We start from the raw sequence: 72,089 nt of genomic DNA on the forward strand, positions 1-72,089 counted from the left end.
TTGGTTCTGTCTAGTACTCAGGTATATTTGAGTGGTTAGTTTTTCCATAGGTTTGGGTCCGAGGACCATGCAAGACCTTGGTTCTAACTAACACTTCTGTTCTTTTGTAAGTAGCTAGTTTCTCCATAGGTTTGAGTCCGAGGACCATGCAAGACCTTGGTTCTGTCTAGTACTCAGGTATATTTGAGTGGTTAGTTTTCCCATAGGTTTGGGTCCGAGGACCATGCAAGACCTTGGTTCTGTCTAACACTTTTGTTCTTCTGTAAGTAGCTAGTTTTCCCATAAGTTTGAGTCCGAGGACCATGCAAGACCTTGGGTCTATCTAGTACTCAGGTATATTTGAGTGGTTAGTTTTCCCACAAGTTTGGGTTTGAGGACCATGCAAGACCTTGGTTCTGTCTAACACTTCTCTTCTTTTGTAAGTAGCTAGTTTTCCCATAAGTTTAAGTCCGAGGACCATACAAGACCTTGGTTCTGTCTAGTACTCAGGTATATGCCCTGCTTCATCGGAAGTGGGCCACCCTGTGGACTTGACCCTTGACCTCTCAATGCCCTGGGCAAGGGTGGTTTGGAATTCTAACCTTACGCGTGGCAGTAATCCCGCCCTCAATTCAAGTTTCTGCCATCTTCAGTTACAAGGCATCTCCTGACTATTCGCGTTCCCCGCTCGACATTTCGATGCACGAAGCGTGCTCTCATTAATATTTTCATAGATTAATGCAGATCCAATGGTCAATAGCCGCCTTGGAATTTGGTCACGATTAATGTCGCCGATAATTCTTCTCTCGAGTTCCGCATAGATCAATTCTCACCAACTTCCACTCTCTATATAAGGCTATTAGGAGGGAAACGTCCTTCTGTACTTTATGAACCTTCTAACAAAACAGGAAACATGTCCTCCCAACTTTCCGAGCTCCTTCAATAACCCTGTCAAAATTGGGATAAGAGTTTGGAGAAATGGGGCAGCCTTGGATGGGAGTGAGGGCGCACAAGCTAAAGGCCCTCCTCCTCCGACCGAGCGCCGTTGCGGCTATCATCCGCGTTAGACTTTCGACGTGGCAAAATTTGGGTGTCACCGTGATAGTGCCGTGCATGGCGGCTAGGAGGGAGGTCCCTGAAGTACATAACGCTCTTCTCCAGGGCGTATTCCTGCCAGAGGAGACGCACAAGATTACGTCATGTTTGGTGCTCGGGTATTGCCGTCTCCAACAGCCAACTGCAGTGGGGCTGGGAGAGAATTAAGGAAACGTCATAAGGAGGGGCCGTCAGGCACCCATGCATCTGCTCCTCTCTTGTTGCCGACACCACCGCACTGGCCCAGGAGTTGTTGGTAGCCTTGAAACAGGCCTGCCTCAGCCCCATTCCCTCTAGTTAGCTTTAGGACAGGCCCGTTTGGGCCTCTGTTTGTAGCCTTAGCTTTAAAACACACATGTCTGAGCCTCTGTTTGTATCTTGTATTTCTTTTTCATTTAATAAAATAATGTGATGCTTCATCTCTTTTCCTTTGAATCTTCTACTTTTCTAAAAAAGTTTATTTATTCATTTTTTTTTTTTTTTGGTGGCACCTCAGTCATTGACTCATTAAAAAAATTTTGTTACTAAAACTACACATGTAATGTGTCTTTAGTTGACATATAATGTGTTAAAGTAAGGTAACTTTAAATATGCTTGGAGCCTAACTTATTTCTCCAAGTTTTGGATCATTCATGTTTTTGAAAATTTCATTAGTTCAATTGAAAGATTTTTTACTTACTTTAGCATAAAATTTGATAATTTGTGTTTAAAATAAATTTTTTTAAGATTTTGACTATGAAAATAGAAAAAATGAATTTTTTTATGAAAGATCGCTGTCAAAAATAATTTTGATTGAAAATATTAAAATATTTTTTTTTTTTGGTTGGGTGTGTGTATATATATATAACTTATCAAATAAAAAAGTGTGTATATATATGTGTGTATATATAATAAAAAGCGCGCGTGTGTATATATGTGTGTGTGGGTGTGGAAGTTGTCTTGATGAATATGTTAGCGTCGCAACTTGGCCCCCCCAAACAAAAATTTCTGGCTCCGCCCCTGGCTGTATAATTATTAAACAAGGTAGAAGAAGCAACAAATGGGGCAACCAATGCATAACTAATAAATCCAAAAATATCCATAGCAAAAATTCTAGCTTGAGGATGTAGAAATTCATACATCTAAGACCAGAAGCAAGATTTTCACTGACAGAAGAAGACTATACAAGGTCGTAAATTTTTTCTTATCTACTGTAATTCCACAAACTCTTGATGGCCGAGGTCAACGAACAATTTGGCATTGAAGTTAATATACGTAATGAGAACATTGAAAATCAACCCCTAATCTTTATCTTTTGTTAGTGGTTTTTCTGAAGGAAAAATAATTGTTACAAGACTCGAGTCAAGACTGCAACAGTTTTTCCCATTAATATAAATTATATATATTTTCTACAAATCAAATGTAACTGGCACATTAATTCTAGAATGAGCACTACCATGTCAACATTGAACCTTTTAATTGCTGCATGAATCTGAGGAGCTAGAAACAAATCTGCCTGCAAATAATTGCAATGCATTACATTACATTACGAGAAATACCTTTACTCATAAACTAAATCCATGCAAGCTGCTGTAATCTAGTATTTTAGGAAGTGAAATTCTAGCATGTCATGCACTGTGAAACTAATAGTATAAGGCTGATGCAAGAGTCTAATCCAATACATGGAAGCTGCGAGTCTAATGCAATACATGGAAGATGTTGACATGGTATGGTGACACGAGGGAGTGACATGGCACATGGCCAGCCATGCTTCAGGGCTGTATTTCATATGTCCCATGTGATTATTGTAGCCATATTCAAATGTGCCAAGTTGGAGGGAAAATTAGTTAGAGGCACATGCACAAGCTAGATTTTAGGAAGTTGTTAGAAGTAGAAGCCATGTGCTGTATTAAACATAGCATGTGATTAGAATGCATTCCCAAATTCGATCTAGCCTAAACAACAGCATATCACATTCCCTGCATCAAAATACTGACTTCAACACAATTATGTATATTGGTATACTTAAGTCAAAAACTTAGTGATTAGAGTTGAGTATGGTGCCTTCATGTCTGATAATCCCTGGTTTGGGTTTCGGAGAAGAACCATCTTCAGATTGCAATCTTAAAGATTGAGAAGTGGGTTCTGCTATTTTATATTGTATTCTACTGTCAGTTGGTCTCAATACTTAAGGTTGTAATAGATTTACAAGCTAGCAAAACAAAATCTTTGTTTGGTTGTAGAAGATAGACCAACTTCAGGATGGTTGACGACTTCCTTAGCAAAGGAACCCCTAGCAATATTGGAGCATTTTGGTAGTAAAATGAAAATTCATAGCGATGGCCATTCTTTTAGTCTTTCTCTATGCAGTGATCAATTTTAAATTTTGTTTCAACAGATTTAGGGTGCATCATTATGTGTTTATGGTTAGGCACCTTGTACATTCAATGTAGATAGAGAAAAAGGGAAAAGCATTTGTAACAGCTTTAAAACATTGGTAGAAACTTCCAAAACCCTGACTCTTCAAATGTTTGCACACAGTGCAGCATATTGTATATACAAGTTTGTGGGCACAAACGTAAATGATGCAGGAAACCAAACCAGGTAAACTTCATCTCCAGTAGCGATTCTTCCAACATAGTCTTTTAAAAGCCTCTCGAGTGCTGAAACAAATGCAAATAGTAATCAAAATAAGCCTAAAGCCATTAAGGAATAAAAACCATCCCACAGTGGCACAAAAAGTTCACATGTGACTGGAATTTCCAGGGAGAGGAACCCAATTGTTAAAAAGATCAAGATAATCCATGAAAATAAAATTAAACAAGCCCTTATTTTTCTCCAAACTATTAGGATGATTTTTTTGGGGAGATATGAACACTAATCTGATTGTCCAAACAAACAAACATGTATAACCCTTCCACCAGATCAAGAGTCAATTGTCCACTTAACATGTCTTCCTTACTCTAGTTGAGTGTCCATGTGTAGTAAGCTCTATTGAACTTACAAAAGAAATTAGTATCAAATCTAATGACAATGTGCCAAAGTTATTTGCTAATCTCGTTAGCCACAGACCATGGAGGGAGTTTGGAACTGATACAGATAATTAAAATCAGGATCCAATATCATTAATTAGCTGTATCTCCTAAATAGCTCATGAAGGACTAATTTCTCAGCTTGTAACTTTATAGTGCACGTATATTTGCAAATACTATTTATCAGATAACTTCACTTACATCTCGCTAAATTTCTATATGTGTTTTCTCAATTTAAAAGAAAGTGTAACAAGATTGGAGGAATTGGTCTTGTCATCAGCTTTTAAATTAAACCAGCCTTCAAACAAGCGAGACTGGCATGGTAGAAGGATATTTTTGAGTTTTCTGCTCTCATGGGCCACAAAAACTTCTTAATTTTAATTCTAGGTATTATCTCTGATAAATTACCAATTGTCCTAAAAGCTTAAATTATTATAAAATAGTGAATTTAATCTTAATCTAACACTCTCCCTTCACGTGTGGCCCTAAACTGTCCTTATTAAATAGGGCCCAACATGTGGGAATTTTATATATAGGAGGTTAGCTGAAGACATGGTTTGAACCCAGCTCCTCCAACTTTAATACCATAATAAATTATGAATTGTCCCAAAAGCTTTAACCTATTAGGAAATTGTGAGTTTAATCATGTAATTTAACAATGTCTAAATGTTATGGTGTGTAGCACAATCTAGAACTAATCTGGTGTCTACTTATTCTTTCAAATCTTACATCTTTATTTTTTTTTCCTGCTTTGGGGCCCACCTGCCAAGGAAGGGGAGAGTACTGTGCAGCTCAGTAAAATCTTACCTACAAAGCCTTTTTTGATATAATGTTGAGCCCAAGCAAGTTTGACATCAGGATCAGAACTAATTTTTTCCTCAATGCACTTCTGTTTATAGGAGGAAAAGCAGCAAAAAAAAGTTTATATCATGTAAGTTCTAACAATTTCGTGAAAATAACAACATAGGGGTATATAACCACAACAGCCTCACAAGGATATATACCAGTGTAGCTACTTTTTGAAGAGGCTGAATGCTAGAGGAAACAATATTGGCAGGCTACATATCAAGTTATAAAGGCAATTCGATTATTGTGTGAATATTAGCAAAAAAATGGATAAGGTACAGCAAAGAATTTTGCCTGATTAGATCAGGAAGCTCTAAACATTTCCTCAAGGCTGGACAAGAAAGTAAATCCAAAGAGTAATTTTGAAAAATATTATCTAAACTAAAATATTGTTTTCGTCCCTAAAGTTTGCATGAATTTTTTTTTTTTTTTTATCCCTAAACTTTAATAAGTTTTTTTTCCCTAAACTATTGAAAACATTACACCATTTGTCATTAAACTTTAAAATTTTCTCTTTTAGTCCCTGAACTATTGAAAAAAGTACTTTTATCATCCCTAAACTTAAAAAAAAATAAAATAAAAAAAATATAAAAAAAAACCTTCCATACTAAGTGTGTGACCAGTTGTTTCTTGCCACTTGTTCATCTCATGTGTGTCCTTTTTTTTAAATGTAATGGTTCATGTCAGACATGTCAGATTCTCTAATGCTAAAAATAGTGCCACATAAACACACAAGATAAAACTTAAAAGTAGTGGACAGAAATATGAAAAGAGTAATTTTTTCAATAGTTTAGTGATGAAAAATGATCTTTCTGAAGTTAAGGGACGGAAACTGAACTTCATGAAAGTTTTACAAATGAAACCATTTTTTTTCCCATTACTAGATCATTCCTTTTAGTGTCATTTATCATGTGTGGCATAATAACTTGCAGGTGTGTTGGCAAGGTTATATGGAAAAGAACCCTCCCCATTTGCTTTTGAAATGGGGTGTCCAATTTAAAGTGAAGATTTAGTATTTAAAAAATCTAAGGGTGAACATGATGCCACCTAAATCAATTATCATTTATTAGAAAAACAGAGGAAAACAGAAAAATAGAAGAACACAGAGAAGTTTCTGAAATGAATTCTATATTTCACTTAATGAATTACAAAAAGGGAAACCTGTATATATACATCAGAGGACCCTCAAATAACAAACTGACAGTTACTACACGTGCTAATATACTAACAACTTCTACACGTGTTGATCTAAATATCTATATACAAGACTTAAGCTACAGGCCGTTTATGCTGCTATACATCAGTAATGTCGTTCTGCCCTCTGGTGCTCTTCTTCATTTCTTTGTCCTTGCTTCTACCAATCCTTTTGCTATCTTGACACCGCCCCTCAAGTGGAAGAGGGGCATGTATATTGACCATATTCAACTTGGATACCAGCAATGAGAATTGTTGAGCATTCAAAGCCTTTGTTAACAAATCAGCAATTTGTGAATTCGTTCTAACATGAAGCAACCTGATGTACCCTTCCAACACCTTATCTCTTACAAGATGACAATTTATTTCAATATGCTTTGTTCTTTCATGAAAAACCGGGTTTGCAGCTATGTGAAGGGCTGCCTGGCTGTCACAAAACAATAAAGCTGCCTTGGTATGTTTTATTTGAGTGTCATTGAGCAAATACAAAAGTCAAATGATCTCACAAACAGCCACTGCCATGGATCTATATTCTGATTCTGCTGAAGACCGAGATACTGTCTGTTGCTTCTTAGACTTCCATGAAATCAAGGAGTCACCAAGGAAGACACAAAACCCAGTCACTGACCTCCTAGTATTAGGGCAGGAGGCCCAATCTGCATCTGTAAAGGCCTTTAAGTGCAGATCTGACTTGCTTAAGAAAAACAGTCCTTACCCTGGTGTGCCCTTGAGATATTGTAGAACTTTGTTAGCTGCATGTAAGTGTGGTTCTCTAGGATGTGCCATGAATTGGCTCAATCTATGTACTGCAAAGGTTATATCAGGCCTAGTTATAGTTAGGTATAATAACCTCCCTATTAACCTTCTATATGAACTAGGATCTTTCAATTCCTTCCCTTCATACTTGCTAAGTTTGAGGTTTTGATCCATTGGTATTCTTGTTGGCTTGCAACCTGTCATACCAACATCACCTAGCACTTCAAGTGTGTATTTCCTTTGGCACAAATTGATGCCATCTGCATTCCTTGCCACCTCAAGACCCAAGAAGAACTTTAGATCTCCTAAGTCATTTAACTTGAATTTCTGATCTAGTAAAACCTTCAATTCATCCACTGCATGCTTATTATTGCTAGCAATTAAGATATCATCTACATACACCAATAGAGCAATAAAAGAAGTAGAATTCTTCTTGGTGAACAAAGAATAATCAGCTTTGGACTGTGTAAAACCTAAAAGAAGTAAGGCATTGGAAAACTTTGCAAACCATTGTCTTGAAGCTTGCTTAAGTCCATATAAAGCCTTAGTAAGCTTACATACCAGCCCCCCCTTGTTGTGGAAGCCTGGTGGTAAATCATATAGACCTCCTCCTTCAAATCACCATAAAGGAAGGCATTGTTGACATCAAGTTGACAAAGGTACCAGCCTTGCATAGCAACCACGACAAGAAGACACTTGACAGAAACTAGCTTGGCAACAGGGGAAAAGGTCTCAAGATAGTCTAGACGTTCCTTTTGGGTGAAGCCCTTAGCCACCAATTTGGCTTTATACCTCTCTACAGACCCATCAGACTTGTACTTCACCTTATAAACCCATTTACAGCCAATGGGTCATTTATGAGATGGAAGAGAAGTAAGGGACCAAGTGTTGTTAGCTTCAAGGGCAGAAATCTCAGCTGCTATAGCTTCTCTCCACTTGGGATCTTGAACTGCTTGATGATAGAACTTGGGCTCCACAATGAAGGAAATCACATTACAGAAGTGGGAATGTTTAGTGGACAATCGGTGAGATGACAAATGGGCAGACAAAGGAAAAGCAGTACAAGGGGAATGAGACACCTAGTTGCACTGATAAGCCTGCAAATAGGCAGGTTTATGACTAAGTCTAGTGGATTTTCGAAGAGGAGGTGCAGAAGTGGGAATGGAAAGATGAACAACAGGATCAGTGGAAGAGGGAGGGGACTGATCAAGTAAATCAACGGGCTGAACAGAAGAAATAGGATTGGGAAGATCTTGAAGAGTAACAGATTGATTAGGATGAATATCAGAAGACAAGGGAACAGGTAAAGAACCAATCAAAATGGAAGAATTAGGGGCAAATGGGTCTGCACTAGAGGAAGAAATATGATGCTCAGCAAGAGGAGTAGTGTCTGTGGGAGGAAGAGGAACAGAAATTGAAGAATAAGGGGAATTAAGCCCTGGAGTAGATGGGGGAAACAAAGGAACAGACAAAGAAGGTGGTAATGAAGAAGAAGAGGATTGAGAAAAAGGGAAAACAGACTCATGGAAAACCACATCTCGAGAAATAGAAAATTTTCTAGAATGAGGATTAAGAACTTTGTAACCCTTCACATTAAAACGATAACCTAGAAAAACAAAAGGAATAGCTCTAGACTCAAACTTTAACCTGTGAACAGAAGGGGTAGAAACAAAACATAGACAACCAAAGACTCTTAGATGATTAAAAGAGGGTGGCTTATGAAAAAGGAGTTCAAAAGGAGATTTATTATTTAACAAAGGTGTAGGCAACCTGTTAATGAGATAAGTTGCTGTTAAAAGACAATCACCCCAATAAGCTGAAGGGAGATTGGATTGAAATTTGAGGGATCTAACTACATTCAAAAGATGTTGATGTTTTCTTTCAACCACAGAATTTTGCTGAGGTGTATAAGCACAACTCTTTTGATGTATAATGCCATGATCACCATAAAAATCAAGCAAAGAAAACTCAGGGGCATTATCTGATCTGATTGCCTTAATACCAATGTTAAATTGACTTAAAATCATGTTATAGAAGGATATTAAGAGATGTTTAACATCAGATTTTGCCTTCATGAGGTAAACCCAAGTAGACCTTGTGGCATCATCAACAATGGTAAGGAAAAACTTAAAACCATCATGTGTGCATATAGAATATGGACCCCATACATCCACATGAATTAAAGAAAATGGCTTAGCACACATATTATTAAGAGAACGAAAAGATAACCTCTTTTGCTTAGCCAATGGGCAAATAGTACACACATCAGTACATTTAGGAGAGAATGAAGGTAAGACATCCTTTAAAACTGACAGTTTATGAAAAGAAGGGTGTCCTAATCTAAAATGCCACAAAATTGACATATCTTTATTTGATACAGAAGCTGAGAGGGCTGACTTGAGGTTCTTATTGGTGGAAGCAAGATCAGATAGAGAAGGTGCAGTCCTAGACTTGGATTTCTGCAGCAAATACAGACCATTTTGGACTTCACCCACTCCAATCGTCCTCCAACAAGAAAGGTCCTGAATGAAGCAAAATTGAGACAAGAATACAAGACAAAGAGGCAAACTGTGTGTGAGTTGACTGACAGACAAGAGATTGAATGAGAAAGATGGAACACAAAGTACATTTTCAAGAATGAGAAAATTGGAGAGTTTAACAGTACCAACATGAGTGACATGTGCTGATTCACCATTTGGTAACTCAACAACACAATTAGCAACAGTATTGTAAGTTTGAAAGAAAGAAATAGAACAAATAATGTGATCACTAGCTCCAGTGTCCATAACCCAGGTACTATTACCAAAAGCAGTCCTATTCACAAGCTTAGCAAAAAATATGGAATGCTTGAGATTACCTGCCAATGGTGTAGACTGAGATGTTGAAGTTTGATTGAAGGAAACATTGTTAGCCATGGCAATGGGGTTGTTCTGAGCATTAGACCCTCCAATCATAGCAAGCAATTTCTGGCATTGCTCCATGGTAAATGGAAAAGATGACTGTGTAGAAGCAGCTGAGTCTTGAATAGAATCAAGAGACAAAACTTGATTTGCCCGTGCCTTGGTCTTGTATCCAGGGGGATATCCATGGATTTTGTAACACTTCTCAACAGTGTGACCAAACAATCCACAGTGACTGCAAGTAGGCCTCTCCTTTCCTTTCTTGAATGTCTTGGAACCATGAATGATTGCCTTTGCTGCAAGGGCTGTGGATTCAACAAAGGGACCATTGCTGCTACTGCCTTGTCCAATTGACCTTTGCTTTTCATCTTGAATCAACAAGGAGTACACCTTATCAACTGATGGAATGGGATCCATCAACAGTACTTGACCCCGGATGTGAGAGAAAGAATCATTGAGGCCTATCAGAAGCTGCATGATGGCATCTCTGTGATGAAGATTGGAAATCTTTTCATTCACATGACATGTACACTTCTCGCACGAACAAAGAGGTACTGGCTCATAATTCTGTATTTCATCCCATAAAATTGAAAGACTTGTGAAGTAATCACTCACAAAGAGCTCACCCTGAGAGAAACTGGCAATGTCCTTTTGCAATTGATAGATTCTCGAGCCATTCCCTTGAGAAAACATGGTTTGAAGCTTCTTCCAAACTTCTTTGGCAGTCTTGCGATGCACCAAGCTCATTACGATTTTGGGGGAAACGCAATTGATGATCTAGGAGACCACAATATCATTGCATCGTGCCCAACTTTGAACAAAGAGAGGAATTTTCTCCATTGCTGAAGTCAGAGAAATAGAGCCATCAATCAACCAAAACTTGGTTTTGATTCTGAGAGCTCTTTCCATTAATCGTGCCCATGTGGAGTAATTTTCTTCTCCAATCAGTGGTTGAGCAGCGAGAATTGCACCAGGACTTTTAGCGTGATGAAGAAAGAATGGATGAGATTCATCAATGGTGATGCATGCAGATGCTTAATCAGAAGATGCCATGGATGAAAGCTTCGAAGAAGAAAACCCTAGCTTTTGAGAAGATGAGATTCTTGTTGAAGAATCTAAGAGGAAGCAAAAAATCGCTCTGATACCATATCAGAAAAATAGAGGAAAACAGAAAAATAGAAGAACACAGAGAAGTTTCTGAAATGAATTCTATATTTCACTTAATGAATTACAAAAAGGGAAACCTGTATATATATACATCAAAGGACCCTCAAATAACAAACTAACAAACTGACAGTTACTACACGTGCTAATATACTAACAACTTCTACACGTGCTGATCTAAATATCTATATACAAGACTTAAGCTACAGGCCGTTTATGCTGCTATACATCAATAATGTCGTTCTGCTCTCTAGTGCTCTTCTTCATTTCTTTGTCCTTGCTTCTACCAATCCTTTTGCTATCTTGACATCATTCCTTAGTTGGTGGAATACAATTTTAAATGATGTTGCACCAAATACATCTTAGATTTCAGAAAACTAAATTTTCACCATGACATGGACCATTTCAATTTAAAAGCAAACGGATAGGAGCCTGATCGTAGGCACCAATACGCAAGGCAGAATTTACTTTATTTCAAAATTACCATAGTGGACACAGCCATCCTTGTCAATGTGTACCCTAGTTCGCTTAGTATGTGTAGTAGGCTTTATATACGTTCTTTAATACAAACTAGTAAGTTTCTCGTGCGATATGCACGGATACTGTTGTATTGTTTTATATAAATTTGTTTTTGAAAAATATTATACATATATTATAGCATATTTATTATAAAACATTGGTAGTAATGAGTTCATCATAAAAAGTAACAATTATAAATTGCTCACATATATATTATAATTATTTTGTTCAAGTAATGAGCAATAGTTAAAACAACTTGGAGTAATATTGTATAAAAAAAGTTGATAAAAGCATATTAATTTATTTTATATTATTTATTTTTACTATATGATGTAATATAAAGCTTCATTACGAAATCTTTTTTTTTTTTTTTTTTTAGTTTCTTCAATCTTTGTTATTGCGGTCACAAATTGATGCCATCTGCATTCCTTGCCACCTCAAGACCCAAGAAGAACTTTAGATCTCCTAAGTCCTTTAACTTGAATTTCTGATCTAGTAAAACCTTCAATTCATCCACTGCATGCTTATTATTGCTAGCAATTAAGATATCATCTACATACACCAATAGAGCAATAAAAGAAGTAGAATTCTTCTTGGTGAACAAAGAATAATCAGCTTTGGACTGTGTAAAACCTAAAAGAAGTAAGGCATTGGAAAACTTTGCAAACCATTGTCTTGAAGCTTGCTTAAGTCCATATAAAAACTTAATAAGCTTACATACCAGCCCCCCCTTGCTGTGGAAGCCTGGTGGTAAATCCATATAGACCTCCTCCTTCAAATCACCATGAAGGAAGGCATTGTTGACATCAAGTTGACAAAGGTACCAGCCTTGCACAGCAGCCACGGCAAGAAGACACTTGACAGAAACTAGCTTGGCAACAAGGAAAAAGGTCTCAAGATAGTCTAGACCTTCCTTTTGGGTGAAGCCCTCGGCCACCAATCTAGCTTTATACCTCTCTACAGACCCATCAGACTTGTACTTCACCTTACACAATCATTTATAGCCAATGGGTCTTTTATGAGATGGAAGAGAAGTAAGGGACCAAGTGTTGTTAGCTTCAAGGGCAGAAATCTCAGCTGCCATAGCTTCTCTCCACTGGGGATCCTGAACTGCTTAATGATAGAACTTGGGCTCCACAATGGAGGAAATAACATTACAGAAGTGGGAATGTTTAGTGGACAATCGATGAGATGACAAATGGGCAGACAAAGGAAAACCAATATAAGGGGAATAAGACACCTGGTTACACTGATAAGCCTGCAAATAGGCAGATTTATGACTAAGTTTAGTGGATTTTCGAAGAGGAGGTGTAGAAGTGGGAATGGAAGAAAGATGAACAACAGGATTAGTGGAAGATGGAGGGGACTGATCAAGTAAATCAACGAGCTGAACAAAAGAAATAGGATTGGGAAGATCTTAAAGAGCAACAGATTGATTAGGATGAATATTAGAAGACAAGGGAACAGGTAAAGAACCAATCAAAATGGAAGAATGAGGGGCAGATAGGTCTGCACTAGAGGAAGAAATGTGATGCTTAGCAAGAGGAGTAGTGTCTATGGGAGGAAGAGGAACAGAAATTGAAGAATAAGGGGAATTAAGCCCTGGAGTAGATGGGGGAAAGAAAGGAACAGACAAAGAAGGTGGTAATGAAGAAGAAGAGGATTAAGAAAAAGGGAAAACAGACTCATGGAAAACCACATCTCGAGAAATAGAAATTTTTCTAGAATGAAGATTAAGAACTTTGTAACCCTTCACATTAAAAGGATAACCTAGAAAAACACAAGGAATAGCTCTAGACTCAAACTTTAACCTGTGAACAGAAGGGGTAGAAACAAAACATAGACAACCAAAGACTCTTAGATGATTAAAAGAGGGTGGCTTATGAAAAAGGAGTTCAAAAGGAGATTTATTATTTAACAAAGGTGTAGGCAACCTTTTAATGAGATAAGTTGCTGTTAAAAGACAATCACCCCAATAAGCTGAAGGAAGATTGGATTGAAATTTGAGGGATCTAGCTACATTCAAAAGATGTTGATGCTTTCTTTCAACCACAGAATTTTGCTGAGGTGTATAAGCACAACTCTTTTGATGTATAATGCCATGATCACCATAAAAATCAAACAAAGAAAACTCATGGGCATTATCTGATCTGATTGCCTTAATACCAATGTTAAATTGAGTTAAAATCATGTTATAGAAGGATATTAAGAGATGTTTAACATCAAATTTTGCCTTCATGAAGTAAACCCAAGTAGACCTTGTGGCATCATCAACAATGGTAAGGAAAAACTTAAAACCATCATGTGTGCATATAGAATATGGACCCCATACATCCACATGAATTAAAGAAAATGGCTCAGCATACATATTATTAAGAGAAGGAAAAGATAACCTCTTTTGCTTAGCCAATGGGCAAATAGTACACACATCAGTACATTTAGGATAGAATGAAGGTAAGACATCCTTTAAAACTGATAGTTTATGAAAAGAAGGGTGTCCTAATCTAAAATGCCACAAAATTGACATATCTTTATTTGATACAGAAGCTGAGAGGGCTAACTTGAGGTTCTTATTGGTGGAAGCAAGATCAGATAGAGAAGGTGTAGCCCTAGAATTGGATTTCTGCAGCAAATACAGACCATTTTGGACTTCACCCACTCCAATCGTCCTCCAACAAGAAAGGTCCTGAATGAAGCAAAATTGAGATAGGAATACAAGACAAAAAGGCAAACTGTGTGTGAGTTGACTAACAGACAAGAGATTGAATGAGAAAGATGGAACACAAAGTACATTTTCAAGAATGAGAAAATTGGAGAGTTTAACAGTACCAACATGAGTCACATGTGCTGATTCACCATTTGGTAACTCAACAACACAATTAGCAACAGTATTGTAAGTTTGAAAGAAAGAAATAGAACAGATAATGTGATCACTAGCTCTAGTGTCCATAACCCAGGTACTATTACCAAAAGCAATCCTATTCACAAGCTTAGCAGAAAATATGGAATGCTTGAGATTACCTGCCAATGGTGTAGATTGAGATGTTGAAGCTTGATTGAAGGAAACATTGTTAGCCATCGCAATGGGGTTGTTCTGAGCATTAGACCCTCCAATCATAGCAAGCAATTTCTGGCATTGCTCCATGGTAAATGGAAAAGATGACTATGTAGAAGCAGCTGAGTCTTGAACAGAATCAAGAGACAAAACTTGATTTGCCCGTGCCTTGGTCTTGTATCTAGGGGGATATCCATGGATTTTGTAACACTTCTCAACAGTGTGACCAAGCAATTCACAGTGACTGCAAGTAGGCCTCTCCTTTCCTTTCTTAAATGTCTTGGAACCATGAATGATTGCCTTTGTTGCAAGGGCTGTGGATTTAACAAAGAGACCATTGCTGCTGCTACCTTGTCCAATTGACCTTTGCTTTTCATCTTGAATCAACAAGGAGTACACCTTATCAACTAATGGAATGGGATCCATCAACAGTATTTGACCCCGGATGTGAGAGAAAGAATCATTGAGGCCCATCAAAAGCTGCATGATGGCTTCTCTGTGATGAAGATTGGAAATCTTTTCATTCACATGACATGTACACTTCTCGCACGAACAAAGAGGTACTGGCTCATAATTCTGTATTTCATCCCATAAAATTGAAAGACTTGTGAAGTAATCACTCACAGAGAGCTCACCTTAAGAGAAACTGGCAATGTCCTTTTGCAATTGATAGATTCTCGGGCCATTCCCTTGAGAAAACATGGTTTGAAGCTTCTTCCAAACTTCTTTGGCAGTCTTGCGATGCACCAAGCTCATTGTGATTTTGGGGGAAACGCAATTGATGATCCAGAAGACCACAATATCATTGCATTGTGCCCAACTTTGAACAAAGAGAGGAATTTTCTCCATTGCTGAAGTCAGAGAAACAAAGCCATCAATCAACCAAAACTTGGTTTTGATTCTAAGAGCTCTTTCCATTGATCGTGCCCATGTGGAGTAATTTTCTTCTCCAATCAGTGGTTGAGCAACGAGAATTGCACCAGGACTTTCAGCGTGATGAAGAAAGAATGGATGAGATTCATCAATGGTAATGCATGCAGATGCTTGATCAGAAGTCGCCATGGATGAAAGCTTCGAAGAAGAAAACCCTAGCTTTTGAGAAGATGAGATTCTTGTTGAAGAATATAAGCTGAAGCAAAAAATCGCTCTAATACCATATCAGAAAAACAGAGGAAAACAGAAAAATAGAAGAACACAGAGAAGTTTCTGAAATGAATTCTATATTTCACTTAATGAATTACAAAGAGGGAAACCTGTATATATATACATCAGAGGACCCTTAAATAACAAACTGACAGTTACTACTTGTGCTAATATACTAACAACTTCTACACGTGTTGATCTAAATATCTATATACAAGACTTAAGCTACAGGCTGTTTATGCTGCTATACATTAGTAATGTCATTCTGCCCTCTGGTGCTCTTCTTCATTTCTTTGTCCTTGCTTCTACCAATCCTTTTGCTATCTTGACAGCATCACTAGTTGTCTCGAACTCCTTCGATTTTTTCTAGGACGGCGACCTATATCGAACACCCATAGCCTTCAGCCAATCACCGTATTGACACACGACCTCTTTTCTGTTCTTCGATGCTACGCATAATGGCCTGCACAATGTCGGGTATCATGTCCTAGTAAGCCACAATAGTGGCAGAGCATGGGGAGCCTCTTATACTTAAAAGAGACCCACGTCCGCCCCTCACTAGATCATGCAATATAACCGCCTCTCCAGATTGGTTTAGATACCGGAAGAGAGACTTTGACTCTTATGAAGAGACTTTGGGCTTCCGGTTTTGGCCTTTTTTTTACCTCCTCCACCATCGCCATCCTGCTACCCACTTCCATTTCACTTTAGGGGAGAACATGTCAAAGGGTGGTCCCTAAATCTATACCCATAAAGATATTGAATCAAACTTTACATTGCTTGCCGTCATTTCTTTTTGCCACTTACACAACATAAGCGCTTGATTGTCAAAAGTCCAGCAACCCCCCCCCCCCCAAATCACCCTATCCAGTTCAAACTCGGTTTGGAATTTGAGTTGGAACAAGCATGCCTTTCTTAAAGTATTCAGTGCTGCACGCTTATTAAAAGGCTTGCAAGTGAGAAATTTCCCTATCAAGCTCAAACTACAACTCTCTATCTCGTCCTTTCGGCCCTCATTTGGAACTGTAATCACTTCTTCTTCTTCGACTGTCAACGTCATATTTTCTAAACTGTTTATCACATCGTCTGCCATAATCGAGTGAGGAAACAAGACAAATAAAAGAAAATACAAGCCCTTAGAATAGTCTAAGGGAGAGAAGATACTCATCTAGCGAGAGAGAGACCTCCTACGTAGAGGAGAGTACTGTAAATAAAGGTAAAATAATTTAAACACAAACTCTAACACTGTAGTAATATGGATGGGATATTAATACCACCTATGCAAATAATAATACGATCACATGTTGTGAATTTTATGCATATAGGTTTCAGGTTTACACTTTTAACTCTTTTTCTCTAATTACTTAACATGTATCTAACTACAATATGCATTGTCTTAATTAAATAAAAAATATTTTGTTTCTCTTCAATTTCTATTGTGAAATATTCGCCCAGGACCTATGTCAATGCTCTTACATGAAGGGCTTCTTTTGCAACAATATGGTGTTGATATGCATGTGAAGATAGAATCACATAAGCTTAGGTGGATACGACAAAATCAAGAAGCTCTTTAGGCAGAACAATACCAAGGCCTCCAAGATGCTTTCCAAGCAGGAGAAAATTATGCTAGCAATGTACATTTATGTTGTGCCATTTAATTTTATGCCAAATTTATTTACCAATGAATGCAAATTTCATCCTAATAATACTGATGTTAACTGCACATCTAATAATAGGAAATGTGGGGCATAGGACCATTTTACCATCATCATTTGTGGGAAGTCCACGCAATATGATTCAACGTTTTCAAGATGCTATGACTTTGGTTCAAAAGTTTGGAAAGCTAGATTTATTCATCACAATGACGTGTAATTCAGGGTGGGAGGAAATAAGAAATGAGCTTTTACTAGGAAAAATTTTGCAAGATCGACCAGATTTATTGGCAAGGATTTTTAAAACAAAATTTGAAGAGTTTAAGGATTATCATCAACAAAAGGGTTCTTGGAAGAGTTGTTGCTCATGTGCATGTCTTTGAATTTCAAAAAAGGGGTTTATCACATGTCCACATGCTTCTAATTTTAGATGACAATGATAAATTACATAGCCCGGATGATTATGATCGCATGGTATGAGCTAAAATACCTTCTAAGGATGATGAGTCTCAATTGCATAGTGCAGTACTCAGACATATGATACATGGTCCCTATGGAACACAAAATCAAAGATCACTTTGCATGAAAAATGGGAAGTGTAAAAAATCCTACCCAAAGCCTTTCTCTCAGGAGACTTACCAAGGTAATGACTCATATCCTATCTACAAAAGACGTGATACAAATAACCCAATGCCATTGAACAATCAACGAAATGCGATGGTTGACAATAGTTGGGTTGTTCCGTATAATCCTTGATTGCTTCTAAAATATAGCTATCACATTAATTTAGAGATATGTTCTAGCATAAAAAGTGTGAAGTACTTACACAAATATGTGTATAAGGGTCCTGATCGTGTATCTGTTGAAATGTGGCCAGAGCCAAATTTTGATGAGGTACAACAATATGTCGATGCAAGATGGATATGTGCTCCAAAAGCATTTTGGAAGATATTCAATTTTTCAATGTATCGAATGACCCTTCTATGGAACGGTTACAAATTCATTTACAAAACCAACATCAAGTGAGGTTTAGAAGGCAACAACCTATTGGAAATATTTTGGAACAAAACAAAAAAACAATGCTCACTGAATTTTTTACTATGAATTTCATTGATGCAGATGCAAGGCAATACTTATATAGAGAATTCCATAAGCATTATTGTTGGAATAGGAATAGTAAAAGTTGGAGAAAAAGAATATCTCATAAAAAGGCAATTGGCAGGATATATACTGTTTCACCATCAAAAGGAGAAATATTTTATTTACGTGTCATTTTGATCCATGTGAAAGGACCAACAGGATTTCAAGATTTGTTGACTGTGAATGGGATAACCTACCGAACCTTTAAGCAAGTAGCTGAATAGAGGGGTTTATTAGAGAATGATAATAGCATACGACAATGTATGCTTGAGGCGGCAAACAATAGAATGCCATCAGCTTTGAGAAGATTATTTGCAACTATATTGGTATTCTGTGAACCAATTGGAGTACGAGATTTGTGGAATGAGTTCTACCTGCTTATGGTTGACGATGATCCATCATCGTCTATCACAACAGATGTAGTTCGTACAAATAGGCTTCTAAATGATTTAAAACTATTACTATCACAACATGGTAGACGTATCACAGAATTTGATTTGCTGACAATAACTGCAAGATCTTATGAAAGATCATCCATGCCTAGAATCATACAAGATGAGCTTACCATTCCTATGGATGATGAAGAATTGACATTAGTGGACAAGTTGAATAACAATAAAAAATTTGCTTATAACACAATAATGGAAGTCATTCAACGTAAACAAACAATGGCATTCTTTGTGGATGGTCCAAGAGGAACTAGAAAAACATTTTTGTATTGTGCATTACTAGCATCCTTAAGAAGTGATGGTCATATCGCAATTGCCACAGCAACATCTGGTATTGTAGCAACATTACTATCTGGTGGAAGAACAGCGAATTCAAGATTTAAAATACCTTTAATTCCTGAAGCATCATCAACTTGCTCTATAAGTAAATGTTGGAAAATCTTGTTTTGTATCTCAAACAAAACACACAGCGAAAGCAACAAACATGGATTTATTTCATTCATGATTGATAACATGCACTATGTAAATTTTAGAATTGAAGAACAAGATAGCGTACCTTAGTGTAATGAAATTCAAAACAAAAGATTATAAGTTCTTGGGAACACTTTTAATCTTCACTCCAATTCCACTTTATGCCCAAGATGTGTGATCTCTCAATCAATTTCCAAGGGAGAATAATCAAGTGACTTCACTCACACATACACACAATTTCACAATGATGTCTCTCTTTTTCTAATTTTCTAATAATAAATTATGTATGTGTCTCCTTTTATATGTAACTGATTATCTAATTGGTCTGGCCTATTGGACCTTTCTAATTGGGCTTTAGTGTGTGGCTTGGAGTGGGACCAAAAGGGACCAATAAAACACTAGCTCCAATGGGCCTTGGGCTTTTCTGTCAACCCTTGACGAGTCCAAAGTTACCATTAATTATATTTAATATCACTATATAAATATAATTGCACTCTAAGCCTTATTAATAAATTATATCCCAAGACTTTATTATACATGCAACCCCTTCATAAAATATTCATAGTAATACAATGTTATGAATGTAGACTTCCACTTTGAAGATTACTACATTTTAATCCTTGAATACCCGGTTTAATTCTTTAAAGTTATTCATCATATATTTATGAAATCTAATTTCATAAATATATATTGGGTAGAATATCATTTTTGTCCCTAAACTATCACAAAAGTTCGTTTTTCGTCCCTAAACTTTCAAAAGTTTGTTTTTCGTCCCTAAACTATCACAAAAGTTCGTTTTTCGTCTCTAAACTTTCAAAAGTTCTATTTTCGTCCCTAAACTTTTCCAAATGTATTGATTTTTGTCCCTCCCACATCCGCACTCTGTCAAGGCCACGTCAGCACTCCGTCAAATGGAGGGACGAAAATCAATACGTTTGGAAAAGTTTAGGGACGAAAATAGAACTTTTGAAAGTTTAGGGACGAAAATGATATTTTACCCATATATATTTTAGTAATTTCTTACCAAAGTGGTAAGCCTAACTCTCTAAATAACTGAACCCATTAAACTTATCTCAAGGAAATATTTTATATCTCCATTAAGAGATTATAAATTCCATCTTGAAAATATATGTTCCATTAACACTAAATGTAACTATCTAACATACTGAGATTTTGATCATAACTTTAGATCTCACTCCTGATATATCAAAGCAACCTACACTTCATGATCAGGTCCATTATTCTCTCAAGATTAAGAGTTCATGCAAATAGAAGTCGTAAGATTTATTATTCATTTGACAGTCGTTAAGAGAATAATAAATCCCACAGCGGTCTAGTTCAATATGTCTTAACTCTTAAAACATATTAACACATTAACTAGAAGTCTCCACTTCCATGATCAAGACAAATCATCTTAGTTGATATGTTATAGTATTCGCAGATGAAATGCCAAATTTTATCACCGACTACGAACTAAAATTCTGAGTTTACAAAGAACTTGTGACTTATATCTTTTGTGACTAAATCACATACTATGCATCTCATGGACTATATGATAATATCTGAATATTCATGTTACCATTATTTCAGATAATAATAAAACAAATTTATTAATCACAACATTAAGTCATACATAATGTCATACATAGCATCATACAATAGGATTTAAGGGTACTAATCCTAATAGTAAATAATCTGATTTAGCTGAACTCATTAGACGTGTGGTAGTGCTTATTTGGGATGAAGCTCCTATGGTGAATCAATATGTACTTGAAGCATTAGATAGAACATTGCAGGATCTTATGGAAGTTAATTCAACTTTTGTTGGAAAGGTGCTAATATTGAGAGGAGATTTTCATTAGGTACTGTGGGTTGTTGTTAATGTTGCTGAACAGGAATGGACGGCGATGTTTGGCAAGAGTAAGTGAGTTTCTTACTTCCTTTTAGCCTTTAGGTTTGATTTAGTTTTAGTTTAAATTGTTTAATAACTTGTGAATCCACGAGGCACTGAGGTAGTGAGGATTTTTTTTTCAATATTTGTTGAATTAAAAATGTAATCGTGTTGGTGTTGGAATAGTGATAGTCTTAGTCTGAGATGAGATTGATCTTGTACTGGGCCTTGTTAGTGGTTTTATTATTTTTTTTTTTTCCAGATTTTCGTTCAAGTTTTTTTTGGGGGAAATAATATAAATAATAAAATTTTAAATTATATAAATAAAAATATAATAAGTTTATTACTAATAATATGATAACAAAATGTAAAAACATAATATTTAGTGACATTTTCGTGTAAATTTAATCAAATTTCCTTAGAATGCACAATCACATGTTTAATTATAATCATAAAAATAAAAATTTTATTATATATATATATATATGTATATATAATGAATTAATTGATGTTATATAAAAATTAAGTAACTTTTTAAGTTTATTCACTTAATTAACTAAAACGGTTATTTTTTTCTAATCAAAATTATCAAAAAAAAGAAAAGTAGTTGTACAATAAAAAAAGCTAAATTTACGTGACTTTGGCCAATTAGTTGTATAATATATATTATAATATTTTCGAGAAAAAAATAGTCGTACAATGACAGTGTGTTAGGTAAAGCAAAAATTAAAACTAAGGCCATAGTATAAGCTTAAAAGAATATAAAAGCATGTGGTTCATTTTACTTGAAAGACCCTAATATATTGTTAAGTTGCTCAAATTATAGACCAAAATTTAATTTTATTGGCATAAAAAAAATTCAGGATGTTCTCAAATATTTTTTTAAAGATAAATAGATATAAAATTTTAAATTATTATGTACAAATTTTCTTTTCAGGTTCGGACCACCCTGGCCATAAGGTGGCACCACCGCTGCCTAGAGCCGCCACTAGCCAAAACTGCTTCTTCTATGCTCCATAGCCACTCTTAATTTTATCTGTCTCTCTCGTTGCAGCAAAACTCAATATAAAAATCAGTGAGCTAAAGAAGTTAAAGAAGCTAAAGGATATCCACCTCAATAGATCCCTTTGTAAAATACATATCACGGTTCTATTTTTTTTTTTTTTTTTACCTATATTTCATATTCTTTTTTTTTCCTCTCTTTGTTGTAGTTGTTGTTGTTCAAAACGATAGTGTTTTGATCTATCATCAAACATTCCAATAGCCGCTTCAACCATACCAGTTTCTAGTTTTTACGATTGAACTGGTTGGTTCCTGATTATTCTCGGTTTTTAGCTCTTTTCCGGGTATTTGTCATAATCAAATTGGATGAATGGCTGGTTCCTGTTTGAACTGGTCAGACTGGCCGGTCTAGTTTTTAAAAGCATGTTCTACACCCCATAGCTCCCTTTTCTCTATTTTTAAGAGGTAAATGCAACTCTTTGACCCAGTTGAACCGGCTCACATTTCAAATGGTTTCTTGGGTCAAACCCCAATTCAAGGGGTTTTCTCAAAATATTTGAATGACCTGTTCTTACCCCAATTCAAGGGGTTCTCTCAAAATATTTGAATGACCTGTTCTTACATGTAAAAAACCAACTTTGTGATTGATTCATGGTTAATCCGACCGGACTGGCCATTCCAATTCAGGTTTGAGAACCTTGGTCAAAATGACATATTAAGAGAAAAGATACTTTAATGGATGATTTGTATGTCAAGAAGTGGAAATTGTTTTTATATTCATTTTTGTGTGTGTGTCTCTTAAGATGGAGGGAGAAACAAAAGAAAGACAACAATCACAAAGGACAAGATAGATGTCGGAATGGGTAAATACTAATTCGTACTTACGTTATAATTTTATTGCAAAAAGTGTGTGTACATGTGTGCAATAAGTGGTATGAAATAAACACCACCATATTAGAATATATATAGTAAATCTAATGGCTTTGAACACTAGGGTTTCATGTCTTTGAGCCTTAAGCATATAAATAAAACCCTAGAGAATGTGAACATGACTTTTGGAGCCTAAGATACTGTAAATCTGAAGGCTTTATGCTTATTGCTTTCGAAAGCTTGTATCAGTGATCAATAGAACAATATATCGAACTGGTGGTGTTGAAGTTTCTGTAATAACAATTCATTCAAGTGCTAGTTCTGAATCTTTAAGTGGATACTTAGAGTTGTGGACTAGAGGCTAACGCCATAATTAGACATGGCAAAACGGGTCAAAATTTTCTGACTAGACTCGAAAAATACCTTACTGATTTTTTTGACTCGAAGCAAAAACGGGTTGACCCATAACTGACCCATGTTTTTTGCAGGTCAACCCGACCCAACCCAACCCGCGACCCAACCCAAACTTTTTTTTCATACTTTTTTTTTTGGTAAAAAAAAAATAATAATAATAATAAAATTAAGACAATATTGGTTTAATTATTTGTTGTGAGTTTTAAGGAAACAATTGAGACATTTACATAACTGCATGCAAATTAATTGAAAAATGAATGGTTGAGCATTCTGTAATGAGTAAAGTTTTTAAATATCAAATAGTAAAGTACAAGTCAAGATAATCTGATTACAGTACAGTTAAAAACATAGATTTAAAATTGTAGAAATGTGTGAGAAACATTTACAAGTGTGAAAATAGTGAAGCCAAAGTATCAAATTAACATAAATTATGAATGTTTAAACCTATTTTTTAACAATTTATGTCCAAAATAAACAACTTTTCCAAATAAATTATGAAATTTCCTAGAATGTGTGTTACTTAATAATGATATGATATTCATAAAAGAGACAATGTATAAATAAGTAAACAATCAAACTTTAATGTATATCTCAAATTGAAATAAAGTGTCAACCACAACTAACAATAGATTATAAAATTAATTTTCAAAATTGTAAATTTCTTATATGTTTTTATTTTTTGTCAAATGAATTATCCAATAAGTCATTTGTAATTTTGATTTATATTTTGGGATGTTGAAATTGTGTATAAATAAAACTTGTGTGTATTTGTTTTACTTAGCTTTGTGTTATTTTGTTTTAGATAGCAATGTTAGGATTTGTATAATTTTAAAATTATTGAATAAGTGTAATTCATTCTTGATATAAGTGGTAAATTCAAAGTAATGCATTTTACATCCAGTAATTTGTTGCATGACTTTTCAAATGGCAAATACATGTTGTTTCTTTTTTTCTTTTTCTTTTTTTTTTTTAAAAAAACATATGAAAAATATGAGTCAACTCGACTCGACCCGACCCAACTCGCAACCCGAATGACCCGAACCCATTTTTAACCCGCTTAAAATGATCTGTTTTTGATCCGCAACCTGATTGACCCAACCCGACCCGCCCATTTTGCCATGTCTAGCCATAATATCTCCTTATCAAAGAATTCTGTGGATATTAGATGAGTTTGGACACTTTAGTTAGCTCGCGAAGAGAATAAAATTATTTAGTCTGTAAACTTTTATTTGATAGTGAATTTTTTTTTCTTGCCTTGTAATTGAATATGTTAAATCCCTCTAGTGGGTTGTTACATTATAATTGTCATATTTATAAACCCGATAGACCTCTAGCGCGCGTACACACAAAAAGATAAAATTTGACATACGTACAGAAAGAATCAACCAGTTATATTGGAACGTATTGTGTAAATTCAATGAGTCCCTTGTTTATTCTGATTCTTGAGTATGATAAATTTTTCTAGCAATTTTTGAATAGAAGGTAAGAAGGCAGACACTACGCAACTCACCTTCGTGCTTAGTTAGCTTCAAGTTTCTGCCTGCGCTTTTAAACCTTCATGTGCATGTATGATTGTATAAACAAAACAGAAAAACAAACCTCACAATGAAATTATGTAAAATCAAGGTTCATTAATCCTTCATAGCTTTTCTGAGTAACTAAGGAACACCAGGTATATGATAGCTTATAGAGTTGTACATGATCAGGTGTGTACAGGAAAGATGGTCCACAAAATGAGAAAATGCAATACAATTATACAACCACAAATCTAGACATTCATACAAGCACGTTAATTAGTCTAGACAACAAAAACAAAAAGAGAACGCATATTATATATCATTTGTGAAGACGATAAGTAGGAATAGCAACTAGGTGCTTGGCTCTAGGAGTTGCGAGACCAAACTCTTCAGTCATGTCCAACTCAGTTGGCAACACGTCATTAGGAAGCTCCCAACCAAAGCAATGAATGAAAGCCATTGTAATACTGGAGGTCCAGCAAGCTCAGATCATGAGGAAGAAGAAGAAGAAGTTCCAACAGCTAAAACGGTGTCGTGCATAAGGCGAAGCAAACATAAAGGAAAATCAAAACAAAACGCTACCGTTTCTCATTAAAAGGAACGGTGCCGTTTTGTATATAAAGTATAAGTCAGTTAGAAGTTTGTTAGCTGTGGGAATGCACGTGCGTGAGGTTGTTAGAACACGTGTGAAACGGTTATCAATATGTGAAACAGTTATCAATCTCCTCCGTCTCTCTATCCCTCACTGTGAATGTATAAATATAGATGATCACCTCCATTGTAATTAATTTAAGTCTTGTATTCAGAAATATAACATTTGAAGAAGTTTTGCAACTATTCTCTCTCTCTCTATTTTTCTCTCTTTTCTCTGTTTTTCGTTTCTTGAGTTTCTGTGATAATTCTATAGAGATTGAGAGATCTTTTCATGGTATCAGAGCTTTGATCCAGTTCAATAGCTTCGTCTTCTTCAGCATCTACCTCAACTAATCTCCCTGCTATGGCTACTGCAAGTTTACCAGTGAATACTTCACTGTTGCTATTATCAAATATGTCATCAATGATGACTGTGAAGCTTGATTATGAGAACTACATAGTTTGGAAACATCAAATCGAGGTAATCCTTGATGCCTATTCCATGATTGATGTTCTTGATGATTCAATCACTGATCCAGATAGATTTCTTAAATATTCATCTGGTAATTTTACTACTGAAGTGAATCCAGCTTTCATAGCTTGGAAGAATCGTGAACAAGCCATGTTTACTTTTGTGAATTCCACTCTTTCCCCTGCAATTCTTGCTATTACAGTTGGGCAAAAGTCTGCTAGGGGAGTTTGGAAGGTGTTAGAGAAAAGGTTTGCATCTGTCTCAAGGTCTCATGTGATGAGTCTGAGAAATGAGCTGAATGCAATCAAGAAAGGAGTTGATTCCATTGATGGATATTTTCAGAAAATTAAGCAAGCCAGAGATAGATTGGCTGCTGTTTCTGTTTTAGATATTTTTTGAATATAAAAAATTTTATAATTTGGTTGAAGCCACTTAATGTAATCACAATTTCTAAGCCCAAATTTTATTGTATAGTATATGATGTACAACTTTTAAAAACCTCAATTTTTTCCAGTTTTTCTCACTTTTTTCAAGGTACAAGTATACTTTAACACACTTTTAGCAAAAAAATTTAAGTAAAAAGTTAGATAAGCTGCCCCAAATAGACACTAATTGGACAATGAGATGATTGGATAAAGTTTATAAGGTGGTTCAGACTCATCTTCAGCAATTCATAACCTTTTCACGTGGTTTTATAAGTTGTATTTTGTAATATTATATCTGTTTTTGTTAGTGTGAAGTAACGCATTAATTGTATTTTAGAAATATTCAATAATTTTCTTTTTATAATAAAATATTATTGACTTCCCATATTTTTTACAAATTGAGTATATTTTTTTTTTTTAGTTGTTTGATTAAAAGAGTATATGTTTAGGTTGAAAAATAATAAAGTGATACTATAAATTTGGAAATAAGATTTTCACAATTAAGATTTTATTTCTTAGATGTAAAAATTTACATACTACCGCATGATTTAAAATTTTAATTAATTTAGTCATTTATAGATTTTTTTAATTTATAATATTTAATCTAAATCATGAAATAAATTAATTTTAAATGTAGATGATCATTTTTCACATATCTTACTTATATAAATCTTATGAATTGACATGTTATCTATTAAAAAAATAACTTTATTTATTTATTTATTGAAAACATATTTGATAATAATTTTAACATTTTACGAAAGAAAGAAAAAAAAATGGAGTTTTGCAAAATTGTTTTCAAATTGTACCAACTTCCACGATTATATCAAGAATTCGACATTTAATGCTTAAACGACACCTTTTTTACTAAAGATTTAAAGACTGAAGATAGGAATGGCAATGGGGTGGCGGGTCTGAAGGATGGGGTATTCGTCCCCATCCTGCATGGTTTTGTCTTATCTCATTCACGCCCCGCCCCGCCCCGCATGATAGGGAAACTTTCTTACCTCATTCCCGCCTCACCCGTAAAACTCTACTTTTTGTTTATTTGCTTTACAACTAGTACAATTTTTTAATGAAACCTATTTCATTAATAAAAATATACTAAAAATTACATAAATTTATCTCATCAAATCAATTTTTACAAAAAATTGAATAATATATCTAAGTATTTAACAAGACAATCACACAAAAAAATAAATAAATAAAAATCTTATAATGTAACACATAACAAAATAAAAAGGCAAGGACCACATTAGGTAGAATAAAATAAGATAATATTAATATATTTGTTTAAATAGTATGGTTTTAAGATATGAATAATTTACAATTATAACCCTTAGTAACGCGGGGCGAGGTGGGTTTAAAAAGTATAAACTCATTCCCACCCTGCCCGCCCCGTGATGCGGAGATAAAATCTTGCTCCATCCTTGCCTTACCACCTTTGCAGGGCGAGGAAACCCGTACAGGGCAAAGTGGGGAGAGGCAAGTTAAGTGAGGCGGGACAAAATTACCATCTCTAGCTGAAGACGATAGCATATATGTGTGAATTCTAAAAGGCAACGTATATCACGTTTTCAAATTTATTAAAACATAGAGTATAAAACATACAGTGTAAAAGAGATTTAATCCTATAAAAAAATATATATATCAAGCTTCTTGTTTTGTTAGTAAGATTTGGATGAACGGAAAATTAAAGCAATAGCAAATGGTAAAACAAAAGTAACATTATTTAGACAATGATTGTGTGAAAAATACTTTACCCGGCTGGACAGCAGAATGTACAGGAACATATGATATGATACAAAGTATCTGGGGGACGGCTGAGTCAGTTTTATATTTATGGGACCCATATTTATTACAAGTATTTGTCATTAAGAAATTTAACTTAAACAAGTTTTGATAAAAGATAATTTGATTATATTGTGTTATTGAAAAAAAGAAAAAAAAAAAACATACATGAAATTTTACAATTACTTTTACGAGTTTTCATATTTTGAAATCGTCATATGATAGTTTATTATCAATTGTCAATGTAGATGTACCCATTTTATTTTGTTAGTTTCTATAGCATTTTTATTTTTGTGTAGTTGTCATTATTTATTAGTTATTTCATAAATTATTAACCTTATATTAATTATTGACCTACATAACCACATTCATCTATACATAATTAATACATTTAACAATCACTAACTTACTTTTTTTTTTTTCTTGAATCACTAGTTTTATAACAAAGGTTATTATAGATGACTAATCTATGTTGTTTGATTTTTGTGCTAAATTGATCTGTGGTCAGGGTATGCAAGATTTAACCCAAGTTATGCAAAAATACTTTTAAGGGTAATTAAATTAATAAAAAAAAATTATTATTATTATTATTATTTTTTTTTTTTTTCAAGCCAAGGAGTTCATTGAACCCCCTAACTTACAAGTGTAGCCGCCCCTGTCGGTGACTTAGTGGTTCTCTTATGAACTCACCATCAAAAAAAGACTTCAAGTTTAAACTTTAAAATTCTTCCCCAAAAAAAAAACGAGTTTAAACTATAAACGCCACGTTTTTTTATTGGGTTAATTACAACTTACTCACTTGTAATTTGAAGAAATTTAAGTTGTCCATTAGTAATTTAGTATTTTACCCACCTAAAATTACCTCAGTTAGAGATCCGTTACTCCACCTTTGTAAAAAATGAGGCGAAATATGTATTTTGGCTCTGTTTTATGTATCTCTTCTCTCAAAACATTAAAAATATTAAAAATAATAATAATAATAATAAGAGAAAACAAGATCAAAAATAAGGGTTTTGTAAAAATTGACAAACAGTACCACCATAGAAGCTTCTCTTTAGGATCATAAAAAACTGGGTATTTTTGGGTTTGCCTTCGCAGAAGTGCTAACCCAAATTTATCATGTTGTAAGCAGGAAGGCCCTTGAGGCTGGGGATGACCCAGCAGCCGTACCCAAGGGAGAAAACAATCAATGTTGGAATCAAGGATGATGTATGAGTGACAATTTGATGGATAAAGTTAGTGCCTTTGGTGAAAGCCTCAATATTGGAGATGTCGAGGTGGGCACTTCGGAGATCATTGAAGATGCCACCTCGGAGAACCTTGATGAGCCTAACTGCTTGATATTTGTGACATGATCAATACTGAAAAGATTAACAATGTTGATAGAAGTTTATATGGTGGTGGCAATGTTTGTTTATAATTTTTATAAAATTCTCACTCTTTGATCTTATTTTTTCTTATTCTTTTATGTTTTTATGTTTTGAAAGGAGAGAGACATTAAAGAGAGCAAAAATAGATATTTAGCCTCATTTTTAATAAAGGTGGTAACACAATCCTAGCTGAACTAACCTCAAATGAGTAAAGTGTCAAATTTCAAACCACAAATAAGCAACTTAATTTCAGCTAAACCACAGTTGGGAAAGTTGTAATTAGCCATTTTTTATTTATTAGAGTATTGAAGGCTGAAAACAATAGTACATGTACGAGATCTAGTTCTAAATGGCCACAATCTCCTAGATTTATTTGTTGTGTTTTGGTGACAGAATGTTTGGTACGCAAGATTTAGATGCAGTAGCAAATGGTAAAACAATAGTAAAATTACGTAGTAATTTATATAATTTGTGTGAAATGCTTACTTTTTTGATGAATGAAGAAGGGGGGGAGGGCAGGGGCGACCATATGTGGCTTACCCCATGGGGCGTGACCTAATAAGGGCACCTTCCGCTAGGGAATGTTGGATTGAGCTGTAGCTACTGTGACCGGGTGCTACAGACTTCACCCTAGCACCCCAAGAGAGCCAGTGGAATGCATGATAGGAACCCACACCCCACATAATACCTGCCACGACTCGAATGAGGGACCTCATGCATGCACGCGAGATCTCACACCAACTGGGCCACCCCTCCTGGGGCGAAATGCTTACTGAGCTGCCAGGCACAATGTATATGAATAAATTATTATTTATAAATAATAAAAAAATAAAAAGTTCATTTTTGGATGACACCAAAAATAAGGGGTAAGAAATAAATTGTTCCATTTACTTCTAAACACATCCAAATGATCAACCATTCGTTGTTAATTATATTTCAGCCAAAATGGGCATTTTCCCTTTTCGCCAAAATTTTCCAACAAAATGCCTCATGTTTGAAATTATTTAGGAAAATGTCTTTATTTTGAAACTCGATTTTTGGACAATCAAGTTATAGTAAATTGGAAATTTTAAATAAAAAATATATATATTTGTGGGACTCAAGTTCACGCAACTCGAGTTCCATATTCAAGTGGAACTCAAGTTCCGTGGACTCAAGTTCCCAAAAAAAAAAAAAAAATCTAACTTCAATTTTGCTATAATTTCAGACAGTGGACATTTTGCTGGAAAGTTTGTAAGAAATGGGTGAAACCCCATTTTGGCCATTATATTTCTCTCTACGGATTGATCCCATCTAAATGGTCTAAAAAATAAATGGAGGTGGATATAAAGATACTTATGACATAGTTTTCTTTTGTGATTAAAACGTAACCACCGTTCAAGATAAGTAGAAATCGCTTAAAATGAACCTTTTTATCCCTTTTGATTGATGGCTACTTTCCATACTCTTTCCAGAAATTAAGGGCAAATCCATGTAGCCAAAATGAAGAATTAAAAGAGAGAAGATACTTTAATGAATGATTTGTATGGCAGGAAGTGGAAGTTGCTTTTTTCTTTTTCTTTTTTCTTTTTTTTTTTTAATATATATATATATATATATGTTTATATTTATTTGTGTGTTTGTGTCTCTTAAGATGGAGGGAGAAACAAAAGAATGATAACAATCACAAAGGAGAAGCCAACAATCACATAGACGCTAGAATATGTTGTAAATTTGATGGCTTTGGACAAATAGAACATATAGCATAGGCCTTTTTGGAGTAGCAAGGGCATCAAAAGTCAGTGTCGGAATTGCATGAAATTTGTTAGGAATGCTATAAGCATATGGATAATAATTGTTGTATATGGATTTAGTTAGTTAGTTACAATTTCAAGCATGTTAATTACATTTAACACATGTTGGAATAATTAATGCACATGAGAAATAATAAGACCATTAGGATAAGGTCATGTGAGCTAATAGAATAATTTTATGGTTCTATTAATACCTACTTGTAATCGCATTTCCATTATTGAATAATAAACCAACTCATTGCTTTAGTGCATTAGTGCATCTCTCTCTCTCTTAATCTCTTTCTTTCTCTATGGAGGGTGTAATCACATTTTCATTATTGAAGAATAAACCAATTCATTCCTTAAGTGCATTAGTGCATCTCTCTCTCTTAATCTCTTTCTTTCTCTACGGAGGGTGACTACCTCTAATTAAGTCAATATCCCTAAAATTCCTATCAATTCCCCTATAATCCTATCAATCCCCTTTAGAAACCACTGGGTTCATAACAAGTGGTATCAAAGCCATCGATCATGAAACGGAAGAATATGACCAAAGAGAATTTTGGAAAGAATTACGGCAAATGGTGAACAAAGTTTCAGTGGATGTCAAGGCTTTGTACGAATCTCACAACTTTGTTCTAGAGAAGGTCAATGCCTTGGTTGAATCTAACATGGCCATGAAGGAAGAACTTTCAAGAGTGCAGGAGGATCTTAAGAACATGTCCGAAGAAGAGTTATAGCTTCTTGAAGGAACAAGTGATAAGTTTCAAGTTTTTGAATCAACAAAAAACTACCCTTGATAGTGAAGATGCAAATGACAGTAAAAATGTGGCTAATCTTGAAGAGTTTCTTAATTTAAAGGAATTAATGAGTTTTAATGGTCCATGCAAGGGTCCTATTGAGGTTCAAGTTCAAGTTCACGGCACATCACAAACTCCAGCAGTTCCTAGCAACTTCAAAGGCGTAGATGGTTGGGTCACTTTTCAACATATCGGCCTTTTAACCATGCCAGTCAAAGAGAAGAAGAACATGCACCAATCCTTGAGTTCTATGGAAGTCTTTGACCCTAACAAATATAGGTGGTCTTTTATTTCAGATATGAGCATTGCAATCGTGCCCTGCATCAATTCTCTGCACCATGACATTTACCTTATAGAAGATCTGGCACAATTGAATTTGGACATTCTTGTCGAAATGGGGACATATGCTCATGTACAGGCAGATTATCTAGCTTGCTTTAGTGATCATAAGTGCTTTTGGTTGGTTTTGAAAACACTGGAATGTTCTAATAAGGAACCAAAGAAACTATTATACTATGTGGCTACCAATGAGATCAATTGGTCATGGGTATGGACCGCTTAGTGGGATCACATGAAATCACTTAATTTGCCCATTGAAGTCATAGGTGATATTGGGCAAGGATCTCATGGTAAGTTACCATCTTGCCAACGTTAGTGATTAACAATCAAGAAAAACAAAAGGAGCTTACACATTGGTGCAAACATTACAGTGGAGTCCTTGACCTTAATGTGGATGAAAAGCTTCTATACCATATTTTTAGTGCATTTGGTGTCATCTGTATTAACCATGATGCTTTTGGGGCACCTGATGCAATTAGGAAGGTAATGTATGGCCAATATCTTTGTAACAGTCAATTTACGATGTCATATGCATACAAAATGTCATTGGAGTATTGGTTCTATGGCAGGTCACCTCTCATGAAAGTGTCACTCAATAACAACACCTTGAGGGCAAGGTGTTTTGAAGAGGAGGGAAATATTAGGAATGCTATAAGCATATGGATAATATTTGTTGTATATGGATTTAGTTAGTTAGTTACAATTCCAAGCATGTTAACCACATGTAACACATGTTGGAATTATTAATGCATAAAAGAAATAATTGAACCATTAGGATAAGGCCATGTGGGCTAACAGAATAGTTTTATAGTTGTATAAATACCTACTTGTAATCACATTTCCATTATTGAAGAATAAACCAACTTATTGCTTCAGTGCATTAGTGCATCTCTCTCTCTCTCTCTCTCTCTCTCTCTCTCTCTCTCTCTCTCTCTCTCTCTCTCTCTCNTTTTTATTGGGTTAATTACAACTTACTCACTTGTAATTTGAAGAAATTTAAGTTGTCCATTAGTAATTTAGTATTTTACCCACCTAAAATTACCTCAGTTAGAGATCCGTTACTCCACCTTTGTAAAAAATGAGGCGAAATATGTATTTTGGCTCTGTTTTATGTATCTCTTCTCTCAAAACATTAAAAATATTAAAAATAATAATAATAATAATAAGAGAAAACAAGATCAAAAATAAGGGTTTTGTAAAAATTGACAAACAGTACCACCATAGAAGCTTCTCTTTAGGATCATAAAAAACTGGGTATTTTTTGGGTTTGCCTTCGCAGAAGTGCTAACCCAAATTTATCATGTTGTAAGCAGGAAGGCCCTTGAGGCTGGGGATGACCCAGCAGCCGTACCCAAGGGAGAAACAATCAATGTTGGAATCAAGGATGATGTATGAGTGACAATTTGATGGATAAAGTTAGTGCCTTTGGTGAAAGCCTCAATATTGGAGATGTCGAGGTGGGCACTTCGGAGATCATTGAAGATGCCACCTCGGAGAACCTTGATGAGCCTAACTGCTTGATATTTGTGACATGATCAATACTGAAAAGATTAACAATGTTGATAGAAGTTTATATGGTGGTGGCAATGTTTGTTTATAATTTTTATAAAATTCTCACTCTTTGATCTTATTTTTTCTTATTCTTTTATGTTTTTATGTTTTGAAAGGAGAGAGACATTAAAGAGAGCAAAAATAGATATTTAGCCTCATTTTTAATAAAGGTGGTAACACAATCCTAGCTGAACTAACCTCAAATGAGTAAAGTGTCAAATTTCAAACCACAAATAAGCAACTTAATTTCAGCTAAACCACAGTTGGGAAAGTTGTAATTAGCCATTTTTTATTTATTAGAGTATTGAAGGCTGAAAACAATAGTACATGTACGAGATCTAGTTCTAAATGGCCACAATCTCCTAGATTTATTTGTTGTGTTTTGGTGACAGAATGTTTGGTACGCAAGATTTAGATGCAGTAGCAAATGGTAAAACAATAGTAAAATTACGTAGTAATTTATATAATTTGTGTGAAATGCTTACTTTTTTGATGAATGAAGAAGGGGGGGAGGGCAGGGGCGACCATATGTGGCTTACCCCATGGGGCGTGACCTAATAAGGGCACCTTCCGCTAGGGAATGTTGGATTGAGCTGTAGCTACTGTGACCGGGTGCTACAGACTTCACCCTAGCACCCCAAGAGAGCCAGTGGAATGCATGATAGGAACCCACACCCCACATAATACCTGCCACGACTCGAATGAGGGACCTCATGCATGCACGCGAGATCTCACACCAACTGGGCCACCCCTCCTGGGGCGAAATGCTTACTGAGCTGCCAGGCACAATGTATATGAATAAATTATTATTTATAAATAATAAAAAAATAAAAAGTTCATTTTTGGATGACACCAAAAATAAGGGGTAAGAAATAAATTGTTCCATTTACTTCTAAACACATCCAAATGATCAACCATTCGTTGTTAATTATATTTCAGCCAAAATGGGCATTTTCCCTTTTCGCCAAAATTTTCCAACAAAATGCCTCATGTTTGAAATTATTTAGGAAAATGTCTTTATTTTGAAACTCGATTTTTGGACAATCAAGTTATAGTAAATTGGAAATTTTAAATAAAAAATATATATATTTGTGGGACTCAAGTTCACGCAACTCGAGTTCCATATTCAAGTGGAACTCAAGTTCCGTGGACTCAAGTTCCCAAAAAAAAAAAAAAAATCTAACTTCAATTTTGCTATAATTTCAGACAGTGGACATTTTGCTGGAAAGTTTGTAAGAAATGGGTGAAACCCCATTTTGGCCATTATATTTCTCTCTACGGATTGATCCCATCTAAATGGTCTAAAAAATAAATGGAGGTGGATATAAAGATACTTATGACATAGTTTTCTTTTGTGATTAAAACGTAACCACCGTTCAAGATAAGTAGAAATCGCTTAAAATGAACCTTTTTATCCCTTTTGATTGATGGCTACTTTCCATACTCTTTCCAGAAATTAAGGGCAAATCCATGTAGCCAAAATGAAGAATTAAAAGAGAGAAGATACTTTAATGAATGATTTGTATGGCAGGAAGTGGAAGTTGCTTTTTTCTTTTTCTTTTTTCTTTTTTTTTTTTAATATATATATATATATATATGTTTATATTTATTTGTGTGTTTGTGTCTCTTAAGATGGAGGGAGAAACAAAAGAATGATAACAATCACAAAGGAGAAGCCAACAATCACATAGACGCTAGAATATGTTGTAAATTTGATGGCTTTGGACAAATAGAACATATAGCATAGGCCTTTTTGGAGTAGCAAGGGCATCAAAAGTCAGTGTCGGAATTGCATGAAATTTGTTAGGAATGCTATAAGCATATGGATAATAATTGTTGTATATGGATTTAGTTAGTTAGTTACAATTTCAAGCATGTTAATTACATTTAACACATGTTGGAATAATTAATGCACATGAGAAATAATAAGACCATTAGGATAAGGTCATGTGAGCTAATAGAATAATTTTATGGTTCTATTAATACCTACTTGTAATCGCATTTCCATTATTGAATAATAAACCAACTCATTGCTTTAGTGCATTAGTGCATCTCTCTCTCTCTTAATCTCTTTCTTTCTCTATGGAGGGTGTAATCACATTTTCATTATTGAAGAATAAACCAATTCATTCCTTAAGTGCATTAGTGCATCTCTCTCTCTTAATCTCTTTCTTTCTCTACGGAGGGTGACTACCTCTAATTAAGTCAATATCCCTAAAATTCCTATCAATTCCCCTATAATCCTATCAATCCCCTTTAGAAACCACTGGGTTCATAACAAGTGGTATCAAAGCCATCGATCATGAAACGGAAGAATATGACCAAAGAGAATTTTGGAAAGAATTACGGCAAATGGTGAACAAAGTTTCAGTGGATGTCAAGGCTTTGTACGAATCTCACAACTTTGTTCTAGAGAAGGTCAATGCCTTGGTTGAATCTAACATGGCCATGAAGGAAGAACTTTCAAGAGTGCAGGAGGATCTTAAGAACATGTCCGAAGAAGAGTTATAGCTTCTTGAAGGAACAAGTGATAAGTTTCAAGTTTTTGAATCAACAAAAAACTACCCTTGATAGTGAAGATGCAAATGACAGTAAAAATGTGGCTAATCTTGAAGAGTTTCTTAATTTAAAGGAATTAATGAGTTTTAATGGTCCATGCAAGGGTCCTATTGAGGTTCAAGTTCAAGTTCACGGCACATCACAAACTCCAGCAGTTCCTAGCAACTTCAAAGGCGTAGATGGTTGGGTCACTTTTCAACATATCGGCCTTTTAACCATGCCAGTCAAAGAGAAGAAGAACATGCACCAATCCTTGAGTTCTATGGAAGTCTTTGACCCTAACAAATATAGGTGGTCTTTTATTTCAGATATGAGCATTGCAATCGTGCCCTGCATCAATTCTCTGCACCATGACATTTACCTTATAGAAGATCTGGCACAATTGAATTTGGACATTCTTGTCGAAATGGGGACATATGCTCATGTACAGGCAGATTATCTAGCTTGCTTTAGTGATCATAAGTGCTTTTGGTTGGTTTTGAAAACACTGGAATGTTCTAATAAGGAACCAAAGAAACTATTATACTATGTGGCTACCAATGAGATCAATTGGTCATGGGTATGGACCGCTTAGTGGGATCACATGAAATCACTTAATTTGCCCATTGAAGTCATAGGTGATATTGGGCAAGGATCTCATGGTAAGTTACCATCTTGCCAACGTTAGTGATTAACAATCAAGAAAAACAAAAGGAGCTTACACATTGGTGCAAACATTACAGTGGAGTCCTTGACCTTAATGTGGATGAAAAGCTTCTATACCATATTTTTAGTGCATTTGGTGTCATCTGTATTAACCATGATGCTTTTGGGGCACCTGATGCAATTAGGAAGGTAATGTATGGCCAATATCTTTGTAACAGTCAATTTACGATGTCATATGCATACAAAATGTCATTGGAGTATTGGTTCTATGGCAGGTCACCTCTCATGAAAGTGTCACTCAATAACAACACCTTGAGGGCAAGGTGTTTTGAAGAGGAGGGAAATATTAGGAATGCTATAAGCATATGGATAATATTTGTTGTATATGGATTTAGTTAGTTAGTTACAATTCCAAGCATGTTAACCACATGTAACACATGTTGGAATTATTAATGCATAAAAGAAATAATTGAACCATTAGGATAAGGCCATGTGGGCTAACAGAATAGTTTTATAGTTGTATAAATACCTACTTGTAATCACATTTCCATTATTGAAGAATAAACCAACTTATTGCTTCAGTGCATTAGTGCATCTCTCTCTCTCTCTCTCTCTCTCTCTCTCTCTCTCTCTCTCTCTCTCTCTCTCTCTCTCTCTCTCTCTCTCTCTCTCTCTGGAGGGTGTAATCACATTTCCATTATTGAATAATAAACCAACTCATTGCATAAGTGCATTAGTACATATTTCATTCTCTTAATCTCTTTCTTTCTCTATGAAGGGTGATTATACCTCGAATTAAGTCAATATCCTTACAATTCTCATCAATTCCCCTACAATTCATATCCATCCCCATTAGGAAATACTGGATTCCTAACAAAATTTGGCAAGTTGAAGGGAAACGACATTCTAATCCAAACTCAAGGCCTCAAGGGTTGCCCAAATTTAGGCAAATTCCTTCGTTAAGGCCTCGAAAACTTTTTTTTTTTTTTTACTATTTTTAGTAATATTTATTTTTCCTTAATAGCTTTTAGCTTAAAAGTCATAATAAAATTTCGTCTATTTTGGGATGTCTTGTAGAGATAGTATTTTAAATTTTTGAAATTATTTCAATTTTTCTATTTTTGGCAAAAAATTACTACTTTGCCACCTAATTGCGTGGTTAGCACGAATTAGGGTTTCTAGGCGTTTTCCTAGCCACCCTAGGTTTTCTTTTTGCTATTTCAACATATTGAAGCCTACTAGGCAATTCTGTTTTTAGATTTATAAAAAAAATGCAAACTTTGTTTATTTCTCTCTGGGGGATTATAGAATCCTATCACTTTGTGGATTCAAGAGACCCCTCATGGATTTGAGGTTTTCATTCAGAAGCGAACGTGTTTAGTTTCTTTTCCCATTCAGAAAATAATGTGTTTGTTTTCATGTAGTTTCCGTGACATCAAAAGTACTAAGCCAACTTAAAGGCAACAAATCTGATGCCATTGAACAAAATGCCAAGCCAACTTGAAGGCCTCAATATGCTTTTCGGCATTTTATAGTGCTACAAGTGTTAACCTCTAAGAGGCTCTTTGTTTAAAAATTTTATTTTTAAGAAAAAATATAGAAATTTGTACAATTCAAAGTAGTCCATCTCTATACACATTTTTTTCTAGCTATTTCTGAAATATCTACTGATTTTAGCGGCTTTTCATTTTTTAAATAAGAAAAATGATTATTACATTGCATATTGACATCAAGTGTATAATATATCTTTTCATACTTTAGTCTTAGATTTTGTAGCCCAAAATGCACTTGTCCCTGCAGGCTCCAAGTCTAGAGGACTTTCCAACTCCAATCTCCTAAGTTTATTGTCATGACTCAAACTTGCACTTCAGAATTTAGAGCATGACCATCATGTTAATATCAAGTTTACCTCAATATTAACACGAACTAACTTAAGCTGAAGGTGCTTATCAAATATCATTTTTTTTGTATTCCTTTGTATTTCCTTGTATAAAAGCCATAATATCCAAAGGTTCGTAAAACTTTGAAACTTCATTTCATTTCGAACTTTGCAAGATTACAACTTGGCTAAAACTTAAGGTATTCGTGTAAATATTACATAGTTAAACATTTAGCAAAACTTTTATTTACAAACCTAACCCCAAGACATACAACTGGGGTTCAAAACAAACTAAAGTTTTGAAATACATCTGTGCTCAAAAGGAACAAGTACATCTTGATTCCTCCTATACAACAAAAGAGCTAAACTACTATACAACAAAAGAAAACTATACATTCTAACAAATGAGAATCATAGATTCCTTGCCACCTCTAATACTCTCGCTACTTCCAGGAAAGAACTTATGCACTGAAATATAATAGAGTAAGTTGCGAAGCCTAGTAAGGTTTTAAGCTCCATGAGTATTTAATAAGAATACATGTAAATCAAATATTTTATGGATAAACCCGCTTTGATAAATAGTCTTCATACTATTCTTAAAATAACTTATGAACTTTCAAGTGAAAATACATCATTTTCCTTTCATATAATAATAAAAGGACATAATAAGAACTTAAACATAATTCAGTAATCTTATCTTTAAATAGACTATAAAATATTTTATCATAAACTTTCCATTAGACTTATAACACATTCAACATACCTTTCTCATCATCATACTTTTCTTATAAATACAAAATAACTTAATATCTCATTCATGATACATATTAGTTAATTCAATTGTAAGTTTGTCACAACTTTGGGAGGCTTCTAGCACATTGTGCCAAGTATCCAGCATTCCCCACAATGCTAGGAAATCCCAGGATCATATTAGAAAGTGTCACATCTCTTTTGGTGTGATCATATCATCAACCATGGGGGTCGGTTAGCATCCTCCACAAGTTGGCCATTCCCAACGAAGGTGGATACAACAGAGTCCTCACCACTTATAATGGCCAATCAAAATTTCCATAGAAATGCTAGTACTATAACCCCTACTAGCTGAGTTCATATCATAACAATGAAATAACCCAAAAACTATATTTTTCTAATAATTATGCTTTTACATACATATTTCATAACAGTAGCATATCCACTTTATTCTTTAAATATTACATTCGTGATATAAGTAACAACATCAATATGCTAAAATTATCATATATATAGGATTCAAGAATTCATAAACATATATCTTTACTTAAATCATACTTATATGTAATAGGTCTAATTAAAAGGTTTAGATGCATAATAAATTTTTTAAACAATCCTTATACTTATCAAACGCACATATCACATATCCCTTACCTAAAAACAAAATATGCGAGAGATTTGTATAAGAGGAGCTCAAGTGTCCACGTTCTCATTCTCGTCACCCAGAAACTTTGAAGCTAAAAATTTAGTGTTAATCTTTTAATTTCTTCTTTAGAGAGAGATATATGGTTTCAATGAGAGAGAGAGAGAGGCTGTTGGTGTGAGATGGAGCTATCATGTAAGAACAAAGAAAGAGGAAAAGAAAGGAACAAAGAAAGTGTTCTAGTGTAGCAAAGAAGGCAAGGGAAAATAATTTGAGTGGAGCACGTGTTTGCTAAGGGGAAAAGTGTTGATGAGTCACCCTTTCAACTTTTTTAAAATTTACTTACCACCCCTCCATATTCTTATATTCTAGATAGGCCCAAATAATAAAATAACTTTGCATATAAACCCTTACCTTTATAAACTTCTTTCCATGATATATATAAAAATATAAATAAATAAATAACGGCCAATACCTTTTATAACATCAAAATATCAAAGCCTTATGCACTTAAATTAATTAAGATAATACTAAATATATAAATCCATAAATTAATCATGCAATTAGGCTGGAATGTTACACTTATTGTGTAAATCCATAAATTAATCATGCAATTAGAGTTGGTATTGCAACAATGCAATTACTCCTTCCCCCCCCCCCCCCCCCACACACACACATATATTTTTCCATATTTATATTTTAACTTCAACTTTTTTACTTTTTATTCAATGGCTGAAAATTAAATTAAATTTTTTTTTTTTAAATTTCAATCTCAACCCTTGATAGCTATTGTATCAAGTGCAATATCCCTACATCCAACTCAACACAACTCACATTCGTATACCTAGGGATTTGGATCCGGTGCAATACCCCCTAAATCCCTCACAAAAAGTTTCAATTTTTTTCATCTTTTACCTTTTCTAACTTTTAACATTTTTTTTTTTTTTTTTTTGCTTTTTAAACCACTTTGATCCAATGACTGATATTAAAAGTAACATTCCTAACTTTTAATCACAGCCATTAAAAATGAATTGCATGGTGCAATAGCTAGGGCTATTGCACCTGATCTCAATCTGTATACCTAGCTAGTTTTACAGACACTAATGTCAACAAAGTCACTATCAAGTGACACTTGTTACCCTATCAAATAAAAGTAATTATAACTATTAATAGGGTCCGATTAATGTATGCCCTTAAGGCACGCATTAATCATCTATTTTTGAAAACATTTTATGAAAAATTGAAAAAGCTATAAAAAAATTGATAACTTTTTCATTTTTCCATAAAAAGTTTCCCAAAATTATTTATTAATTTATACTCTAAGAGCACACGTTAGTAAAACTCATTTATATAATATTTTTTGCAAACTTGTTGATAAAGTGTGATTTTTATATAATCTTTTTTCATAAACTTGTTAGAAATAATAGTATATAAATACACTACCATTGGGTTCAAAGATCAACCGCTGGGTATATAAACTGTTAAGCAACAAATATGGACCACAAAATGAGCAAATGCAATACAAGTATACAACCACAAATCTAGACATTCATACATGCACTTTAATTATTCTAGACAACTAAAAAAGAACACTGAATGTCATTTGTGAAGGCGATGAGTAGGAATAGCAAGTAGGTTTTTGGCTCTTGGAGTAATGATACCAAACTCTTCAGTCATGTCCAACTCAGTTGGCAACGTGTTATTAGAGAGCTCCCAATCAAAGCAATGAACAAGTTGTGCTACTACTAACCGAACCACAGTTAGACCCAATTGCATTCCAGGACAGCTTCTTCTCCCAGACCCAAATGGGATAAGCTCAAAGTCATGTCCTCTAAGATCTATGTTACTCCCAACAAATCTCTCTGGGTTAAACTTCTCTGGCTCAGTCCAAACACTTGGGTCTCTCCCGGTGGCCCATACATTTATTATGAGTCTAGACTTATGAGGTATGTGGTAACCATTAATGGTACAATCTTCCAATGACTCATGAGGTAATAACAAAGGTGCTACTGGATGTAGCCTCATGGCTTCTTTTAATACCATGTCCAAGTACTCCAAGCTTTCCAAGTCTGATTCCTCTACCATCCTCTCTAAACCCACCACATTTTCCAACTCCTTTTGAACTTTCTTCATTATACGTGGATGCCTGATCAATTCTATGAGTATCCAATCAATTGATGACGTTGCTAAAGTGTCCATTGAGGCCGAAAGCATGTCCTACAAGGAGCTCATTGCCAGCAAATTACTACTACAAAAAGAACAAAACTTTAATTTCAAATTCTTATGTAGTATCAATGGAAAATAATTAGGTAGTATCAATGGAAAATAATTAGGAATCATGTTATATAATCACGATTATATTTGGAACATATTGAATTCTACACACACACACAAATATATATATATATATATATAATTTGGTTTTTTGTTTTTTCCTAATATAATTAATTTTCTAATATAATCAATGTAACAATTTCATACATGTGTTTGACTCCCTACTAATTCCATGTAAGTTTATGAATAATTACCAAAAGAGAGGTGCTGCGTCCACAATATTTTTACAACATTTTCACAACAAATCATAGGTGGTTAGTTGTCATCTATATATATATATATATATAAATGAAACTTTTGAATCTCCCACAATTTTCCACATCAGGACATTGTTAAAATAATAATAATAATAATAATAATAATAATAATAATAAAACTTTTTTAAAACCTGAACCCAATGCTCTGCCACTATTTTACAAAAAAATAAAAAAATAAAAAATCCTGAACCCGATGCTCTACCACTATTTTATTTTTCTTTTTTATTTTAGGTTTTATAATGTCTCTTCTCTTTTGCCATTCTCTCTAACCTCTACCTTTCTCAATTTTCAAAACCCCTAAACCATATCCCATGGGCACTCTCACACTCCTTCAGTGGCAAAAAGTGCCAGCCTCCCACCGCCGTCATATGTCACCAAAGCCGCTACCAGTGCAAGTATTTTAATTTTTGTTATCTTAGATTTAGGTATTTGGATTTGGTTTGATTTTCTTTAATTTAGGTATTTGGATAATTGGTTTTGATTAAGGTTGAACCCGTGCAAAATCGAAGATATCTGCTTCTTCTTCAACTCTCTCTCAACCTTTCCATCTTTCCTTGAAAAACACAAAACACAAACTGACCTCTGACCTTTGACCTCTAGGTTATTGGTGTTATATACCATAATTTTATTGGTCTTTATTTGTTTGGGTTGATTGAAATAAATAAAATTTAATGGTAATATGTTATTATGCTATAAATTGTTGTTAATTTTAGTAAATCTAATTTATTTACTGTCCTTCTTGGGCCTCTGTTTAATGTGGATTTTTCCTTCTGTTCTATTTTAATTTTGTGTCTATTTACTAAATTATGTGTATTTTTTAGATGGTGGTTTGTAGCTGAAAGTGTTATGAATATAAAACAAAGTTACTGGTGAAGGATCTGTCAATCGCAGGCCACAAAACCTGCATAAGTTTGCATACTCTCACACCCACATGAACCACATTGTAAGTGTCCTTTCTGTGTTTTCTTACTTTCTCTTTGTTTATATTGCTCTTGGTATTGGAAATTTTTTGTATACTTCATTGTGTGTGTGATAAATTACAGTGGTTAGATGTTAAATACTTAGTAACTATTTATACATTTGTATTTTGTTTAAAGTTGTACTACAAGTTGGAGATTTTGGTTGGTGACTATGTTATTTGGTGACTATGTTATGCATAAGGTGGTGCTGTCTTTGTTAGAAAAAGAGGTTGTGGAAGGTATCATTGTGGCTGCTGCTTCTACCACAATTTTCCACATCAGGACATTGTTAAAATAATAATAATAATAATAATAATAATAATAATAATAAAACTTTTTTAAAACCTGAACCCAATGCTCTGCCACTATTTTACAAAAAAATAAAAAAATAAAAAATCCTGAACCCGATGCTCTACCACTATTTTATTTTTCTTTTTTATTTTAGGTTTTATAATGTCTCTTCTCTTTTGCCATTCTCTCTAACCTCTACCTTTCTCAATTTTCAAAACCCCTAAACCATATCCCATGGGCACTCTCACACTCCTTCAGTGGCAAAAAGTGCCAGCCTCCCACCGCCGTCATATGTCACCAAAGCCGCTACCAGTGCAAGTATTTTAATTTTTGTTATCTTAGATTTAGGTATTTGGATTTGGTTTGATTTTCTTTAATTTAGGTATTTGGATAATTGGTTTTGATTAAGGTTGAACCCGTGCAAAATCGAAGATATCTGCTTCTTCTTCAACTCTCTCTCAACCTTTCCATCTTTCCTTGAAAAACACAAAACACAAACTGACCTCTGACCTTTGACCTCTAGGTTATTGGTGTTATATACCATAATTTTATTGGTCTTTATTTGTTTGGGTTGATTGAAATAAATAAAATTTAATGGTAATATGTTATTATGCTATAAATTGTTGTTAATTTTAGTAAATCTAATTTATTTACTGTCCTTCTTGGGCCTCTGTTTAATGTGGATTTTTCCTTCTGTTCTATTTTAATTTTGTGTCTATTTACTAAATTATGTGTATTTTTTAGATGGTGGTTTGTAGCTGAAAGTGTTATGAATATAAAACAAAGTTACTGGTGAAGGATCTGTCAATCGCAGGCCACAAAACCTGCATAAGTTTGCATACTCTCACACCCACATGAACCACATTGTAAGTGTCCTTTCTGTGTTTTCTTACTTTCTCTTTGTTTATATTGCTCTTGGTATTGGAAATTTTTTGTATACTTCATTGTGTGTGTGATAAATTACAGTGGTTAGATGTTAAATACTTAGTAACTATTTATACATTTGTATTTTGTTTAAAGTTGTACTACAAGTTGGAGATTTTGGTTGGTGACTATGTTATTTGGTGACTATGTTATGCATAAGGTGGTGCTGTCTTTGTTAGAAAAAGAGGTTGTGGAAGGTATCATTGTGGCTGCTGCTTCTAAAGATAACACCCTAAGGCTGTGGAAGGTAAAAGGCTATTTTTACGTCTAGATTGTTTGATTGCCAAAACAACTTTTAGCTTTGCCAATTGAATAGTGGTTAATGGTATTGCTATTATATTTGTACTCCAAATGATTTTACTGACAATGCTTTTCATCTTCATGCATAAGTAGTATATGCTTATATTTGTATTGCTAATATATGCTTTTCATCTTTATCCATTAGGTATATAAAATTTGCTAACTTTGACAAACTTTAGCAGTTTTGAAAATCCTGTAACATTTTCAACAGTTATAAATAAATTGTTAAGTTCTTTTACCATCTTCCATTTTAATCTATTTAGATTTTTGTCCAGTAAAACCCTTGGTATCCCTACCTTAGGAGGTACAAAAATAATGCAAGAGAGTTTGGCGAGCTTCAACTTTTAGAGTTGCTTCCTTTCTAATCGAGTCTAAAATCTTACCAATTGACTCTTCACAATTCATGCTAGGTTTGTTAATTCTGCTTCCAACAATCTCCCTCTATGTTCTTGATTTTTGGTTCTTCATTTTGTGATTTTTAATTATTTTTTTATTTCATTCCTTTTTCAATAAAATACTGGATGGGATTTTTGTGAATTTTATCACTAAGGCACAAAATATATGAGAGCAAAATCTACATTAGATTTGTAGCAGATTAGTATTGACACAAATCCTTATTATGTTTATATATTAAAGCAAAACCATTTAGCACATGAATATGGAAGAAAGATATATTGTATGAGTATTATAGGATACTTTTATAAAATCCACATTTGTTCTATATTGCACTAGATTAATGAGAATTTTACTGTTAGTACTGAGCAATGATTTCTTTTATTTGGTTACTGGTGATATTTGAGCTTTATGGCCTTTTTAAAACAAGGCAACTCTTAAATTAATTTGTATCTATGCTAATGGTGTATATACTAAGAATTTTAATACTAATGGCAGGTAAGCTTTTGATAAAATTAGGACAACTTTTTTTGGGGGCTGCAAAAGTAGAAAATGAAAATTCTGGAAATGTGTAAGTTAGCTATCTATCTTAATTATTGAGAGATAAACAAAGGTGGAGTGATTCGACTTTGGTCTGCAAAGTTTTACACTGCAGGAACGTTATGATGGATTAGCTTTAGTTGTTAAGCCAGAGAGAAGAACAAAGCAATCCAAGAGAAACTCATTGGGATATAGTGTAGAGTCAACAACAATATGCTTGCACCTGTTTTCTCATATTTAGTATGATAATTTAAGCAAAAGTCTTATGAAGAAGGTTATTTATATTGATAAAATATAGTTAGTGAAGCTGCCCTTGACCAATTTAATAAGATTTTTTTGAGTTGATTTGCAAAACTCTTCAAATATTATAAATTTTTGTTATTAGTGCATGTCGTATATTTTTACTTTTTGTTAGTGTTTCTTTTAGATGTGATATGTAATATTTTGATTTGAAATTTTACCCTTTTTGTTGTGCAGGTAATAACCAATGTTTAAACATCATATTATTTTTCAAAATTTTGTTGGTAGACTAAGAAATATGAGACGAGATCACTACACACGCACCTTGGCTGACCAACTCAAATCCTTTACATTCTAATGAATTGCGTATTCCTTTGAATATTAGTGCCGTAATTAACCATTTGTGTGACTTATTCCTTAAAATCCATAGCAAAAAGATCCATTTATCTTAACTAAATTTCTCTCAACCCTCCAAAAACATTAATAGTGACATACATTTTCTCACTGAATTGACCACTCCTTAATTAAAAAATTTTAATATTTTTAAGAACTTTACTGAATTGACCACTCCTTAATTGGAAAATTTTAGTATTTCTAAGAACTTTCTCGTGCATCACACGGGTTAGCGACTAGTTGATTCAAATTTGAACCCAACACCAAGATTTTTTTTTTATCCTAACAATAACAATTAGTAACAACCTATCACTTAGAATTTGTTGTAAAAATATTGTGAAAATGTTGTGGACATATCATTTCTTTTACCAAAATTATGGCTTTGATATTGGGCCGTTCAATATGGTACTCAGATTCCTCGGATCCCATGAAGCTCAACATGACATCAACAAAGTCCTTGGTCGATCTTATTTTCATCTTTTGATTGAAGATGCTCATCGATGATTTTCTCAAAAGAGGCATCAAAGATCTTACTCACAGCCTTCATCCGCTGTGTTAGCCCTTGAAGGTCAAGGGATGCAACATAAGGAATGTAATCGCCTAAGTTTGGAGATGCGGCTAGCTGCATACCCTCTTGGACTACGGAGTACGGACTTGAATCCTCTCTCATCAAACTCCTTGTCCATGTACTTCTTCCCAAACACCAAACGGCAACTCATATCTGCGCTGAGAGATGAAACCTTGGCACTAAGATCAACAGCAACATGATCATGTGCAGCCTCTTGAATGAACTTTATCAATAGGTCAAGCTCTTCTTCTCTCATGGATTTGAAAGAATTGATTTTGAGGTTGCAAAGTAATTCAAGGGTGCACATCTTACGTAAGTTGCGCCAATAAGAACCATATTGAGAAAAGGCCAGGCTCCTTTGCTCGTAAGAGGTGTGCTTTGAAGCCTCATTACGTGGTCTGCCAGCAAACACAAGGTCATGTGTTTTAAGGCAGAGCTTGGCAGCTTCTGGGGATGAGACAACAATGGTAGGTACCATGCCTAAGCGCAAATGCATGATGGGACCATGTTTTTGAGCTAGCTGATGAAGATCTTTATGAGGGAATTCTCCTAACATATGAAGGTTCCCGAAGATAGGGAACCCTCTTGGACCCGGGGGTAATTTCTTCTTGGTCTTGCTTTTCCGTTGCAATATATAAGCGAGCAAGACAACTGAGAGTATGATCCATGTCCAAGCCAAGGTGGGCATGTTTAGGCTGAGCCGCTGAGCTCAGTGTGTAGTGAAGGCAAGTTCAGTTGCAACATGGAGCAGTTATTTATAACAGGGAAATTGTACAAATGGACTACAAACTTTAGATAAGTTGATCAATGCCAACGTGTAGTTTTTTTATTTTTTTCTAAATAAGTACTGTATATATTAATTGTAGGTTTGGATCCACGTTTACGTTTCACGTTTTGCGCAAATGCACGTTTTACTCTTTTTTTTTTAGCACGCATTTAGCTAAACAAAATTGAAGGTGTGGCTACTGTTCATGCACTGTTTATGAACAGTAACTGCACTATTTTGACTTTTCAACTCATTTTCAACCACATCGGTGAGTCTCGTATACTATTCACAGGATCCACAAACTCCACTTTTTAGTAACTTTTTTCATTAAAAATGAGTCTCATGGCACTATTTACACATTTAAAAATTATTTTGCTACAATGTTTGTAGTTTTCAGCAAAATAAGTTTTATCCAAATAGATCCTAGATGTTGGAGTACTTATTTTAAAATGGGTTAAAGGAAGAATACATTAACTTAACTAATTTTTTCAAAAATTTAAGCTATTAAGATATAGTAAATTTAATTATTTATCCACATATTTTGAACATTTCCTCTCACATGTGAGGTTAAACTTATTTTAATAGGTAAAGCCAAACACGTGAAATTTTAAATAAAAAGTAATGTGAAGGAGGTAAGAGAATCAAACTTAAAATCTTCTGCTTTAATATCATATTAAATTACCAATTCTTCTAAAATAAAAATAGCATTTTTGGAGTACAATCACCTAATTCTCTATACCAATAAAAGTAAGTTACCTGTTACATGGCAACTTTTTCACATTGTTTTTTAAGCTGTATCTTGAATTATATATCTATTTTTATTGATGTGAAATAACACCTCAACTGTAATATTGTAGAATTATCCAATAATTTTCTATTACAAAAAAATGTCATCCATTTTTTATATTTTTTTATGGATTGAGTATGATTTATTATAGCTGTTTAATTAAAAGATTTGTAAAGGTCTAGGCTGAAAATTAAGAAAGTGATGGTATACTAAAAATTGTGGAATAGGATTTTTACAATTAAATTTTTATTTCTTAGATGCAAAAGTATACAAACTACCAAATTATTTAAAATTTTAAAGGTTGTGGCAATTCACACATTTTTAAATTTGTAGTATTTAATCTAAATTAAGAAATAGAATAATTTCAAACATAGATTATCATTTTCTATATATTTTACTATATAAATTTTATAAATCAATGTGTTATGATAATAATTTTTAACATTTTAGAAAAGAAAAAAAAATAATTGGAGTTTAATTAGCAAAAGTGATTTCAGCCGTAGAGTTCTCTCCCTCGTGTTTCACGAGCTTTCCCTCCCTTGACCTAGGTCTAAGGGTATTGTTTTTTCCTTTCATTCTTTGTTTTCCATTCTTTCTTTTGTGATATCGGCAGTATGGCAGATGATGTGGCTGACAGGTTGGGCAATATGAAGCTGACTTCTGATGAAGAGGAGATTATCCCTATCTCCGATGAAGGCAGAGTGCAGGCTATGGAGAGTTGTAGTTTGAGTCTTATTGGGAAGTTTCTAACATGTAAACCCTTCAATAAACGTGCAGCAAAGAATACATTGAGAAGGGCATGGGGATTGGAAAACAGTTTACAGATTATTGAAGTGGGTCCGAATCTTTCCCAATTCAAGTATCAAACTGAGTTTGATATGGCACGTATTCTACAAGATGGCCCTCGGTCATTCGACAATCAGTTATTATTGCTTCAAAGATGGCAGAAGGGGATGACAGTAGGGAATATCAGATTGGGGCATGCTTCTCTATGGATTCAAATATGGGGTGCACCATTTGATATGGTTTCCCCTCAAGTTGCTAGGGAAGTTGGTAATAGAATTGGTAGAGTTAAAGAAGTAGAAGGGCAGCGACGGCAAGATGATCTGAATTATTTTATGCGAGTTAAAGTTGTTGTGCCGATTGGGAAGTCGTTGCGGAGAAGGGGTTTCATTGCTGGTTCAGATGGGGTGCGTAGTTGGGTAACGTTTAAGTATGAACGCTTACCTCTGTTCTGCCATTATTGTGGGCTATTGGGGCACGATGTAAAGCACTGTGCTTCACATTTCGCTGTTAGTCAGAATAGTAGGGAGGTGGATTATCAATATGGGGAGCTTTTAAGAGCTTTGGGAGGGCAAACACATTCTTTCTCACGAAGAAATAACTATGGTAGTGCTAAGGCTGCGAAAGAACAAATGTCAGGGGAGTCTACCAACTACAGTCCGATGCAAGAGACTTTTCCGACAGTGGGAGCTAAAGGTACAAACCCTAGTAAACAGGTTGAAGTTGAGTCCGAGAACTTAGGGAAACTACCTATTTTCCAGGAAGGTGTTAACGTGGAGTTGGGAGGAATTGAAGACGTGCAGAACGAAAAATCTTTAAAGATGGTATCAGGTCCGGTTTGTGAAGGTACTGATGTGGAGAAGCTGAGAGCAATGACAAGGTAGCCAGCTGGGGTAGATTTAATTGAGGTGGCAACCGATACAAATAAGGAAGAAGTGATTGGGGTTGAAGCTAGTGGACTGGATCAGAGGTTGGAGATGGTTGGGCCTAGCTTTATAAAGCCCAAATCCACTTGGACCAGGTTTAACCAAATGGATTTTGGGCTTGGTGGACTGTCAAAAGTTTTACAACTGCCTACCTGTGGAAAAAGAAGCAATGATTCTACTAGGGAAGGAGAGATGTGTGATCAATCTAATTTTAGGGAGACTAAGTGTGGAAAGGTTGGAGATGGTGATGTTGTTGGAACTATTTTATCTGCGGGGGTGGAGAGCCACCCTTGCCGAGAGCAATAAGGATCCTAAGTTGGAACTGCCAAGGGCTTGGGAACCCTTGGACATGTCGTAACCTTCGCAAATTAGTGAGGGAACAAGCTCCCATGGGGTGTTTTCTTATGGAAACACGGTTGGATACAGAGGGTTTTAATAATCTTTACAGTAACTTGCCTTTTCAGAATAAAATAATTGTTAAGCATCCATATGCTGGTGGAGGGTTGGCTTTTTTATGGAATGATGATATTAGGTTAGAGGTGATTAATTATACTGCAAACCATGTTTTAGCTAAGGTAACTAAGGAAGATGGTTTTGTTTGGTTCATGACAGGGTTTTATGGTTGGCCAAAGACACAACAAAAACATAAGTCTTGGAAACTGTTGGAATATTTGAAGACTTTTGTGGAGGGTCCATGGTTATGTTTTGGAGACTTCAATGCTATACTCCATTCTTCAGAAAAACAAAGTTTAAGGCAACCACATAATTCCCAGATTAATGAGTTTAGGGAGGCCTTGGAGAGTTGTCAATTAGAAGGCCTTGGTTACAAAGGATATCCTTTTACTTGGACTAATAAGAGACCGGGTGATGCAAATACTAAATTAAGACTTGATAGAGCTGTGGCAACGAAGGGGTGGATTGAGAAATTTCAATTCAGTAATGTAGTGCACCTTCTTCCTCATGCTTCAGACCATCTTCCTATTGCTATCCAGATTCAAAAATTCAGACAGAAACATCGTAGAGCTGATCGGGGTTTTAAGTTGGTTGTTGTGGGATGACTATGAAACTCGAGTTTAGCAAGCATGGAGTTTGGCAGGAAGTGGGGATTCGGGTTTGGCAAATGTGCATACAAAAATTAGGGCATGTGGTGATGAATTAAAGGCATGGGGAGACACAAGGACCAGACCTGAGGAGGAAGAAGTTAAATCCCTTCAGAATCGGCTTGATAGAATTAACAGAGCTGACACTACTGATGAAAGTAAGGTGGAGTATTTGGCAATCAGTAAACAGTTAGATGATCTCTTATTGAAACAAGAGATTTACTAGGCACAAAGATCTTGGGTTGCTTGGTTAAAACATGGGGATAGAAATGCTAAATTTTTCCACTCAAAAGCATCACAACAGCGACGACAAAATTATATAAAGGGTATCATGAACTCACAGAAGCAATGGGTGGAGGAGGTGGAGGACATAGCCAGAGTTGCAGTTGATTATTTTGATAATCTTTTTTCTATAGGTTCATGTCATCAGATGGAGGAGTGTTTAAGTACAGTTTCGGCTAGAGTAACTATAGACATGCAGGAGATGCTTTCCAAGGATTTTACTATTGATGTAATCAAGGAAGCTGTATTTCAGATGGGACCAACAAAGGCACCCAGCCCTGATGGTATGAATGCCTTGTTTTATCAAAAATTCTGGCATATTGTAGGTGATGATGTAGTGAATGCTGTGTTAGATTTTTTGAATAATGGAGTTATGTTACCAGATTTAAATTATACCAATATTGTGATTATCCCTAAAGTGAAGAATCCTGAGAAAATGTCTGAATTTAGACCTATTAGTCTTTGTAATGTCATTTATAAGGTTACCTCTAAAGTCCTTGCCAATAGACTGAAACAAGTGCTTCCTGATATTATTTCTCCCACTCAGAGTGCTTTTGTGCCAGGTAGACTCATTATAGATAATGTTATTGTGACATATGAGGTATTGCATTCCACGCATGTTAGGAAGAACGGTAAAACAGGTGCTTTGGCTTTGAAGCTGGATGTCAGCAAAGCATATGATCGAGTGGAATGGCTATTTTTATAGGGCATTATGCAGAAGTTAGGCTTTCTAGAAAAATGGATTGAGAGAGTGATGACATGTGTCACCACCACATCATTCTCTATTCTACTTAATGGAAAGACGTATGGGAATGTGACCATCTAGGGGAATCCGCCAGGGAGACCCTCTCTCACCATACCTATTTCTGCTATGTGCAAAGGGATTTACATCTTTGTTGGCAAAAGCAGAGGCTGTGGCAAAATTCATGGCGCTTCCATTTGCAGAGGGGTACCGAAAGTTTCCAACTTATTGTTTGCAGATGATTCCCTATTGTTCTACAAGGCAACACATAATGAAGTGGAGGTCATTTCTGAGGTGCTTCAGACTTATGCTAATGCGTCAGGCCAATCCATAAATTTAGAGAAGTCTTCGGCCTTTTTTAGTAGCAATACTGCAGCTAGTCAAAAGAAAGGCATTTTGAGGACTTTGGGAGTGCAGGAAGTGAACCAGTTTGAGTCTTACTTAGGGATGCCTACCTTAGTAGGGAGAACAAAGTATCATACGTTCTCATACTTCAAGGATAGGATATGGAAAAAACTGCAGGGGTGGAAAGGGAAGATGTTGTCTAAGGCTGGTAAGGAAATTCTGATTAAAGCAGTTGCTCAGTCTATTCCTACTTATACTATGAGTGTTTTTTCAACTCCCTTTGAAACTTTGTGATGAACTGGATGCAATGTGTGCTAAGTTTTGGTGGGGATAGGTGGGGAATGAAAGGAAAATTCATTGGCAAAGGTGGGAAAAATTGATTCTATCGAAGAGGGAGGGAGGAATGGGCTTTAGGGATCTAAGGGCCTTTAATTTAGTAATGCTAGCTAAACAAGGGTGGAGGTTGCTACATGATAGTAATTCTTTGGTGTTTCAATGCCTCAAAGCTAGATATTTTCCAAGAACTTCTCTTTTTGCTGCTAAGGAGTCACCAAATTGCTCTTTTGTTTGGAAGAGTATTGTGGCTGCTTTTCCTATTTTGAAGTCTGGATGTTGTTGGAGAGTTGGGAATGGCCAATCAATTCGGATTCTAGGGGGTAAATGGATACCGAATTATCCAACAAATGCACCTCTAAATCTAGTGAAAGATGAAATTTGCGAGGCAACTGTTGCTGAATCAATTGACCAAGACTTGCATGCATGGAAGGCTGATGTTATCATGGATATGTTTGAAAAAGAAGATGCCGAAGCTATTTGTAGAATATAGCTCAGCTAAAGACGCGTGGAGGACTTTATGATCTGGATGCACCAAAGGAAGGGATTTTTACTGTTAAATCCGCTTACAAGGTGGCTAGGGAAGTGTTGAGAGAAGGAAGGGTAGCTGAGAGTTATCGGGGTTGTGCTGGAAAGGAGGTTTGGTCTGCACTTTAGAAGCTTAGAATTCCTAATAAAATAAAGGTGTTTGGGTGGAGAGCTTGTCATGAAATCTTACCAACAAAATTGAATTTGTCTAAGAGAAAAATTATTGCAGATGTGATGTGCCCAATTTGCTTGAGGTTTCCAGAATCAGTTGTCCATGCGCTTTGGGAATGTGGTGCGGCTAGAGATGTGTGGGTAGGTAGCTTAAAAATTCTGCAGAAAGGTGGGTCAAGTATGGCGGATATGCTTTAGTTAATGAAATACTTAATGGAGAGGGTAGAGTCTCATGATTTGGAGGTTGTGCTTGTTCGAGCATGGCTGATTTGGAATCAAAGAAATCGAGTTGTGGATGGAGGTAAGTTTCATGATCCAGGTTGGTTGAATAATCGGGCAACAGAGTTTCTTGAGGAGTTTCAGACTGCATCAGTAATGATGGGACCAACACACGAAGGGCAATCTTCTCAGGACACCTGGCAACCCCCTTCTCCTTCGATCTTCAAGCTTAACTTTGATGCAGCTCTGTTTTCGGCTCTTAATAGTTCAGGTTTTGGTGCAGTTATCCGGAATGACAAATGTGAGGTTATGGCAGCCATGGCAGCAAAGGGTCCTGAGGTATCTTGTAGCGAGGAGGCTGAGTTTCTTGCATGTCGAAAAGCCATTGAATTTGCAGTTGATGCTGGTTTCTCTGAACTTGTCATTGAAGGGGATAATTCTTCTATCATAAAAGCTATTTCAGCTTTGCAGGATGATTTTTCTTTGCTTGGGAATGTAATTGGGGATATACATCATTTGATTATGAACTTGCATTGGGTTAGGATTGAATGTACTAGGCGAGGGGGGAATAGAGTTGCTCATGAGTTAGCTCAATTTGCTAGAAACATTAGTCAAGATTTGTTTTGGATGGAAGATGTTCCTCCAATTGCTAGGGAAGCTTTGTACCAAGATGCTAATTTTTCTGTTTAATTGAATGATATGCTTCGGTTTCAAAAAAAAAAAAATAGCAAAAGTGATTTCAAATTGTACCATGAACATATCAAGGATTCAAGATACGCACGTCTTAGTTTTTGGACTTTACTAAAAAAGATAGTGAGAATGGCTCCACATATTTTAACGATAGCGTGCGTGACAGTGTGAGTTCTAAAAAGGCCACAAAGAAAAATTATCAAGCTTTTTGAATTGGTAGTAAGATTTGGATGAACGCAAAATTCAAGCAGCAATAGCAAATAGCAAAACAAAAGAAACATTGTTTTATATGATTGTGCGAAAAATGCTTTCCCCGAATGGCCGGCACAACAATGTATACAGGAATATATGATACAAAGTATCTTAGGAGACGGCTGAGTCATTTTCATATATATATATATATATATATATATATATATATGAAAAAAAAAAAAAAAAATCCTATTGTGTGTCTCATCACAAAGGAAAATATTAAAGTTATTATCAATTTTTATTATAAAAGGTTTACAATATATATGATTTAAAAATGAAAATGATTGGCGTTGGAGCTAGTGTCTTATTGGTCCCTTTTGGTCCCTTTTGGTCCCACTCCAAGTCACACACTTAAGCCCAATTGGAAAGGCCCAAGTAGCCAGCCCAATTAGATAATTGGTTAGATACAAAAGGCAAAAATGTACAGAATTTTCTGTGTGTAAAAAAACAACATTGTAATGGTGGAAGTGAGTGTATGTCACTTTCCAATCATCCTTTTGTAACCAATTGAGAGACCACACTTCTTGGGCGTTAGTTGAATTGGAGTGAAGATTAAAAGTATTCCTAAGTGCTTTAGTCTTCGATTTTGAAATTCTCCGCTTCAAGGTACACTCTCTTGTTTCTCTAATTCTAAAATTTCCTTTGTGCATGTTATCAATATCGAATGAAGTAGATCCGTTTTAAACTTATTTTTCTGCTGCGCTCATCTCTAAAATCCATCAATTGGCTAGACCAAGCCAAAGGAAACGTCGGCCGATTGGGATGATGCCAAGATCAATGCGGCAAACTTCAACAATAGAGCATTGAATGCCTTATTCAGTGTGCTCACTAATGAGAAGTTCAAGAAGATATCCTCTACTGAAACTGCTAAGGAAGCATGGACCACTCCCAGATAAACTCGAAGCTTCAAAGGCTTACTACTAGCTTTAAAGAGATTAAGATAGAAGAGGATGAATCGTTTAATGAGTTCTATGCCAAGCTCGAGGACATAGTGAACTCAGCTTTCAATCTTGGGGAAACCATTCTTGAACCCAAGATTGTGAGACAGGTGCTCAAATCTCTACTCGAGAGATTCCATGCCAAAGTCACCGCGATTGAGGAATCAAAGGACATTGACAAGATTCCTTTGACAGAGCTGGTTGGTAATTTGCAGACTTATAAGTTAGGTTTAACAAGAATTAGCAAGTCGGGTAAGGGCAAGAGCATGGCATTGAAGGCCAAGAGCAGTGATACTAATAAGTCTTTAGACGATGAGGATTCTAAGATGAAGTCCTACATCACCAAGCAATTCAAGAAGTTTATGAAGAATGCAAATGAAAAGGGCTTCGACAAGGACCATAGGCAATCTAGCTCCTCACAGTTCAAGAGCCAAGATAAAGGAAAGAAGGATGCTAGGGATGGTGGTTAATACATTATTCCTTCAGGACCTAAGTGCTTTGGGTGTCAGGGTTTCAGTCATATAAAACAAAAGTGCCTTATATATCTCAAGACCATTGGGAAGAGTAAGGCACTTGTTGCTATTTTAAGTGACACTGAGCCTAAAGATGATTTCGACAATGAGGATGATGGAATCTTAAATACCTTCACTACCACTGTCAGTCCTACTGAGGGGATTGTTGAAAATGTGGATGAAGAAGAGGAATTGGAGAAGTTCAAGTTTAAGAAGATGGATGAACAAGATGACATCCACACAACCTATGCAAAGTTGTACAATGTCTCAGAAAAGCATAAGAAGTTGTATAGGTTGACCACCAAGAAGCTTAATGATGTGGAGCTTGAGTGTGAAGAGTTTTCCACAAAGTTTGATGAATCCAATCAGACTATTGAAGCACTGAGGTTTGAGAATAACTTTTTGGCTAAGAAGATCAAGAAGCTTGAGGCAGAACTATTCCAAGTCAGAACTCAACTGGAAAGGACTTCAAGCGCTAAGCTCGATGAAATGCTCAGTCTTCAGAAATCTGCTTTCGATTAAACTAGTTTAGGGTATGATTTCTCTTCTACTAGTATTGCTTCTACTAGAACTACTGTTTTTGTTTCTCCTGCTGATAATGTTGAAATTAAGAACACTAATGTCAAAACTGATTTAGCTAGTGAGAACATAGACAAGGGTAAATTTATCTTAGAAGCACTTGTTAAGCAGGATAAGAAAGAAGTTAAAAATCCTAGGGCTAAGAAGGCTAACTCTCAAAAGCCTAGACAGAAAAAGTAGCATCTCTGTCATCACTATGGAGCAGTTGGTCATACTCGACCTAATTGCTATAAGTGGCAAGCCATTCAAAAGAGCAATGGCATGATCACATCGGGAAACCAGAATAAGTTTCCATCCTCTTTTGCTCTTCTTGGAGATCTTCTCAAAGTCCTCATGTTCCTTTCGAACTTGAACGATTTCAATTCTTCTCCCTCACCGTCGGATCAAAAGTTTACTAGACAGAAAGGTTCTTCCAAGGTGTGGAAGGAAAAGGGCTTTAAGTGATTATGTCACTTCTTCTCTTTCTCCCTTCTTGTTTTTGTTTGCATTACTTGTGTGTTTTGCTTTCAAGTTTTGAGTCAGTCTAGTTTTATGCTTTGCTCTGTTTAACATGTTTTTGTTTGTTTTCAGTTTTGTTTATTTTTTTCTTATAAAAATAAAAAAAAAATATTGAAAAATCAGAAAAATACAAAAACAGTATGTGTTTTATGTACATTGGTACTTATGTACCTTGGATGGCCATTGAAATAATTTTTTTTAAACTTTGTATCTTTTGTAACTTAGATGAGCATCTCTATGTACAATTAAGCAAGTGAGCTTTGTGGCTCATGTTTGTGATGAGTAAGATTAAGTAATCTCTTGTACTTAATACTCGTATCACTCTTTTTGACGGGAATGACTAAAAAATCCTAAGAGAAAGGAATAAATAATCATCTCACCATTGTTGCCTGCCGATCATGAATGACATTTATGTGCTTTAGCATAGCAAAATTAGAATGTCAAATGCTTAACATTATTGGGTATTTATTTTCTTTCTCTTATATGCCCATGTACGATTTCTTTAATGTTAGGACATATGTGGTTTCACTTGTTAAAGAACATATGTCGTTCTTTTATGTAATTGCCTAATCCTTTGACAAAACGCACTTTACTTATAATTGGGTAGTTCTAGGTGTTTTTAATACTTCAAGAAATAAGGTTTCAAGATCAAGTGTTGAAGTCATCAAGTCTGTCCAAGAAAACAAGCTGATAATGCAAATTCATTAAAGCTTAACAGCTGCATCTATCGAGCTTAAGAAAGCTGTCTCAAGCCCGTAAGCTCAACACCTGCTCGACAGCTTCTCAACACCTCCTATCTGTCTAGAGTTAAGAAATTCAGAATTTTGATCTGATTTCTTGGGATCTGTGAATGTGTTTTTGGGCCTTCTTTTCTCCTAACCCTAGACATATAAAATGATTGTTTTAAGGGCCGTCAAACAGTTCACAAGTTGCATAAGCATTGAGCAAAACTTTGTTGAAGTAAATTGTTAATAGAGACAAAGTTCTTGCCCTAGTTCATTTCTTCTTGAAGAAGTTGTTGTGTATGTGCACTTTTGAGTTTTGTGATCAAGCATCTTCTTGATCTTCATCGTGTAGGATGAACTAAAGAACTTTACAGCCAACCTCTCTTTCAATTGGTGTTGAAGTCGTGTACTAGGATTCGCGCATTGGTTAGTCACGTACTTGGGAGCCGTGCATCAAAGGTGGGAACTGTCACTACAGAACAAGTCCAATTGGGTATTGGGGTAAGGGTTCAACTGTAGGTTACTAAGGTACTTGGGATTCCTTTACTTGTAACCGCTTGTTGTGATAATAGTGGAGTTCCGGGAGTGGTAACCTGAAAATCACCCGGTGGGGTTTTTACTGTCAAGTTTTCCCCATTCATAAACAAATCACAATTAGTGATTCATTTTTCGTTTGTATGTTAAATTGATTAATTAATAACTTGACTAATTAATTAATTGGTTTAATCATAAGGGGTTAATTCAATTTGTGGATTATCAAGTAATATCAGAGTAGGCACACTCTGATTAGGTTTAATCTTTACTATGTTGATCCATTAACCCTTGTTTGTCATGGATAAAGGACAATCATTAATCATACCTCCTTTCTTTGATTGCACTAACTATGCATACTGAAAAGTATGTGTGAGAGCTTTCTTGCAGTCTTTAGATGAGAAGTTGTGCCAAGCTATAGAAATTGGCTGTACTAAGCCAAAAGAAGCGCCGGCCAATTGAGATGAAGCTAAGATCAAGGTAGCAAACTTCAATAGCAGAACGTTGAATGCCCTATTTAGCGCAGTCACCGATGCGGAGTTCAAGAAGATATCCTCTACTGAAACTGCAAAGTAAGCATGGACTATCCTCCAGACAACCTATGAGGGTACAAAGGCTGTCAAGCATTCAAAGTTTCAAAGGCTTACTACAAGCTTTGAAGAAACAAAGATGAAGGATGATGAGATGTTCGATAAGTTCTATGCCAAGCTCAAAGACATAGTGAACTTAGCCTTCAATCTTGGAGAAACCATTCCTAAATCCAAGATTGTAAGGAAAGTGCTCAAATCTTTACCCGAGAGATTTCATGCCAAGATTACGACAATAGAAGAATCAAAAGATATCGATAAGATTCATTTGACTGAGCTGGTTGGAAACTTGCAGACCTATGAACTAGGGTTGACCAGAATTGGCAAGTCGGGTAAAGGCAAGAGCATGGCCTTGAAGGCAAAGAGCAGTGACATAGATGATTCTTCTGAGGATGAAGATTCCAAGATGAAGTCCTACATTACAAGGTAGTTCAAGAAGTTTATGAAGAATGCCAATGGGAGGAACTTCGACAAGGACCCCAAGCAATCTAGTTATTTTTAGTCTAAGGGCCAAAATAGAGGGAAAAATGATGCTAAGGAAGGCGGTCAGTACACTGTTCCTACAAGACTAAAGTGTTTTAGATGTCATAGATTCGGTCATATGAAGTAAGAATGCCCTACATATCTCAAGAGCATTAGGAAGAGTAAGGCATTTGCTGCAACCTTGAGTAACATTGAGCTTGAGGATGATTCCAACGATGAAGATGATGGAAGCCTTCACTACCACAATTAATCCTACTAAAGGGATTGTTGAAGTCGTGAAAGAAGAAGAAGAAGAAGAAGAATTGGTGGATTCTAAGTGTGAGAAGATGGATAGTTAAGATGATATCCATTCAGCCTATGAGAAACTATACAAGCTGTCTGAGAAGCATGAGAAATTGTATAGTCTAGCCACCAAGAAGCTAAGTGATGTGGAACTTAATCGTGAAGAGTTGTTCCCAGAGGTTGATGAGGCAAATCAAACTATTAGAGTGCTGAGGTTCGAGAACAATTTCTTGGCTGAAAAGACCAAGAAGCTTGAAGCGGAGCTGTTTTAAGTCAGAACTCAATTGGAGAGGACTCCAAGTGCAAAGCTTGATGAAATGCTCAGTAATCAGAAATCTGCTTCGGATCAAGCAGGCTTAGGGTATGGTCTTTCTTCCCCTAATATTGCTTTTACTAGTGCTACTGTTTTTGTTTCTCCTGCTAATAACACTGATATTGAGAACACTATTGATAAAACTGAATTAGCTAGTGAGAACTTAGACAAGGGTAAATCTATCTTAGGAGCACCCCCTAAGTAGGATAAGAAAGATGTTACAAACCCTAGGGCTAAGAAGGCCAACTCTCAAAAGCCTAAACAGAAGAAGCAGCATCTTTGTCATTATTGTGGAGCTATCGGTCATACTTGACCAAATTGCTATAAGTGGCTAGCCACTCAACAGAGCAACGACATGATTGCATTTGGAAGCCAGAATCAACTTCAATCCTCTCTTGTTCCTCTTGGAGATCTTCTAAAAGCCCCTATGTTCCTTTCGAACTTGAATGGTTTCAATTCTTCCCCCTCACTGCTGGTTCAAGGGTTCAATCAAAGGAAAGGTTCTTCCAGAGTGTGGAAGAAAAAGGACTCTAAGTGATAATATCACTTTCTTCTATCTTCTTGGTTTTTGTTTATTGCATTTCTTGTGTGTTTTGAATTTTTTTTGAGTCAGTCTAGTTTTATACTTTATCTTGTTTAACATGTTTTTGTGCATTTACTTTCAGTTTTGTTTATTTTGTTTTTGATATAAAAATAATAAAAAAAATTTGAAAAATCAGAAAAATACAAAAACAGTGTGTGTTTTGTGTACTTTGGTACTTGTGTACCTTGGATGGCCATTGAAACAAAATTTTCTAAATTTTTTATTTTTTGTAACTTAGATGAGCATCTTTATGCACAATTAAGCAAGTGAGCTTTGTGACTCTTGTTTGTGATGAGTAAGATTAAGTTATCTCTTAAACTTAACACTCATATTACTCTTTTTGACGAGTAGGACTAGAAAATCCTAAGAGAAAGGCATAAATAATCATCTCACCATTATTGCCCACCAATCATAATATGACACCTGTATGCTTCGACATAGTAAAAGTGCAGTGTCAAAGACATCCGTATGCTTCGTCATAGCAAAAGTGCAGTGTCAAAAGCTTAACATCTTGAGTATTTCTTTTCTCTCTTTCATATGCCTATGCATGATATGCTAAATAAAAGAAAATATGCAAAGAAAATAAAAAGAAAAAAGATAAAAAGGTGCTTTAAATATGATTGCAAGCGTGTATTCTAGGAGACGTAGAAGTTATAGAATGTACCTCAAAGGTGATAGTTCCCATCAAACAGTTGTGATTGTGTGTGAGTTAAAATTATTTTCTCATATCTCAAATCATCATAACATGTATACACATATGCAATCTTGCGATGTTTTTCACACACAACACGAAATATTCTTTGCTACTCTTAATACTTGTGCAGGTACAACGTGATTTGGCCATCACAAGTGTTTACATGTGCTAATGTATGCTCATTAAACTGTCCTGACTCGTTTTTGAAATATAAAATTGGTTAGACTTGTTTAGTGTGTGTGTGTGTTTCTGAGGATCTATATGCTTGAAATTTTTGTTAAGAGATGTTTTTGAGAGCTTAATATGTTGATTAGATCATTGGTTGAGGTACCTGTTGGACTGCATTCATGTCTGTGTTTTTCACTTCTCGAAAATCTGTTTTCAAAAGCAAGCTCGACACCTCCTCGATACCTATCTATCTGTCAAGCTTCTCAAGCTTTTCTTTATTGCAATCTCGACACATCCTGGACACCTAGTGGATCGATTAAGAAAGTTTCTGTCTTCTCGATACCTTCTCGACACGTGTAGCTGTCGACGTGTTTTTCTTAACACCTTCCTCGACAGATGGCTCGACACCTCTCGATACTTCATCTGTCGAGATTTACTGAGGTTCCTATATAAGCCCCTTCTGCGATCCGGTTCTCATTTTTCTCGATCTCTCTCGATCTGTCCACATCTGGTCATCTCCCAAACTTAGTTTTCTCACTCAAACCTTCAACCCACGTGATTTTCGGCCCTTCCTTGCTTCAAATCACTTGGTGTGATCTCTTTTCCCTTCATTCTTCATGCATTTCATGTTTTTGAATCTTAAGTTTGGGGTTTTTCACATTGAAGAGTTTTTCTTGAAATTTTGGGATGAGTTTTTCATTTAAATGTATTCAAAATCTCATGCATTGCATCACATTTGCATTAGAATGGTATTTCCATGCATTTAGATGTGTGAACTATGCTTGTGTGCTGGTAGGTTTCGATTGGGCTGAGCCCATGATGAAATTTCTTTTGCATGACACATGTTCATGCATTCCCATGCATACGTACTCTCTATTCAATATATTTGATATATTTGAATTGCTTTGGGACTTTTCTGATTGTCTCTTTCTCTCTCTCTTTCTCATTTTGTTTATGTTAATAGTGTCTATGGCACCTAAGCATAAATCTACTCCAGCTCGGAACCCTCTGCGTTCTGGAGCTTCTTCATCTTCTGATTCTGCTCCTCTTAATCTTTGGTTCCGTGATGATGATGCCCACAAGGAATTTTCAGAGAACTTTTTTAGACGAGGTGTTCATTCGAAACGCCAAGTCATTTTGGTGGACTTTGCCGACACTGACCTTCCTTCTGTCATTCATAGTAGGGGATGGGAGTCACTGTGTGACGTCCCGGTCACATGTCTTCTCATGCTCATTCAGGAGTTTTACTCTAACATGCATGAGATTGATCGTTCAGTACCTCTCTTTTTCACTCACGTTCGAGGTACGCGCATCCCTGTCATACTGCTGCTAGTTGTGAATATGCTTAGGGTTCCTAGGATAGAGTTTCCTGACTAAAGGTCCTCATGCTTAGTTGCGAATATGCTCAGTATACATCATGTAGACCTTTTGCTAAAGGTCCTAGATTCTTAAACATGGTGATGACTTTTGTACACCATCCACTTTCTCACTATAGCTCCATTACAGAGCCTCATGCCCGATTTTTGTTATCCCTTCTTAAGCAACTTACTATAGATTTTCCTTTTCAGTTCATTTTGTCTATTATAGATGTTCATTTGGATGCGGCGGCCCATGATAAGCTCATCTTTCCTTTTGCTATCACAAGGATTCTATGCCATTTTTCCATTCCTTTTCTCATGTCCGACCATTTCACTTTCATGTGTGCCATAGATGCCGCTACCGTAAAACGTAGTGAGGCTCAGTTTAGGTCGAACGCCAATCATTTTTGTTAGGGGGAGTGTTGATACTTGAGGGATGTAGTGAGGATATGATGTATCTTTTTCTTTTCTACTTTTTAGATACATTGTTCTTGTATATGAGGTCTTGTGACCAATTTTTACATACATTGTACTTATTTTCTCCATATGTGGATGTATGTTTCTTTCACCTATCTCTACATGTGTTGTTTCTTTTCTATCTTTATACACATGTTTCTTATACTTGTATGCAATCTATTATTTCTGTTTCACACAAGATGTCTTGATGAGTTCTGTTTAAAGTGTTTCAGAAATACAAGTTATCGAAGTCTACTTGCCATAAACTCTTTTCTTGCAAAGTTTTTAAGGGTTTGTGATAGGATAGATTTTATTGTATTCAACAAGTAAATATGAGTTGAGTGATTTATGAATTATTTCATATGTTTATTTCTTTGTTGTGGTTTTGTCACGGATTGCCAAAGGGGAAGATTGTTAGGACATATGTGGTTTCACTTGTTAAAGAACATATGTCATTCTTTTATGTAATTAGTTAATCCTTTGACAAAACGCACTTTACTTGTAATTGGATAGTTCTAGGTGTTTCTAATACTTCAAGAAACAAGGTTTCAAGATCAAGTGTTGAAGTCATCAAGTCTGTCCAAGAAAACAAGCTGATAGTGCAAATTCATTAAAGCTCGACAGTTGCATCTATCAAGCTTAAGAAAGCTGTCTCAAGCACGTAAGCTCGACACCTGCTCGACAGCTTCTTGACACCTCCTATCTGTCAAGATTTAAGAAATTCAGAATTCTGATCTGATTTCTTGGGATCCGTGAATGTGTTTTTGAGCCTTCTTTTCTCCTAACTCTAGACATACAAAAGGATTGTTTTAAGGGCCGTCAAACAGTTCATAAGTTACATAAGCATTGAGCAAAACTTTGTTGAAGCAAATTGTGAATAGAGACGAAGTTCTTGCCCTAGTTTATCTCTTCTTGAAGAAGTTACTGTGTATGTGCACCTTTGGGTTTTGTGACCAAGCATCTTCGTGATCTTTATCATATAGGATGAACTGAAGAACTTTGCAACTAACCTCTCTTTTAGTTGGGGTTGAAGTCCCGTACTGGGATCCGCGCATTGGTTAGTCACGTACCTAGGAGTCGTGCATCAAAGATAGGAACTGTCACTACGGAACAAGTCTAATTAGGTATTGGGGTAAGGATTCAACTGTAGGTTGCTAAGGTACTTGGGATTCCTTTACTTGTAACCGCTTGTTGTGATAATAGTGGAGTTTTGGGAGTAGTGACCTGAAAATCACCTGGAGGGTTTTTGCCGTTAGGTTTTCTCTATTCATAAACAAATCATCATATCATTTATTTTTCGCTGCATTATTAGTTTATTAGTGATTTGTTTGTGCTACCACGCGTTTGCATGTTAAATTGATTAATCAATAACTTGGCTAATTAATTAATTGGTTTAATCACAAGGGATCAATTCAATTTGTGGCCTATCACTTAAAAAGAAAAATATGCAAAGAAAAAATAAAAAGGAAAAAGAGTAAAAGTGCTTTATATATGATTGCAAGCGTGTATTCTAGGAGATGTGAGAGTTATAGGATGTACCTCGAAGGTGATAGTCCCCATCAAACAGTTATGATTGTGTGTGAGTTAAAGTGATTTTCTCATATCTCAAATCGTCATAACATGTATACACTTATGCAATCATGCAATATTTTTTCAGACACAACACGCAATATTCTTTGCTTCTCTTGATACATGTGCAGGTACAATGTGATTGGCCATCACAAGGTTTGCATGTGTTAATGTATGCTTACTAAACTGTTTTGACTTGTTTTTGAAATAAAAAATTGGTTAGACTTGTTTTGTGTGTGTGTGTGTGTGTGTGTGTGTTTTGGGATCTATGTGCTTAACATTTTTATGATTGAGAGATGTTTTTGAGAGTTCAAAATGTTGTTTGGATCATTGGTTGAATTGCATGTTTGATTGTATTCATATCTGTGTTTTTCCCTTCTTGAAAAACTATTTTTAAGCGATCTTGAAAGCTCCTCGACACCTCTCAACACCTAGCTTATCTATTGAGCTCTTCAATTGATTTTTTATCGCAATCTCAACACCTCTCGATAGTTGGGTGGATCGATCAAGAAATCTCTTGTCTCCTCGATAGCTCATCGATCCATCGAGCTTGTTTTGCTGTGGAGACCTATCGATAGCTGCATTTGTCGAAGCCTTTAAAGCTCGACACCTATCTTGACACCTCTCGACACCTCTTGACACCTCGATCTATCGAGAATTATTGAGGACCTATAAATAGGTTCAAATGCAATCCGGACTTCATTTCCTCAATTTGTCTGAGGCTATTCAACTCCGAAACACTCTTTTCTCTTCCTTAAACCTCTTCCTCAAGGTTTCTTTGAGCTTGATCAAGTTTTTCCTCACTGTGTAAGTCTCTAATCCCTTATTTTCATGCATTTCATACTTTGTAACCTAAGTTTTTGGGATTTTTTTTTGCAAAATTTGGGGATTTTCAAAATCAAAGAGGTTTTTGTGCAATTTTTGGGATGGGTTTTTGAAGATTTAATCTTAAAAACTTCATGCATTGCTTTCCATGTGCATTATAACTATATTTTCGTACATTTAGATGTGTGTTATATATGTTAAACTGTTTGTGTGCTGGTAGGTTTGGATTAGGCCAAGCCCATGATGATTTTACTGTTACATGTCACTCATGCATTTTCATGCATACGTCCTTTACTTTCAATATATATATATTTTTTTATATTTGGACTGTTTTTGGGACTTTTCTGAGTGTTTCTTTTTTCCCCCTTACTCTTTAGTTTACATTAATACATCAATGGCACCAAAACGTAAGTCTGCTCCATCCTAGAACCCTTTTCATTCTGGGGCATCATCTTCTTCTAATCCTACCCCCTCCTCTGTTCGGTTCTATGATAAGGATCCCCGAAAGGACTTCTCAGAGAACTTCTCTAGATAAGACATTCATTTGGAACGCCAAGTCATCCTGTCGGACTTAGTCAATTTATGCAATTCTAAGTTATCACAAACATACAATCATATCAAGAATATAAAGCAGCGGAATAATAAATAACTTAATGATATGATCACCCAAGAAACCACACGGTAAAAACCTAGGAAGAATTTGACCTAACTATCCTCAATGTAAACTTGAATCCACTATCTTGAAAGAATCGAAGTTTATACAAAAGGACTTACAAGCTCCCTGCTTAACTTCCTAATGCTACCCACTAGTAGAACTTACTGACACAACCACGTGCAAACTCCGAATCCATAGACTCCCTCTTTCTTGGATTCTCCACAAGATACAAGCACCCACGCTTGTTATTCTTTAAGCTCCAATGGTAGCAACTAAGTTGATCATCAAGATGTTGAAGTAATCTCTATCTTGAAAACTATAAGTTTATGTGAAGGAAAGCTCATCAATGATCTCACAAGAGACTCACACAAACCGTAAAGTATGAGCAACAATACAACCAAAGCAACTCTCAAAAAACGTGGCTAGGGTTTTTGTTTTTATACCTAGGGCAAAAACAGAAAACCCAAAACGTTTAATGAGATATGGCTAAGTTAGAAATTCTGTAGAAAAACATTTTGGCCGACTTTCGATCGATCGAGCCAGGCCAAAATGCACCAATGCAAATGCAGCCTCTCGATTCCAACTTTACATAAAATAAACAACTTTGAGCAAGCTTAAAAAAGACTAAACATATTGCTTTGATCATGGTTTGCCAACATTACACATTAGAGTTCTAAATACATCAAATCCTAAGTCTTTAGAACCTAACAAACTCCCCCTTTGGCAATCCGTGACAAAACACAACTTAAAAGCTCAAAGTTTACAAATAAAAGCCCTTTACAAAAAATAAAGCTCAAAACACAAATTCAGTCCTAACTATTATCCATCAGTTGTAAGTGTAGACAACAGTTCAATTGAATCAACTTGTATATTCCTGAAATACTCAATAAATGCATAAACACATGTGTGACAGAAAACAATAAATAAACAGATATGACATTCTTGTATGTTCCACACAACACATAATAAATACATATATCAATGAATAACTCATAAATATAAATCAATAAGCAGTGAACACAAGAATCATGTATATCAAAAACAATGTAACTCCCCCTATCATGAATAGCCACACAAAAAATGATATACAAAATGAAGCACCTAGATACAATCTAATATCTTCACTAGCTCCACAAAACAAAAAAAATACTCCCCTTAACTACAAAAACTCCTCTACAAGTGTTAAAAGGACAATCATATGTTATCATCAAAAGGAGGTGGTGGTAAACAAAGATGCGCTAAATCGGCTCGCAAAGCATGAATCTCATCAAGCAAGCCCACCAAAATCTGACCATCAGCCGACTGAACGGTCATGATAGTCTCCAAGGTACAACATATATCAAAGTCATCTGAAGGAGGTGGAGGAACATCAGCAGCAGCAGCATCACCAACAGGATCAGGAACGTCCTCACCAACAGGACCTATAGAAGAAGAAGGAGGAGGTGCACTATCAGAAGGCTTAGACCTAGGGTGTTTAGAGCTAGCTCGAAGATGAGCAGCCCTCTATCTAAGAAAAGACGCACCTATGGGAGCAATAACATATACGGGCTCAGAAGAAGGGAAACCAATAAGATCAAGATATAACAAAATCCTATGAATAAAAATAGGATGGATAAGAGCATGAGAGGAAGATGAACTCCTATAAACATCGTTCAAAGAACGAAGGAACAAATGAGGAAAACTGATAAGAGCATCAGTGACAAGAGCGTACAAAAAGATACACAGCTCGAGAGGAATGGTGTGAAGATGAGAAATAGGCCAAATAAAGTGACAAGCTATCCTAAAGAAGAGATAGTGCAACTCAGATAGCTCAGTAGTGGTGATCCGAGAATTAGAACCCCACTGGATAGAAGACCCAGTGATGTAAGACATGACATCACTCAAAAGAAGAGACTCATCATAAGGGTAGATAGGGTGCTGGACCAAAGGTACCCCTAGAGTGTCAGCCACTACTATAGGAGTAATGTGTACTCTATACCTCGTATCCAACTTTTTACCAAAGTGTTGGAATCATAGATGTGGATAGAGATGTTTGAGAAGAACTCTCTAATTAGGGTAGTTGGAGGAGGAGGATCAGAAATATCCAACAGGGGTAACCAGCCCCAATGCTCAAAATTTGCCCTAATGGCAGGATCAATCTCATCTAAAAGAACAGAACGCTCAGCCCATATCTTCCTCTTAAGGTTCAGTTTCTCAAAAATCTCTTGGTTTTTCTCACTCGGAACCCTCTCACAATTAAAAGAAGGTGAGGAAAGAGAAGGTAAGGGAACAGACCTACAAGCCTTAGTCTTCCTAGGCATAGTGCTAAGGAAAGGACAAAGACATAAAGAGCGAACCAAAAGAACCAAAAAAAAAAAAAAAAAACTCATCTATTCCTTCCCTTCTCTTCCTTTACCTTCTAATTGAGAGAGTTGTTCGAGTGAGAAAAACCAAGAGATTTTGAGAACTGAACCTTAAGAGAAAGATTTGGGCTGAGGTTCTTTCTTTTAGATGAGTTGATCCTGCCATTAGGGCAAATTTTGAGCAGGCTGTTACCCTGTTGGATTTTCTGATCCTCCTCCTCCACTCCCTATTAGAGAGTTCTTCTAACATCTCTATCCTCTATAATTCCAACACTTGTAAAAGTTGGATAGAGGTAGAGTACCCATTACTCTAATGTAGTGGTTGACTCTAGGGGTACCTTTGGTCCAGCACCCTATCTACCCTTATAATGATCTCCTTTTTGAGTGATGTCATGTCTTACATCACTGGGTCTTTTATCCATGGGTTCTTATCTCTGGATCACCATCCTGAGCTATCTGAGTTGCACTATCTCTTCTTTAGGATAGTTGTCACTTTATTGGCCATTTCTATCTTCACACCATTCCTCCCGAGCGTGTGTCTTTTTGTAGCTCTTGTCACTGATGCTCTTATCAGTTTTCCTCATTTGTTTTTTCGTTTTTGAACAAGTTTATAGGAGTTCATCTTCTTCTCATGCTCTTTTCCATCCTATTTTTATTCATAGGATTTTGTTATATCTTGATCTTTGGTTTCCCTTCTCTGAGCGTATATGTATTGCTCCCATAGGTGCGTCTTTTCTTAGAAGAGGGCTGCTCATCTTCGAGCTAGCTCTAAACACCCTAGTCTAAGCCTTCTAGTAGGCACCTCCTCCTTCTTCTTCTAAGGTCCTGTGGTGAGGAGTTCTTGATCCTTTGGTGATGTTGCTCTGCTGATGTTCCTCCACCTCCTTCGGATGACTTTGATATATGTGTACCTTGGAGACTTCATGACCGTTCACGGCTATGTCAGATTTTGTGGACTTCTTGAGAGATTCGTGCTTCGAGCCGATTGGCTCATCTTATTCACCCCACCACCTCCTTTTGATGATGGCGTGTGATTGTCCTTTGGCATTCCGTCACAAAAAGGGAGTAGATTTTGACACTGTAGAGGAGTTTTTGTAGTTAGAATGAGAGTTTTTTTTTTTTTTTTTTTGTTTTGTTTTGAGGAGCTAGTAGAGATGTTAGATTGTATCTAGGTGCTTCACTTTATATATCTTTTTTTGGGGCTATTCATGTTAGGGGGAGTAACATTGTTTTTGATATACATGATATATACATAATTCTTGTTTCTTGTGATTCACTGCTTATTGATTTATATTTATGAGTTATTCATTGATATTTGTCTTTATTATGTATTGTGTGAATCATACAAGAATGTTATACCTATTTATTTACTGTTTTCTGTCACACATGCGTTTATGTGTTTGTTGAGTGTTTCAGGAATATACAGGTTGATTCAATTGAGCTGCTGTCTACACTTGCAACTGATGGATAGTAGTTAGGATTGAATTTTAGTGTTTGTGAGCATTATTTTTGTAAAGGGTTTTTTACTTGTAAACTTTGAGCTTTGNAAAAAAAAAAAAAAAAAACACACGCACACAAACCAAGGGCAGACTGCAAGTTAGCACAAAAAAAATATAGAACAAAAATCTATATGATGCATGAACAATGACAATGTCATAATGCATGTTCTAATGCAATCAACTAAGTTCAAATTAAGTTCAATTTATTTACACATAACATGTCTTGTGTACCTTATTTAACTTTGATGAGCTTATTTATTACACTTGACTAGTTGAAGCTTTGTAGTGCATGTTGTGTAGGAAAGATGTTTATGGTGTTTATCACTTTGTCTTAATCTTGAAGTCACATGTTATTTAACTTTCGGACTTGATCTTTTTGAGAAAGGCATAAATAACCATCTCACCACTGTTCACTAGCCAATCATGAACACCTTAGTGCATATCATAAGATTTTGTGCTTGAGAAAGTATAGCACATACAAAAAAAGAACATAAGGTGTAGCCTCGGTTAATTGCTTAATACTTAAAATTGGTGTGTACTATTAGGCTTGATGCCATTTCACATAATTAAAATTGGTGTGTACTATTAAGCTTGATGCCAATTCACATAATTATGAGGCAAAATTCAAAAACTTACATGATTACAAGCTTTTGTTCTAGGAGATGTGGGAGG

At 35.5% G+C, this 72,089-nt stretch overlaps 3 protein-coding genes, 1 long non-coding RNA gene and 1 pseudogene across 4 annotated transcripts; 4 read left to right on the forward strand and 1 right to left on the reverse strand.

Annotated features, from left to right (window-relative positions):
- The first annotated feature begins 18,741 nt into the window (after window positions 1-18,741).
- On the forward strand, window positions 18,742-22,285 carry LOC112006531 (uncharacterized). The gene is made up of 2 exons (XM_065764451.1): window positions 18,742-19,327; window positions 22,203-22,285. The coding sequence occupies exons 1-2, from the start codon at window positions 18,742-18,744 to the stop codon at window positions 22,283-22,285; spliced, it is 669 nt and encodes a 222-aa protein (XP_065620523.1).
- Window positions 22,286-26,065: 3,780 nt separating this feature from the next.
- LOC136063700 (uncharacterized) lies at window positions 26,066-26,572 on the forward strand. Its single transcript, XM_065764452.1, has one exon. It carries the CDS (start codon window positions 26,066-26,068, stop codon window positions 26,570-26,572), a length of 507 nt encoding a protein of 168 aa, XP_065620524.1.
- Window positions 26,573-42,296: 15,724 nt separating this feature from the next.
- LOC112017698 (cytochrome P450 71AU50-like) lies at window positions 42,297-48,730 on the reverse strand (annotated as a pseudogene).
- LOC112017699 (uncharacterized) lies at window positions 45,291-47,074 on the forward strand. Its single transcript, XR_002883498.2, has 3 exons — window positions 45,291-45,404; window positions 45,623-45,709; window positions 46,654-47,074. It is a non-coding gene; the product is annotated as an uncharacterized LOC112017699 (long non-coding RNA).
- Window positions 48,731-54,872: 6,142 nt separating the features above from the next.
- Window positions 54,873-55,568, forward strand: LOC112017706 (uncharacterized). The gene has a single exon (XM_024050160.1). The coding sequence runs from the start codon at window positions 54,873-54,875 to the stop codon at window positions 55,566-55,568; it is 696 nt and encodes a 231-aa protein (XP_023905928.1).
- Window positions 55,569-72,089: the final 16,521 nt, after the last annotated feature.

This window comes from Quercus suber, unplaced genomic scaffold (genome assembly GCF_002906115.3).
Source record: "Quercus suber isolate HL8 unplaced genomic scaffold, Cork oak 2.0 scaffold_562, whole genome shotgun sequence".
Taxonomy (NCBI): domain Eukaryota; kingdom Viridiplantae; phylum Streptophyta; class Magnoliopsida; order Fagales; family Fagaceae; genus Quercus; species Quercus suber.

Bases quoted from the DNA above. Each gene is read 5' to 3' on its own strand.
- LOC112006531 (XM_065764451.1), top strand. From the start codon at position 18,742: ATGCCATCAGCTTTGAGAAGATTATTTGCAACTATATTGGTATTCTGT. The intron at 19,328-22,202 runs GTAAATGTTGGA...TTTTCTTTTCAG, and splicing joins ATCATCAACTTGCTCTATAA to GTTCGGACCACCCTGGCCAT.
- LOC112017706 (XM_024050160.1), top strand. From the start codon at position 54,873: ATGGAGAGGGTAGAGTCTCATGATTTGGAGGTTGTGCTTGTTCGAGCA.
- LOC136063700 (XM_065764452.1), top strand. From the start codon at position 26,066: ATGGCTACTGCAAGTTTACCAGTGAATACTTCACTGTTGCTATTATCA.